The sequence below is a fragment of the Coregonus clupeaformis genome, unplaced genomic scaffold (genome assembly GCF_020615455.1).
Source record: "Coregonus clupeaformis isolate EN_2021a unplaced genomic scaffold, ASM2061545v1 scaf0177, whole genome shotgun sequence".
NCBI lineage: Eukaryota > Metazoa > Chordata > Actinopteri > Salmoniformes > Salmonidae > Coregonus > Coregonus clupeaformis.
The window spans coordinates 498,303-570,391 of NW_025533632.1; the positions used below are offsets into that span (position 1 = coordinate 498,303).

The following is a 72,089-nucleotide window of genomic DNA, read 5'->3' on the forward strand; positions in this document are numbered from 1 at the left end:
AAAATTCCTCGGTGTATACAATGATTATTTAATTGATTACCCTAAATCTGCTACATGTGATCTTGTCACGATCGTTGAACGGAGTAGACCAAGGTGCAGCGTGATGAGCGAACATACTTTATTTTCCAAAGTGAATACACAAACAAAACAATAAACGATGACGTGACGTCCTAGGTTAAACACAACCAACACGGAACAAACCAAAAGGAACAAGATCCCACAACTACTGTGGGAAAACAGGCTGTATAAATATGGCTCCCAATCAGAGACAACCAGCAACAGCTGACACTCGTTGCCTCTGATTGGGAACCACTCTGGCCAACATAGAAATACAATACATAGAATATACAACACAGAACAAGAACACATAGAATCTACACACCCTGGCTCAACATATAGAGTCCCCAAAGCCAGGGTGTGACAGATCTCATCTAAAATGATCCATTATCAATTATTTGTTCAACACCCTAGGAAAATCTGTCTCCCCTTCTATTGTTCCTGTCCCCCCTGTAAATGTCACACTTCACTTTTTAGCCAATACAATCACGGTTACATCAAAAGTAATGCAATGTCTATATTAGGGTGTAAGGTAAATTATTCCTGTTTTCTTTTCAGCTAAACATTTTATATCCCTCAGTTAATGGTATTTTCTCCCTGATATATCTTCATATTCTTCCTCTTTCCCTAAATGAGATGTAATCCCCTGCCTTTCCTCTACTATCCTTCTATCATTACTGGATCAATGATAATAACTGTAATAACTATCAATAATAATTGTAATAACTATTACACATTGTTGTGCTCTTTTTCTGATAATGTTATAATTGTAGCCTATTCCATCACTTTAGTTTAAAATATACGTTTGTTTATAACAAATCCAGAACCCACCACAGGCTGGCGCTATTCCCCCAGCACAACAGCCAATGCCACTTGCTTCCCCGTAACGAAAATAAATTATTGTTCTAAGATTTACCAACTATTTGTATTTTCCCGCTAACCCATTTCAGTTCGCAATTCAATTTCTTTAACTGTTCTCTCTGATTAGGCCCTAATTAATAAAACAAATACTTGCTATCGTTGATAAGCATACATTTAATGATGTTCCTAACATTTGAACTATCGCTCACCCCTACCCTTGCTCCTTTCTATCCAACGGGGAAGGGGCGGGGACCTAGTAACATATTTTCATAGACCTTTCTAGAATACTTCTACTTAAGCTATCTAATTCAACCTTTCACATTTCTCAATCCACGTAGTAATCTAGGTATATATCCCCAATGCGAAAGCTTTACCCACTGTCCCTACCTGTTTTCGAACCAGGAACCCTCTACATACATCGCCAGTCACTCCACACCATCTGCGATTCTCTTAAAGCAACTACTTCCAGTTCATAGAGCAAGTGACGTCACCAAATGAAAATCGCACTAGCTTTCACCTCAGCAAAAAACTCTCTCTCCCTTCACCCATTCCCTATTGAATAAGTTAGTTTTTCTATTTAACCCCAAAACACGCTACAAATCGTCCATTCAACATTACCAAACCAAATACTCAGTAGCATCCGGTCACCACCCACACCAGCCGTTGAATTCACTCATACACACAGACTTCACCGAAATGCCAAATAAACCATAATAGTTCAATGGAGCCCCCTATTGGCTCTCCACTATCTATACATTACTTCCATAACCACATTAGTTATGGTCTGATTACCCATTAAACCTTATCACATGATCAAACAACGGCACAACCTTAAACTCATATGGGGCGGCAGGCAGCTTAGTGACCAATAGCGCCGCTCCAACAACCGAGAGGTCGCCGGTTCCAATCCCCGAGCCGACCATGCGAAAAATCTGCCGATGTGCCCCTGAGCAAGGCACTCAACCCCAATCGCTCCCATAAGTCGCTCTGGACAAGAGCGTCTGCTAAATGACCAAAAATGCAAATGTACAGTGGGGAAAAAAAGTATTTAGTCAGCCACCAATTGTGCAAGTTCTCCCACTTAAAAAGATGAGAGAGGCCTGTAATTTTCATCATAGGTAGACGTCAACTATGACAGACAAAATGAGGGAAAAAAATCCAGAAAATCACATCGTAGGATTTTTTATGAATTTATTTGCAAATTATGGTGGAAAATAAGTATTTGGTCAATAACAAAAGTTTCTCAATACTTTGTTATATACCCTTTGTTGGCAATGACACAGGTCAAACGTTTTCTGTAAGTCTTCACAAGGTTTTCACACACTGTTGCTGGTATTTTGGCCCATTCCTCCATGCAGATCTCCTCTAGAGCAGTGATGTTTTGGGGCTGTCGCTGGGCAACACGGACTTTCAACTCCCTCCAAAGATTTTCTATGGGGTTGAGATCTGGAGACTCCAGGACCTTGAAATGCTTCTTACGAAGCCACTCCTTCATTGCCCGGGCGGTGTGTTTGGGATCATTGTCATGCTGAAAGACCCAGCCACGTTTCATCTTCAATGCCCTTGCTGATGGAAGGAGGTTTTCACTCAAAATCTCACGATACATGGCCCCATTCATTCTTTCCCTTTACACGGATCAGTCAGTCCTGGTCCCTTTGCAGAAAAACAGCCCCAAAGTATGATGTTTTCACTCCCATGCTTCACAGTAGGTATGGTGTTCTTTGGAGGAAACTCAGCATTCTTTGTCCTCCAAACACGACCGAGTTGAGTTTTTACCAAAAAGTTCTATTTTGGTTTCATCTGACCATATGACATTCTCCCAATCCTCTTCTGGATGCACTCTAGCAAACTTCAGACGGGCCTGGACATGTACTGGCTTAAGCAGGGGGACACGTCTAGCACTGCAGGATTTGAGTCCCTGGCGGCGTAGTGTGTTACTGATGGTAGGCTTTGTTACTTTGGTCCCAGCTCTCTGCAGGTCATTCACTAGGTCCCCCCGTGTGGTTCTGGGATTTTTGCTCACCGTTCTTGTGATTATTTTGACCCCACGGGGTGAGATCTTGCATGGAGCCTCAGATCGAGGGAGATTATCAGTGGTCTTGTATGTCTTCCATTTCCTAATAATTGGTCCCACAGTTGATTTCTTCAAACCAAGCTGCTTACCTATTACAGATTCAGTCATTCCAGCCTGGTGCAGGTCTACAATTGTGTTTATGGTGTCCTTTGACAGCTCTTTGGTCTTGGCCATAGTGGAGTTTGGAGTGTGACTGTTTGAGGTTGTGGACAGGTGTCTTTTATACTGATAACAAGTTCAAACAGGTGCCATTAATACAGGTAACCGAGTGGAGGACAGAGGAGACTCTTAAAGAAGAAGTTACAGGTCTGTGAGAGCCAGAAATCTTGCTTGTTGGTAGGTGACCAAATACTTATTTTCCACCATAATTTGCAAATAAATTCAATAAAAATCCTACAATGTGATTTTCTGGATTTTCTTTTCTCAATTTGTCTGTCATAGTTGACGTGTACCTATGATGAAAATTACAGGCCTCTCTCATCTTTTTAAGTGGGAGAACTTGCACAATTGGTGGCTGACTAAATACTTTTTTCCCCCACTGTAAATATTCTCTACTTTCTCACCCATGATGTACGTCTACGTTCAGGTGAGCAAGTTCATACGTATATATCGTCAGAAACCCACAGGCACCTCTCAAACAATCGCCTCGTGGTGTTTTTTGTCAATTCTCAATCGACACAAATCACCCCTAGTCCTTCCTGACTTTTCAAAAGCCACACTCTCGCTGTCTCCAGCCCCTCCCCTCCTGTGTCCAGCTGGAACAGGCTTTGTCTGTTTTTCGTTTTAGCGTTTCCAATATTCTGCCATTATTTAAAGTACGTTAGTCTATTTATTTAAATCAAATTATTCCCACCTAATTAGTTAAAGTCGGTGCATATTTATATTTCAACGATAAACCAAATTATTTCAGTCTAATTATTTAACCAGTATTTTGCAGGGTCAAACATCAACCGTGACAGTTCAATTATATCAGTTCAAACGTTTCAGTTTAGTCATACTAGTTATTTATGTTCCCAATTGTTATTAACGGGTTATACGGTTTAAGCAACCACAAACCCAACAGTTATTCACAAATTATACAGTTTGGACAGCCACAGACGTCTTTAATTCCTAATTAGTTTTCTATCAAGGTATACAGGTTTATTAATTTTAATAACCCCTATTCACTCTTTTATTTCGTCTAGGATCATTCGCACTCTCATGCATACAACAACACCCAGTGTCCCTCTGATCCTAGCCGTATTTAGCCCTCTGATACGTGTCAGTAGCGTAACACTATCTAAAATGTAAGTGCCCGTTATGATCCTAGCCGTATCTAGCCTTCTGATACGTGTCAATAGCCCAACACTTTTAAGCCAATAATTCCCTACGCCTCCAGTTCTCACCACTTCTAGCCTGGGGATTTCAGTATTATTCCCCGATCCTAGCCGTACCTAGCCTTCTGGTACATGCCGGTGAAACAATACTCTATGGTACCAAGGTTTAACATCACATTCACCACAGGTTTACATGTCACAATATGGTGCTTATCTACTCATAATAGTTTCATAATTTGTTCACTTACATCAAACAGGTGTTTCACAAAATTAATTTGGATAAAGCCAATGTGCAGAACTTAAGTTATATAACAATAGGTGTCTGCTTACCTTTTTTTAGTAGTCCGGACTCTTTGTGAAACACACCGTTCAATGACAGAGATGTCCAATGGGCCGGACAATACCCAGCGAAATCCCTTCTACCAGATCACGTCGGGGTCACCAATTGTTAAGTTGCGTCAATTCAAATCTGGTATTAGGAACAAAAGAGGTCAATACACGTCTTCTAAAATGGACTATTATTTTAATTAATACAAACACTTCAATGGTAAATATGATGTTCGTATATATGGGTCCACTGAAATACCACGCAGGGCACTCAGAGAACTAAGCCATTGTTATGAGTTCTTCTTAAAATACTCTGACAGAGATAGTTCCCGCTCCCTGCTGGCCAATCAGAGTAGAGACTGAGCGTGGTTTAGACTTACTCAGCCAATCCGTTGGCGCACAGGCTGGTCCCAGTCCCTTGGCGCTCCACTGTTGCCAGGCATAAGTTGTTATCATAACAACCTGTAGAGTCATCACCCATAGACACCGTTCCACTGTACTCTAAGTACCTACGTTCAAGGATGGTTCACAGACAACAAAGAGGCAGTGTTCGTATCTGTGAGAAATACAAGTCTTATCTCATCCTACCCCCTAACGTTCCTCACATGAATCACAGCTTGTTATGTGAAACAATTTATATCAGTACAGTACAAACCTTTTATGCTTTAATCATTAATGCATTCTTTCTAAGTTAGTCATCCCATCCAGTTATGAGAAAATAGATCCCCACAGTATACATTCAGTGTATTTGTTCCTTACTTTGATAGGCGGTCATAGACCTAATTGAGTCCCCTTACATTTTCACAGTTGTTGTGTCCGAATACCCATACTTGCGTTCTAAATAGTAGGCATTTTAGGTATACGAAAATATAAAGTTTTATATGTGAAATTTGGAAAATCGACTAAGCTTTAAATGCTAGGATGTTATACTAATTTCGGCTATAATTCGCTGCACACTGTTGAGGAAGTACGCACTGTACATATTTGATGCTTACTGCATACATTTGTACTAAACAGTACGTTTCTAAATAGTTTATAGTACGATTAGTAATACACATTATGTAGTTTTAGTAAGTAGTAAGAAATACAGATTCCGGATATGACCTATGACTCCCAGCCAACCTTGACAAAATGGATTCATAAAAACTTAGCCACTTTGGTTTTGCGTTGTGCTATAGAGATAGACAGCAGGGGCAGCTCTATTGATGCTATCTCCTTTTTAAAGTAGTACACTGGCTGATCCCTCCCGATGACCCGGCTGGACACAACAGGGTCAACAGGAAGGATAAGCCAATGAAGGTGGAAGCCCCACCCAGTTGAATACGTTAAAGTGGTGGAACCGCAGCTCATGCTAATACAGCCTTTTGGCCACTAGAGGCCTCTATCATTCTCTATGGTTGGGGCAAGCTGGTGGCTAGACGGGATACAGCTTATGTCAGAATTGACCAGGATATACTTTTCCTAGCGGGTTAGGAGAAATACTCCGCAGGTTAGTATAATTACCGTAGTAGGTTGGGGAAATTAGGTTAAAGTTAAGTAAAGGGTTAACTAAAATGCAAAAATTAACTTTTGACGTCAAATTGAAATAAACTGTATACCGTCTAGCCATGACCAGGTTGGGGCGGATTGGTGCCCCCCCTAGGCATAATACAATTTCCTAAAAGAGGACTGACACGAAAAAGACAACTAAATAACATATTTACATAATCACTATGTAATTACTATACCATGTTATGTCAGTAAATACTATAATTAACAGTTATCCTGATAATTACTATAATAAACAGTTATCCTGATCATTACTATAATACAGTTATCCTGATAATTACTATAATAATTGAAACAAAAAAAACATTCAGCCTTATTGCTTTTCACAATTGTATTCGGCACAAAATGCTTTACAGAATGTCATTATAATGTCAATTTAAATCCCCAAAACAGCAGGCCAACAGTAAGCCTACTCTGCTTTTGTGTTTAAACGTTTTAATATAATGGTATTTACTCTTCTTATTTACAGATTGATATGGGACCAGACCAGTCCTCTTCAAGATTGTGAGGCCTCCTCTCTGAGAGTTATAATGAGTTATCATCAGGGGGCTGAGGGTGGTGCCATCCCTAAAGAAAGACAGAAGGATGGGTCACCAAACAAGGATCTTGATGAGACCATGGACCCTGATATGAGGTAGGCGTGTGCGTGTGTGTGTGTGTCCGTCGATTGGAGCACGTTGCACTTCTAATGTTGACATCTGATGTAGTTATCAGGATAAGTGTTTATTACAGTAATTATCATGATAACTATTATAGTAATTATCATGATAACTTTTTATTATTGTAATTATAAGGATAACTGTGTATTAAAGTAATTATCAGGATAACTGTGTATTATAGGAATTATCACGATAATTGTTTATTATAGGAATTATCAGGATATCTGTTTATTATAGTACATATCAGGATAACTGTTTATTAAAGTAATTATCAGGGTAAATGTGTATTATAGTAATTATCAGGATAACTGTATTATAGTAATGATCAGGATAACTGTATTATAGTAATGATCAGGATAACTGTTTATTATAGTAATAATCAGGATAACTGTTTATTATAGTAATGATCAGGATAACTGTTTATTATAGTAATGATCAGGATAACTGTTTATTATAATAATTATCATCAGGATAACTGTTTATTATAATAATTATCATCAGGATAACTGTTTATTATAATAATTATCATCAGGATAACTGTGTATTATAGTAATTATCAGGATAACTGTGTATTATAGTAATTATCTGGATAACTGTGTATTATAATAATTATCAGGATAACTGTTTATTATAATAATTATCATCAGGATAACTGTTTATTATAATAATTATCATCAGGATAACTGTGTATTATAGTAATTATCAGGATAACTGTGTATTATAGTAATTATCTGGATAACTGTGTATTATAATAATTATCAGGATAACTGTGTATTATAATAATTATCTGGATAACTGTATTATAGTCATTATCAGGATAACTGTGTATTATAGTAATTATCAGGATAACAGTTTATTATAATATTATCAGGATAATTGTGTATTATAGTAATTGTCAGGATAACTGTGTATTATATTAATTATCAGGATAACTGTTTATTATAGTAATTGTAGCTCTCTTCACGACAACAGACACAGGTTGGTTCCTTGAAACGGGCGTTTATTGCCTTGCACGTCTTTTTCACAATATTTTAGTTCCGTTCCACTGTTCTGACCAGCATAATTGGGCGGCAGGTAGCTTAGTGGGTAAGAGCGTTGTGCCAGTAACTGAAAGGTCGCTGGTTCTAATCCCCGAGCCGACTAGGTGAAAAATCTGTCGATGTGCCCTTAAGCAAGGCACTTAACCCTAATTGCTCCTGTAAGTCGCTCTGGATAAGAGCGTCTGCTAAATGACTAAAATGTAAAATGTATAATAAAGTTCTGAACAGAACTACTATTTTTTGTTGTTGTTCCGTTCCACTGTTCCGACCAGCATAATACAGTTCTGAACAGGTTCGACTGAGAGAAAAGTACCAGTTTCTATCGTTCCTTTCTGTTCCTTTTTTACCTTGTGAAGTCAACATATTTTTCACATTTAGCTCATTAAATTACTCCACCAGTCAGTGCAGATAGAGCAGCTTTGTATGGACCGGGCAAGCTAGTTTACATCCTTGAATGACAGACAAGTGTAGGGCGCGAGATGTGACTTACATTTTGCGGGATGGAGAGAGAGTGAGAGAGAGGGGTACTGCCTTGAAGTGCTCGGCATTATAATGTGTTTATGATATTAGTAGTAGGCCTATCATTACTTACATAATTCTATGCTAGCTAGATACAGTGCCTTCAGAAATGATTCATACTCTTATTCCCCATTTTGTTGTTACAGCCTGAATTCAAAATGGATTACATTTATTTTTGTTCTCATGCATCTGCACACAATACACATAATTTTTTTGCAAATGTATTGGAAATTGAATACAGAAATAACTCATTTACGGTGCATTCGGAAAGTATTCGGACCCCTTGACTTTTTCCACATTTAGTTATGTTACAGCCTTATTCTAAAATTGATTAAATTGTTTTTTCCCCCTCATCAATCTACACACAGTACCCCATAATGACAAAGCAAAAACAGGTTTTTAGAAATGTTTGCAAATGTGTTTTAGGTTATTGTCCTGCTGAAAGGTGAATTAATCTCCCAGTGTCTGGTGGAAAGCAGATTGAACCCGGTTTTCCTCTAGGATTTTACCTGTGCTTAGCTCCCTTCGGCTTCTTTTTTATCCTGAAAAACGCCCCAGTCCTTAACGATTGCAAGCATACCCATAACATGATGCAGCCACCACTATGCTTGAAAATATGGAGAGTGGCATATTTATGCCCGAAAGAACAACACTTTGTATTCAGGACAAAAAGTTAATTGCTTTGCCACATTTTTTGCAGTATTACTTTAGTGCCTTGTTGAAAGCAGAATGCATGTTTTGGAATATTTTTTATTTTGTACAGGTTTCCTTCTTTTCACTCTGTCAATTAGGTTAGTATTGAGGAGTAACTACAATGTTGATGCATCCTCAGTTTTCTCCTATCACAGACATTGAACTCTGTAACTGTTTTAAAGTCACCATTGGCCTCGTGGTGAAATCCCTGAGTGGTGTCCTTCCTCTCTGGCAACAGAGTTATGAAAGATACCTGTATATTTGTAGTGAATGTGTGTATTGATACACCATCCAAAGTGTAATGAATAACTTCTCGTAGGGATATTCAATGTCAGTTTTTTTTTTTTTACCCACCTACCAATAGGTGCCCTTCTTTACGAGGCATTGGAAAACCTCCTTGGTCTTTGTGGTTGAATCTGTGTTTGAAATTCAATGCTCGACTGTGATTAGGTAGTCATTAAAAGATCACACTATTATTGTACACAGAGTGAGTCCATGTAACTTATTATGTGACTTATTAAGCAAATTGGTACTCCTGAACTTATTTAGGCTTGCCATAACAACGGGGTTGAATACGCAAGACATTTCAGCTTTTCATTTTTAATACATTTGTAAAAATGTCTAAAAACAGACATTTTAAATTCAGGCTGTAATACAACAAAATGCATAAAAAGTCAAGGGGTGTGAATACTTTTTGAAGGCACTGTACCTAGCTAGGGAGGAGCGGCAAATATGGAGGAACTTTGAACGTTCAAGAGTCAAGCTCAACGCTGAGGCTAGCTCACGCCCTGGACCAGAGCTAGCCAACAAGCTTGTGTGTGCAGCGGCACCAGAATTCAAAATAAGTCTTACCTTTTTGTTAAATTCAATGTGAAACGTGATAACTAAAGTATCCTTAACTAGCCTAGAAAACAAGCTGACAGGCAGACACTGGAAACAGAAGTTCCTCTGTGACAGAGTAAGTGCTTTGCATAGGCGCTTTGATGGCATTTTTCCCCAAGAACATTATTAACCGGTTCCCATGCTTTTAAAATAATGGTTCTGTTCCGGAACACTAGAAATCACTTTCGTTCCCGGTTTTGTTTATGTTTCTCAAAAATGTTTTTGTTCCTTTACGGTTTTCTGTTCTGTTCCCTGAACCGTTCCAACCCCTTGTTCACTATCAGAAAGTTCTCGAACGCTAAAGCTGCAGTAAAAATATTATCTGTTCATAGTGTCCATGTGCATAAAATAGACTTTCCTACACCCAGCTGTGAGTCCACTACAACACAGGAGAGTGACGGAGAACTAAGGTGCTTCTACTTATTATTTGTTGTTTGTCTCATTCGTTCTTTCTTGATTTACTTAACAATTCACCCTTTTAATGTTCACAGAAACAATTTGAAGCATCTCCAGCAACATACAGATAGTCATATGTCTATGAGTGACCAGTCAGTGAATTCAAGCATAGACCCAAGTGACAATGGAGAGCAAAGCATGGATGGAAGGTAAACCAGTACAATCAATGCAGAGTAGTATAGCTGTATGTCTTGTGTATCATGTACTGTATATGTTTATGGTATGTTCAATTGAATTGTGGGACGGTCTTTTGTTGCTTGCAGGGTCCATCTGCAGAGACCAGTGTCACCAGCCGCCAGTTATCTATCAATGAAGAGTGACCAATCAATGCTTAAACCTCTTGGATTCAAGGAGGGAGAATTAACTCAAAAAGAGGAGTGAGATAATACATTTTATTTATGGGATTTTATCAAATTTGATGTCACTAATTAATGAATTTACTTTTGCTTGTAGTAGGCTATAATTGGTGATGTGCAGTATAATATAGCAGAGTAACCACTTATATTGTTATTATCCTATTCAAGTCTATAGAAAAGGTTTTTGTGCATTCTGTGTCTGCCACAAGATGTCCTCACTCGCCTTGTTATGACAGTCCCTCCAGGATTTCACAGTTAGTTTTTGTCATAGTTGCAGGCCAAAATGCTTGATTCTCTGCTTCGACAATAATTACATTTTGCATGGCAATTTGCAATGATTTTGTGCAATTTGTCACGAAAATGCGCTGACAAGGGAAAACGTTTGTTGACGTGTTGGTGATGATTGGTTAAAATTGTGAGCCCTCTTTTTGAAGTGCGTTGATCGGACAGTTATATGCGGTATTATTGCAATGATTTGAGTGTTTTATGTGGTAATAGAGCGTTTGTTTACATTTGCAAGCCCTCGCATAATACGCAGGAAATATTTGATTTTGCAAAACAGATTGTGAACGCAGAATCACTCAATCCTGGAAGGACTGTAGGTTGTTTCTTCGTTATGATCGCGCTAGAGATTTCAGGCAGTTGAGAACAGCAAGCAAACTTTAGCTATGAAGACAGAATAACAAAACTCCTAATTAACACAATTTTAAGCTTTTATTTCAAGGTAAGCAAGTCACCATTGATCTCAAACTAATAGTTCAATGTTCTCAGAGTGTTTGAAGTTTAATTGTATCTAGCATGCAATGCTTACGTTAGCGTTAACCAGCTAGCAAACAATTAGCTAACATTATCTAGTTACCTAGCAACAGACTTGCCAGCTGTATATGGAAACAATTGAATGTGTGTCTGCGAGCAGGGGTTGTGAGAGAGAGCTTTCAATTTTGTGCCGATATGGGATATACATTTTAAAATAAAATATGTATTTATTGTCCTATCATGATTGAACGGTCCCCAACCCTATACCCTAGACACCCACCTGAGCGACCAATACAATAAGGAGAAGGCCTTATCTGTTTTATGGACCTACTGTAAGTAGCCTATGCGCAGCCAAAACAGAAAGATGAATGTGGTCAGAGACCTACTAAAGCAGCACCGCCCCCTCAAGATTTCTGAGCCTGCCTGCCAGAGTTGGTCCTACAAAGCCAAAGCCCCCTGATGGGTGAGCATAATATACAAGGAATTTCTCAAAGCTGCTAATGAGAATCTTGGCGACCTTGTACCTTGCTGGCGGGGATTGCGGTGGGGTGCCCCCACCCAGGTAGTGGCAGTGCTGGCAACACTAGCTGCAGTAACCCATGAGGAGGGGGTCACACTCTGACAATTAGAGAGGGGGCAAATCATTGTGGCCCTGGTGGCACAAAATAATCGAAGGTCTGACTGCACAGAGATGCTTGGGAAAATGGTTACAATGGGGGGACCAGCGTGTGTGAGTTTCAGGGGAAGGGGGTGTATCTGATCTGACATTGGTTAATCAAACCTTTCAACATTTGCACATTTTTGCAACATTTTGCATGCCTTCTCAAAGTTGGGCTCGGGGATAATAATAATAATATGCCATTTAGCAGACGCTTTTATCCAAAGCGACTTACAGTCATGTGTGCATGCATTTTTACGTATGGGTGGTCACGGGGATCGATGGAACAACTGTTGGAACTCCTTCAAGACTGTTGGAAAAGGATTCCAGGTGAAGCTGGTTGAGAGAATGCCAAGAGTGTACAAAGCTGTCATCAAGGCAAAGGGTGGCTACTTTGAAGAATCTAAAATATATTTTGATTTGTTTAACACCTTTTTGGGTTACTACATGATTCCATATGTGTTATTGCATAGTTTTGATGTCTTCACTATTATTCTACAATGTAGAAAATAGTAAAAATTAAGAAAAACCCTGGAATGAGTAGGTGTGTCCAAATCTTTGACTGGTACTGTACATACAGTGCATTCGGAAAGTATTCAGAACCCTTGACTTTTCCCACATTTTGCTATGTTACAGCCTTATTCTAAAATGGATTAAATAATGACAAACCAAAAACAAGTTTAGAAATTTTAGCACATTTATTACAAAAAAATAAAACAGAAATACCTTATTTACATAAGTATAGCTGTGCTCCCCATCCAACCTGACATAGCTTGAGAGGATCTGCAGAGAGGAATGGGAGAAACTCCCCAAATACAGCTGTGCCAAGCTTGTAGCATCATACCCAAGAAGACGCGATGCTGTAATCGCTGCCAAAGGTGCTTCAACAAAGTATTGAGTCAAGGGACTGAATACTTATGTGAATTTGATATTTCAGTTTTTCCTTTTTTATAAATGAGCAAACATTTCTAAAAACCTGTTTTTGCTTTGTCATTATGGGGTATTGTGTATAGATTGATGAGGAAAAAACCCAATTCAATCAATTTTAGAATAAGGCTGTAACGTAACAAAATGTGGAAAAATTCAAGGGGTCTTTTAATACTTTCTGAAGGTACTTTGGAAAGTATCCAGACCGAAAAATTGATTCAAATTGATTAAATAAATGTTTTTCCTCATCAATCTACACACAAGACCCCATAATGACAAAGCGAAAACAGGTTTTTAGAAATTCCAAATGAGGGGTGAGAGATTGACTTTATTCATTTCGACGTCAATTTCAATGAATGAATTGTTTTTTGTTTTGTTATATCCACCTTTCATAGTGTTTTACTATTCTTTTCAAAGGAGACTTTGCTAAAAAATATTTGACCCCTAACCTCACGTCCCCAACCCTGACCTTAAGTCTAAACCTAACCTTAATCCTAAACTTAACCAATTTCGATACCTAAGCCCTAATCCTAACCTTTGAATCTGCCGGTCAAATATGCACCTACTTTATGGCATTTTGTGGAAGTTGATATCAATAATAATTGGTTGACTTTTGATGCTTCTACTCCTCAAAGTTATGAATTACTCTATTCTACTGTACTTTCAGTGTCCTTCTGGAGCGAACAGAGTCACCAACTCTGAGTGATGCATCAGCAAAAAGTCACCAGTCACTGAATACGGATGAAGAGGACGAGGAGGGGAACTCAGCTCAAAAAGAGAAGTAAGGTCATACATTTTATTTAGGCAGAGGCAACCGAATCAGACTTTTCTTACCCAGAGGCACAAAACAAATCACGTTCTGCGTATGTGTTAGATGCTGTGAGACATGCGAGCTGAGACAGGATCAGAGACATGAGCTGAGACAGGATCAGAGACATGTGAGCTGAGACAGGATCAGAGACATGCGAGCTGAGACAGGATCAGAGACATGTGAGCTGAGACAGGATCAGAGACAATTTCACCGCCGGGAGCATCTTGGCTAAATGTTTTCCTCTGCAGACTTCATGAGAAATATTATAATATTGGTATTGGTAACCATCTGGATGTCACCGGGATACAGTCTATTCAGTGGGGATAGCATGCACGGCAAGTCGGGTCACAGTGTCTTTTGTGGGGGTCCACCCACCATTGAATAGTTCTGTTAACATCATGGCAAGGAAAGTGCTAGCTAGCTAGTGTAGCCAGTTAATCAAGGTGACAGCTAAAGTACAAGCAACAGTGGTTGCTAGGTTGTGGTGATATTTGACAAATGTAAAAGGATGGCATTAACATTGTATCCCAAAATGATCAAAAATAAATTAAACTTGAACACTTAACTAACTCTCCCAATTTAACACACACACACACACAAGAGAGGGAAGCGGCAGCGTTGGGAGCAAACAATTGTAAAGTAGAAAATCCTGCACATACGCAGATTTTTTCAAATATTTTGCTATCGGGAAGAGGCACACAATGTTTTTAGCAACCCAGCCACTCCATTTTATATTAAGGGTATTTCATTCAACTAGGGATCAATTCAGACTTCAAGATGAACTCATGGATAGCATTGTTATGTCTCTGCGTGCAGTTGGAAGGAAGTTGAAATAAGTTTTGTGAGCCATTGCTAACTAGCATTAGCGCAATGACTGGAAGTCTACAGACAACTTGCAATTGCGCTAATGCTAGTTAGCATCTTCCTTCAAACAATTGTTATCCATGAGTTTGTCTAACTCTGGGTAAGTAGAAAAATGCCTTAATTGCCCAAATATTGCACTATCCCTTTAAGAAAGGTAGGCTTACATATTTCCTAAGCATTTTTGGAATTAAGCACATGGCAGTTTTTGGTATTCAGACTCATGCGGGCAATAAGCTCTTTTGGGGTGTCTTCATTACAGGCCATAAATAATTTGGATTCAACATTAAAACTCCCACCGACTCGTGGCGGACAAGTTTGGAGTTAACAATTTCCAGTTAATATACCAGAACCAAACCAGTTACGGGTTATCTTTCATTCAACATGACTCGGCACAAGCAGAGTAGTCTCTGTAGACAGACGGGTTGCCTCCCACAATGTACCAATGTTCCAGCCTACACGTCTGTACTAAAACCAACGTCAGTTTGGCAGCGAGGAAAGGGCGGAGTTTGGACATCCTTCCAGAGCCCTATCCGTTCATGTTCTGCCGTAAACATTTCCGGTAGCTAGATGGAGCTCGCAGAGGATATTTTCAATGAGTGTATTTTCGCAAGTGAGTTGTTTGCATGCACCATGACGTTAGCGTTACAAGCTTACAACCACTGGCTGGCTGTGTCTAAAAATAGCCTAGCTATCTGCGTCCGCATTGTGAACGCAATTCAGGGCGTTTCTTTCCCATTGGTGCTGTCTATCAAGCTAGCAAGGTGTTCTTGAGGGCTTGAACGCAGCACGCAAAGCGATTAGCCCTTGTGGCTGGGACCGCGGATTGTCCCGGGCTTATGGCTTAGGGCTTCTTTTTCCAAGATGGCGAAGTAGTGCAGTCCTGTTTCTGTCGTGTGTCTGTAAATAGCCTGTAAATACCCTGTTTTTTTGTATATTTCGTACATATTTCCCTATCAGACTTTTCATCCTTCTACAAAATATACTTTCCTGCAACCCGCCTCACTCAATGTGGAACGGATTCTATTATTGACTTACCTTTTATCTAGAATCTAGAATCTCCAGTTGAAACTAGCTAGCCAGCTAACTAGCTACTTGCTATTAGCCACAGCTAGCGGTGTTTCACCCAGAACATTGGATTTTTTCCGCGGGATTAATTTTAATCACTGGACATTGATCACCGGATATTCGGCCAGTCTGCACAGCGCGTTATCGACCCAGAACATATCAGTTTTTCCGCCGGAATCACTGATTCACTGGACCTTTAACTCCGGATTCATCGCTACCAGCTGGCTACAACAAAACGGACGCTGTGGTCTGGCTAATCAACCTGAGCTAGGCCCATCTCCCGGCTATCTACCTCTCTATCAACCGGACGGGACCACCTAGTATTGACACGGAGCCCCGCCGATCCTACACGACTGGTCCGCCGACGAAATCGTCTGATGTGGTTACGACGTAACCACGAAGATTCCATCCATCTGCTAGCCCTGGCCCGTTAGCACACGCTTACTCACTAAACTGAACTAGCTACTGAACTAGCTACTTGCTACTAGCCACAGCTAGCGGTGTTTCACCCAGAACATTTGATTTTTTTCCGCGGGATTAATTTTAATCACTGGACATTGATCACCGGATATTCGGCCAGTCAGCACTGCGCGTTATCGACCCAGAACATATCAGTTTTTCCGCCGGAATCACTGAATCACTGGACCTTTAACTCCGGATTCATAGCTACCAGCTGGCTACAACAAAACGGACGTAGCACACGCTAGCCGTGGCCTCTTACTCACTAGCGCTTCACCACCGGACCTTATGATAACTCAGCTATACAGCTGATATCTGCTGGACTGTTCCTTTTTACGGTACTACATCCTGTTTATGTTTAGCCTCAGCCCAAACATGGTTAGTTTATTGTTGTTTCGGTTATTTCTAATTGTACTATATCACTGTAGACCCCCAGCCTAGCTAAACCTGCCTTAGTTAGCTCCTTTGTCCCTCCACCCATACACTCAGAGACCGACTCAATTGATGCCTCTAGAGATACTATCTCTTTCAGTGTTACCCAACGCTTAGGTTTACCTCCACTTTACTCATATCCTTCCATATCCTTGTCTGTTCATAATGCCCTGAATCTTTTCTATAACACCCGGAAATCTGCCCCCTTTATTCTATGTACCCAACGCACTAGAAGACCAGTTCTTAAAGCCTTTAGCCGTATCCTTATTCTAGTCCTCCTCTGTTCCTCTGGTGATGTAGAGGCTAACCCAGGCCCTGTAGCCCCCAGTATCACTCCTACTCCCCAGGAGCTATCATTTGTTGACTTCTGTAATCGCAAAAGTCTTGGTTTCTTGCACATAAATATCAGAAGTCTACTTCCTAAGTTTGAGTTATTCACTGCGTTAGCACACTCTGCCAACCCTGATGTTCTAGCAGTGTCTGAATCCTGGCTCAGGAAGGCCACCAAAAATTCTGAAATGTCCATCCCCAACTATAACATTTTCCGTCTAGATAGAACTGCGAAAGGGGGTGGAGTTGCAATCTACTGTAGAGATAGCCTGCAGAGCTCTATCATACTATCCAGGTCTGTGCCCAAACAGTTTGAGCTTCTACTTCTAAAAATCCACCTTTCCAGAAATAAGTCTCTCACTGTTGCCGCTTGCTACAGACCCCCCTCAGCCCCCAGCTGTGCCCTGGACACCATATGTGAATTGATTGCCCCCCATTTATCCTCTGAGTTTGTACTGCTCGGTGACCTAAATTGGGATATGCTTAATACCCCAGCCATCCTACAATCCAAGCTAGATGCCCTCAACCTCACGCAAATTATCAACGAACCTACCAGGTACAACCCTAAATCCTTAAACATGGGTACCCTCATAGATATCATCCTGACTAACATACCCTCTAAATACACCTCAGCTGTCTTCAACCAGGATCTCAGCGATCACTGCCTTATTGCCTGCGTCCGTGACGGGTCCGCGGTCAAACGACCACCCCTCATCACTGTCAAACGCTCCCTAAAACACTTTAGCGAGGAGGCCTTCCTAATTGACCTGGCCCAGGTATCCTGGATGGATATAGATCTCATTCCGTCAGTACAGGATGCCTGGTTGTTCCTTAAAAGTAATTTCCTCTCAATCTTAAATAAACATGCCCCATTCAAAAAATACAGAACTAAGAACCGATATAGCCCCTGGTTCTCCTCAGACTTGACTGCCCTTGACCAGCACAAAAACATCCTGTGGCGTACAGCATTAGCATCAAATAGCCCCCGCGATATGCAACTTTTCAGGGAAGTTAGGAACCAATATACACAAGCAGTCAGGAAAGCAAAGGCTAACTTTTTCAAACAGAAATTTGCATCCTGTAGCACTAACTCCAAAAAGTTTTGGGACACTGTAAAGTCCATGGAGAATCAGAGCACTTCCTCCCAGCTGCCCACTGCACTGAAGCTAGGAAACACTATCACCACCGATAAATCTACAATAATCGAGAATTTCAACAAGCATTTTGCTACAGCTGGCCATGCTTTCCATCTGGCTACCACTAACCCGGCCACCAACTCTGCACCCTCTGCTGCAACTTGCCCATGCCCCCCCCGCTTCTCCTTCACACAAATTCAGACAGCTGATGTTTTGAAAGCGCTGCAAAATCTGGACCCCTACAAATCAGCTGGGCTAGACAATCTGGACCCTTTCTTCCTAAAACCAGCCGCCGAAATTGTCGCAACCCCCTATTACTAGTCTGTTCAACCTCTCTTTCATAACGTCTGAGATCCCCAGAGATTGGAAAGCTGCCGCGGTCATCCCCCTCTTCAAAGGGGGTGACACTCTAGATCCAAACTGCTACAGACCTATATCCATCCTGCCCTGCCTTTCGAAAGTATTCGAAAGCCAAGTTAACAAACAGATCATCGACCATTTCGAATACCACCGTACCTTCTCCGCTATGCAATCCGGTTTCCGAGCTGGTCACGGGTGCACTTCAGCCACGCTCAAGGTCCTAAACGATATTATAACCGCGATTGATAATAGACAGTACTGTGCAGCCGTCTTCATCGACCTGGCCAAGGCTTTCGACTCTGTCAACCACCGCATTCTTATTGGCAGACTAAATAGCCTTGGTTTCTCAAATGACTGCCTCGCCTGGTTCACCAACTACTTCTCAGATAGAGTTCAGTGTGTCAAATCGGAGGGCCTGTTGTCTGGACCAATGGCAGTCTCTATGGGGGTGCCACAGGGTTCAATTCTTGGGCCGACACTTTTCTCCGTGTATATCAATGATGTCGCTCTTGCTGCTGGTGACTCTCAGATCCACCTCTACGCAGACGACACCATTTTGTATACATCTGGCCCTTCATTGGACACTGTGTTAACAAACCTCCAAACGAGCTTCAATGCCATACAACAATCCTTCAGTAGCCTTCAACTGCTCTTAAACACTAGTAAAACTAAATGCATGCTTTTCAATCGAACGCTGCTAGCACCCGCCCACCCGACTAGAATCACCACTCTCGACGGGTCTGACCTAGAGTATGTGGACAACTACAAATATCTAGGTGTCTGGTTAGACTGTAAACTCAACTTCCTGACTCACATAAAGAATCTCCAATCCAAAGTTAAATCTAGAATCGGCTTCCTATTTCGCAACAAAGCCTCCTTCACTCATGCTGCCAAACATACCCTCGTAAAACTGACTATCCTACCGATCCTTGACTTCGGCGATGTCATTTACAAAATAGCCTCCAACACTCTACTCAGCAAATTGGATGTAGTCTATCACAGTGCCATCCGTTTTGTCTCCAAAGCCCCATACACTACCCACCACTGTGACCTGTACGCTCTTGTTGGCTGGTCCTCACTACATGTTCGGTCGTCAAACCCACTGGCTCCAGGCCATCTATAAATCACTGCTAGGCAAATCCCCGCCTTATCTTAGCTCATTGGTCACCATAGCAGCACCCACCCGTAGTCTGCGCTCCAGCAGGTGTATCTCACTGGTCATTCCCAAAGCCAACACCTCCTTTGGCCGCCATTCCTTCCAGTTCTCTGCTGCCAATGACTGGAACGAATTGCAAAAATCTCTGAAGCTGGAGACTCTTATCTCCCTCAATAACTTTAAGCATCAGTTGTCAGAGCACCTTACCGATCACTGCACCTGTACACAGCCCATCTGAAATTAGCCCACCCAACTACCTCATCCCTATATTGTTATTTATTTTGCTCTTTTGCACCCCAGTATCTCTATTTGCACATAATCTCTTGCACATCTAGCATTCCAGTGTTAATACTATTGTAATTATTCTGCACTATAGCCTATTTATTGCCTTACCTCCATAACTTGCTACATTTGCACACACTGTATATATATTTTCTGTTGTATTTCTGACTTTATGTTTTTTTTTACCCCATATGTAACTCTGTGTTGTTTTTATTGCACTACTTTGCTTTATCTTGGCCAGGTCGCAGTTGTAAATGAGAACCTGTTCTCAACTGGCTTACCTGGTTAAATAAAGGTGGGAAAAAAATAAAAAATAAAAAAATAAAATAAATGGCTGTCTAGATTCCTGCTGTTTGTTGCTGTTTCCATCTTTCCTGCGACCTGCCATGTCTGGAACTGCGAGGAGTAACAGCGTAGCCTACATTTCTACCATGATAAAGACCAAAGCCGGTGGGAGTACCGTTGAGGACAGTGGTGTCTCTCTCACATGTGAAGGATATTTTAAACAAACAAAAATAGTTCTTCAAGCAGTTGTTACAACAACAAGAAATTAGCTTCAAGTGTTGTGTCCAAATACTGGTGGAGTCAACTAATAAAAAATTGATGACCTTGTAGCAACTGACATTGGTGGAAAAAGTACCCAATTTTCATACTTGAGTAAAAGTAAATATAATTGCTCAAATATACTTAAGTATCAAAAGTAAAAGTAAAAGTATAAATCATTTCAAATTCCTTATATTAAGCAAACCAAATGGCACAATTTTCTTGTTTTTTAAATTACGGATAGCTAGCAGCACACTCCAACACTCAGACATAATTTACAAACAAACCGAAGCATTTGTGTTTAGTGAGTCCACCAGATCAGAGGCAGTAGCGATGACCAGGGATGTTCTCTTGATAAGTGTGTGAATTGGACTATTTTTCCATCCTGCTAAGCATTGAAAAAAGTACTTTTGGGTGTCAGGGAAAATGTATGGAGTAAAAAGTGCATTATCCTCTCATTTCATCCCCTTCTTCGTTCTCCACTAGATCCACCTCTTTTCTCTGAAAACCTTTTTGGAACTTCTCATTGGTTGAGAAAACTGTCAATTGATCAGCAAGTGTCTCTTAAAGTAACAAAGCACGGGATGCCAAATGGCATCGCCACATTAAAGATGCGCACTATGCAGAAATCGCTCCGCCATTTCCCGGTTGCTAAAATTATAATATTTTACCTAATTTCAGTTTGTGGTCATTGTTTGTGGTCAAACAAGCAGTCATTGTGTAGAGAATCATTGTACCATCTAAATCGCTGTGAAATATATTTTCCATAACCAAAGATATTGTATTTTCAGCTGTTTGAAGCTGGTGTACAAAACCAAAACGAAACTTCAGAACGCGAAGCACAGAAATGGAACACATAGAACAGATCTATCACTTCTTAGGCTGGCTTTTCAACGGGAATAAAATGTCTATAACTAACATTTCTATGTGAATTTTGGTTGGGTCTCCAAAAAAGTTACATATTGTAGATTTTAAGTAGTTCATATTTGTTCACCACTCCACATAAGATCATTGATTTTTATTAAAGTGCATTTTATTAAACTAGCAAACAAGAAAATGTGTCTTCTGCTTGTTTCCTTACCCCCCACAACAGTAGCGGTGGCAAGACCTTTGTGAAGGCAATTCTTGAACTGCTCGAACAGTAGCGGTGCGTGGATAAAATCACTGGGGAAGACAAGTCAGAAAAGAATGCCATATTACAATTATAATCTATGTGTTGTAGTAATTGCGTTGTTTGCTCTATAAGCCGTTAGTTCATATGCCTTGCCATCGTGATACAGTACATTCAGAAAGTATTCAAACTCCTTGATGTTTTCCACATTTTGTTACATTACAGCCTTATTCTAAAATTGATTAAATAAGTTACTGCAAGTCACAAAGAAAACAGGAGCTGCCTCCACTATTCCAGCACCATTTCAAATTTAAAATGTAAACATCATCAAATCACCTATGCTTACTTTAAAACAGTGACAACTAAAAGATTCAAAAACTATTTAGTCCAATCAACATAAGCTAAATATCATGTGGCTGTCCATGGTACTGATTTCTCTCTGTGTGAGTATTTGTGTGCATAAGTCGAAAAAACATGTTGACTAGAGAAACGCCAATGCCATCCTCCTCTCTTTCATGTTGAAGAAACGGTCTATGACTCTGTCATACTGTCCACACTTTTAGTTTTTGTTGTGCTAGGCTACCTGGCTGAAATGCTTGCTTGCTAGCCTAACTTCCTGTCATGGGCAACAATGAGCAAGCTAGTTAACATTAGCCTACTACATCTAGCTACAAATTGAACTTCCATCCTCTCAGGCCAGGGTCACAACAATGAGGTAATGGTTGGATCAGAATCGCCATTATAATCATTGGCCAGTACGGAGAATTAAGTAAAACCACAAGTCCAAATCCCTATCTCCATCCATGGCTAATTTAGGAAAGGGGCAATTTTAATTAGCTAGCAAGCCACCGGAGGACAACAACACAACGAGATGCAACCATTCGAGATGCAAAGTTTTTTTCTGTCACATTACGTTTGGCTTGATGTGATGTGATTGGTGTAAAGGCAAATCCGAACTGGCTTCCCTTCACACTTTTTTTGGGTGTTCCAGGACCATTCACAGTTGATCTCACTCAGTTTAGCTCAACTCTGATTGGCTATTATTGTATAATTTTTTTTGCTGGCTTCCCTTGCATTCAATGCTGCGGGTGACAACAATGTCATACTCTTTTTGACCAGACAGCATCAGATAGAATGGCTACACATACAGAGACAGAGGGGCGCTGTTTCGCTCGCTCAGATGCTTTCTCCAATGAGATACTTTCATTATCTTGCAAATTGAAGAAAAATGATGAAACACAGAGAGACGAAAGATACATTATTAGATTTTTTGGTAAAATCTTTTGGGAAGCATCCATAAATACACGCCACTGCATCACACACACACACAACTCTGAGAGGAGCCACTGTGCAGTGACCATGGAGAAGTTGTGTGCTTGAGCAAGGACACAACAGTAGGATATAGTAGTTATGATCCAACAACAGCCCTGCAAGATCAATTGTGAAAACTTTCAGCATCTTTCTTTGTTCACAGAAACAATTTGAAGCATCTCCAGCTACGTACAGCTAGTCATATGTCTATGAGTGACCAGATTGACCAGTCAGTGAATTCAAGCATAGACCCAAGTGATGATGGAGACCAAACCAAGGATGAAAGGAAACCAACAACACATGCATTATTACATGGAGTTGTATGACATACACTACCTTACCAAAAGTATGTGGTCACCTGCTCGTTGAACATCTCATTCCAAAATCATGGCCATTAATATGGAGTTGGTCCCCCCTTTGCTGCTATAACAGCCTCCACTCTTCTGGGAAGGTTTTCCACTAGATGTTGGAACATTGCTGAAGGGACTTGCTTCCATTCAGCCTCAAGAGCGTTAGTGGGGTCGGGCACTGATGTTGGGCGATTAGGCCTCGGCGTTCATCCCAAATGTGTTTGATGGGGTTGAGGTCAGGGCTCTGTGCAGGGCATTTAAGTTCTTCCACACTGATCTCGACAAACCATTAATGGATGGACCTCGCTTTGTGCACGGGGGCATTGTCATGCTGAAACAGGGAAGGGCCTTCCCCAAACTGTTGCCACAAAGATGGAAGCACGGTATCGTCTAGAATGTAATTGTATGCTGTAGCGTTAAGATTTCCCTTCACTGGAACTAAGGGGCCTGAACCATGAAAAACAGCCCCAGACCATTATTCCTCCGCCACCAAACTTTACAGTTGGCACTATGCATTCGGGTACGTAGCGTTCTCCTAGCATCCGCCAAACCCAGATTTGTCTGTCGGACTGCCAGATGGTGAAGCGTGATTCATCACTCCAGAGAACGCATTTCCACTGCTCCAGAGTCCAATGGCGGCGAGCTTTACACCAGTCCAGCCAACGCTTGGCATTGAGCATGGTGATGTTAGGCTTGTGTGCGGCTGCTCTGCCTTAGAAACCCATTTCATGAAGCTCCCGATGAACAGTTATTGTGCTGATGTTGCTTCAAGAGGCTGTTTGGAACTGGGTAGTGAGTGTTCTAACCGAGGACAGACAATTTGTTTGTGCTACGCGCTTCAGCACTCCGCGTTCCCTTTCTGTGAGCTTGTGTGGCCTTCCATTTTGCAGGTGAGCCATTGTTGCTCCTAGACCTTTCCACTTCACAACAACACCACTTACAGTTGACCGGGGAAGCTCTAGCAGGGCAGAAATTTGACAAACTGACTTGTTGGAAAGGTGGCATCCTATGATGGTGCCACGTTGAAAGTCACTGAGCTCTTCGGTAAGGCCATTCTACTGCCAATGTTTGTCTATGGAGATTGCATGGCTGTGTGCTTGATTTTATATACATGTGAGCAACGGGTGTGGCTGAAATAGACAGATCCACTAATTTGGAGGGTGTCCACATACTTTTGTTTATATATAGTGTACATGATTGACATGTATATAAAGTAAATGTTTCTTGGTAAATCTAATAAGGTAATGTATTTTGTTATGTTTTAATGTGTGTAATTTCCTTCCACTTAGCATCATCAGGCCAGGAGAGGTGGTCTGTGATGTCTGTGATGAGGTCAGAGCTGTGAAGTTCTGTCAGACCTGCACTCAGTCCTACTGTGAGACCCACGTTAGGAAGCACTACACAGTACCTAAACTACAGAGACACACCCTGGTGGAGGTGACTGGAGACCTGGAGGAGAGACTCTGTCAGGAGCACCACAGAGCTCTGGAGGTGTTCTGCAGGACAGACCAGAAGCTGATCTGCAGTCTGTGTGTAGTAACAGAACACAAAGGACATGATGTAGTCTATGAAGAGATAAAACAAGCAGGAAGACAGGTATAGTTTATGCTTTCTTCTCCCCTTTATCAGAAAACATGCTTACTTTCCTCTGTTGGCTTCATTGTCCAATGCAAAGTAGTGCAATTTTTTTTGCATCCCATTATACAAAATGTTTGTTTCTCCATAAAATACCACTTGTTCTGAAAACTATTTCATATTGATGATGTCATAGAAGACATGTTGCTCCTTCGTGATCCTCACATTTTTTTCTTCTTCTGTTGTCCTTTTTGATATAAAAGACTCAAGGTGAAGAGCAACATCAAAACCAGGTTTTAAATGAAGGTATGTGTTCAAACTTTTAAGGCACAATTCACTGGTACTTTCTCTCCTGTGTTAATGGGTTGAAACAAAACATACAGTCTGTGTCCAAAATATTTATAGCCTACTGGGTGTACAAACCATAGTAAATACTATTTACTATACAACCCGTGTAGCTGATGTGAGTCGGACTCATGCAACTCACCAACTTCCCGTTATTATTCGGGATACTCAAGTATTCTGTTTTTGAGTTGACGTATATAAACATTACATTTACATTTTAGTCATTTAGCAGACGCTCTTATCCAGAGCGACTTACAGTTAGTGAGTGCATACATTCATATCCCATTTACAATAACCCAATAAAGCTTGTATCCCGATTATGAGAACCTGAGAAGATTCCTGGGATATGCTGATCTTAGACGTATTCTGGATAACCTTATCCCATTTACTGTATACTGTGGGATGTCAACACCTTATCCCGTTTACTGTATACAGTGGCATGTCAACACCTTATCCCATTTACTGTATACTGTGGGATGTCAACACCTTATCCCATTTACTGTATACTGTGGGATGTCAACACCTTATCCCATTTACTGTATACTGTGGCATGTCAACACCTTATCCCATTTACTGTATACTGTGGCATGTCAACACCTTATCCGGTTTATTGTATACTGTGGCATGTCAACACCTTATCCCGTTTACTGTATACTGTGGGATATCAACACCTTATCCCGTTTACTGTATACTGTGGGATGTCAACACCTTATCCCATTTACTGTATACTGTGGCATGTCAACAACTTATCCCATTTACTGTATACTGTGGCATGTCAACACCTTATCCGGTTTATTGTATACTGTGGCATGTCAACACCTTATCCCGTTTACTGTATACTGTGGGATATCAGCACCTTATCCCGTTTACTGTATACTGTGGGATGTCAACACCTTATCCCATTTACTCTAATAATATATTTTGCTGATACTCCGCACTGGACCATATAGCCTACAGGCTAAGGCTTCTTTCACCGCTAATTTACGTTTCTGCTTATAATGTCCAACATTTGGTAGGCCATATTATAATTTCCGACATTTGGTAGGCCATTTGTTTGTCAACTATAGTTAGATACATGCAGCTTCTCTTCTGTCATAACTTGTTGCCCCACAACACTAAATAATGTCTTACATCGATACATCATGAATGCATTAGTAATCTAGTTAACACTGGTAAAGTTGTCGGTTTCATTTAGGGACCGGGAAGAAAACATAGTAACTTCAAAACAGTAGAAAGATTGTTCCCGTGCAAAATGTCCAAATGTCAACCGTTTGACTGGTGTTAAGGAAATGAAAAGCTGAGAAAACGATGAAACACGTTTCTGATAAGATTTCAGTTCGTCTTGGGCGCATATTTTATGTGGTTTAAAATACTATCTGCTTGCATAACACTCTCAAAAAGTATACGTTACATGCACATTCACATTTTCTCATGAGATGCTGAAAGAAATAAATAATATTTCTCCACTCCTGTTTCCGAGACAAAATTTGCATTTGCTGTATAATTTTACTGCAAGAAATGCATAATGCTGCAGGAGTTCATATTATATTAGGCTACATGTGAGAAGTTATAGGCCTCTAGTCAGTGTCCAGATTTCAGTTACTATTCCATCTAACCCATATGAACTTAAATTATAAACATTCTGTTTATTCAAGGATACAGGGATACTCGTGAGTTTCCTCTTGGTCTAATGGTTAAGATGTTGGTTTCCTGAGTGGGAGACTGGGGTTCAGATCCCACCAGTTACAATCTTACCAGTTACACCCTGTCCCCTTCTCTGATTATCAGCTGTTGTCAAACACACCTGGGTCTGAAAAGACAATTCTCTTTGTCAATAATGTGCAGCGAATTCATAGTAGGGGCTCTGTTTTCGGCTGGCGTTAAAGCAGAGCTATTGTCAAATGCACGCTCGTTGGCAATTTTGACTTGTAAAAGCGGGCTATTTTCCAACCGTTGTGCCAGTGTTGGTAATTTACCTGTCTAACATCAACTTGCTTGCACTGAGGTGGAAATATCAGAGGTGTGTCCTTAACTTGTGCCGTTGGGCCAATTTCAGTCAGCGCAAATTGGAGAGAAGTAAGAACAACCCAAAACTGTTTGAGCCGCGAGGGTGCTGAGTAAAAAAATAAAAAATAAACCTTTCTAATAAAGTATTTACAGCTTAACAATAAAATACAATTCCTAATGTGGTCAGTAACCTAAAAATAGGACAAGATTTGGTAACAGTACCACTGCAGCCTAAAGTAAATTGAAATAAATGTGCCAAAATTATATAATTACTCCTGTCTGTAGAGAAAGAAATACAACTTCCCCAGAGAGCATGACAGCCACAGAGGATCATTAGCTTCTTTTAAAGCTGTGGATTGTTTCAAATGTAGTTAATAATCAGTGTGTAGGCCTCTGTCTAGTTGGGAAGAGTCCGTGACAATAGGCCTAGCTGATTATTAAGATGCTGCTGTCAGTGAAAAGCAATGCATCTAAAATATGTGTGAAGATAATATGTCTTGAGTACAATTAGAAATGTTGATACAAGAAGGGGAGGGGTGTGTGGCGAAGATATTGGCGGTCTTTCTCCAGAATGCACTGAGCTGTCTCCTGCCAAATCTTGCACATTCATTGTCTTGTTGTGTTAATTGTTTGCCCTTTGATTGTTAATTTTTTTTAAATCAATTCCCCTTTTAAATATGTCACCAGTAGTACATTTATCTTTAATTCCGTCATTAGGTTACATTAATTTCTGTTAATCAATGGAGTAATTAGGATGTAACATATTGAATATCATTATAAAATATGCATAAAATGCATCCTCCAATTGCAACGTCTACCTATGCCCACACATATTGTCTCAATGGCATTATCACTGTAAATCTAGGCTGGTCACCCATGATACAAGTCAGGATTCAACATCCATGTCTGAGGATGTCGGCCACTAGGGCCACTAGGGGCAACAGTGAGCGCTGTTACCTTAAAGTAGGTTTTGGTTTTGTTAGGGTGTTGTGGATGGAGATGCCTCTGGTTCTAAAGTTTGCATGTCCGAATCCAGCGAAAGAAAGTTGTTTTTTATATTTTTGTTTTAAGCCTATCCCAAACCTTAACCCTTGCCGTGGCCATTCAGAGTTTAATGCCTAACCTTAAGAATTCAGAGTTAATGCCTAAACTTAACCCTAACCTTAAAAATTCAGAGTTAATGCCTAAATGTAACCTCAAACACTTCGAAATTTGACATTTGGAACAATTTAGAAATTCGACTTTTGAGAAACATGGATGAACGTCTAGTTCTGACTTGAGACTGTGAGAGCTTATTGGTAAATTGTATATTCATTTTAAACATTCTACCAGTAAAGTCCAAACTGTGTCTGCATGTCAATCATTTGATCTTGATCAGTTTCATGGGAATATGCATTTAGATCATCTTTAATTACTGTTTCGTGAGCAAATTAGAGCAGATTGTGTTAACAAACTATATAGCCTTGCTGTATTTTGTTTTAATCAAAGCACATTATGTCTAGTGGTGAGCGCGGTTGGGTTTTATAATAGCATAGTATAACATTACTGTTACACCAAAAACAACACCTAATTTCTTATGATATTTTAGGATGGTTAGCTGAGTGTACAAAACTTTAAACCCCCTCCCCCCCTTTGCCCTCAGCACAGCCTCAATGTGTCCATGTGGCAGAGGCTGGTGCTCTCTCATTAGAGGAATTTTTACTTTTGGATTTTTATCATTTTAATTCCTATTTGTATTATACACCACATGACAATGATTTTGAGAAACGAAAACGTAATTGAAATGAAACTGTCCCATGAAAATGTTTATAAGAAAATCATAACTGGCACGCTTATCGGTAGAAAAAGTAGGATAAATTGTAAGCTTCCCCAAACTTGAAGTGCACGTGTCGTCTTGGAATAGACCGTTGTGAACAGAGCAAGAGCTCTGAAAACATTCCGAATGCACTAGTGAGTTTATCAATCAATCAATCAATCAAATGTATTCATAAAGCCCTTTTTACATCAGCAGATGTCACAAAGTGCTATACAGAAACCCAGCCTAAAACCCCAAACAGCAAGCAATGCAGATGTAGAAGGGATACAAAGTATATTGTGCTTCCACACAGGTGTGGTTCCTGAGTTAATTAAGTAATTAACATCCCATCATGCTTAGGGTCATGTATAAAAATGCTGGGCAGGCCATTCTTTTGGCTACTATGTATATGCCCCCATAGGATAACAATGCCCCCATCCACAGGGTGTGAGTGGTCACTGAATGGTTTGATGAGCATAAAATTGATGTTAACCAAATGCAATGGCCGTCTCAGTCACCAGATCTCAACCCAATTGAACCCTTATTGGAGATTCTGGAGACAGCTTTTTCCAGCACCATCAACAAAACACCAAATTATGGAATTTATCGTGGAAGAATGGTGTTGCATCCCTTCGATAGAGTTCCAGACACGTGTAGAATCTATACCAAGATGCATTGAAGCTGTTCTAGCTCGTGGTGGCCCAATGCCCTATCAAGACACTTTATGTTGGTGGTTCCTTTATTCTGGCAGTTACAGTACCTGTATATACATCATTACAAATGTTGGTTGATATGAAGCTAATAGATAAACAGTTGAGCAATGAGAACAGAGATGTCTGCTAAGTTCTGCTTGAGCCAGCTCAATGTTGAATTATCACAAGTTCCTGAGACCTCAGAGAATGCTATGTCTCGTGTGGTCTGATAAACCGTATGATGGAAAACCTATAGCCTATACCTCAGACCTTTTTTAGGTTAGATATGTGAACGCGTTAAGCAGGTTGTAAGCAAAGATATGTGAGGATATGACATCTGGGTTGTCGTCTTGGCATCCGGGTCCAAGTCCTCAGACTTGGAAGTGGAGGGGCTGGGGACGGGATTTGGCAGAGGCAATGAGTGTCCAGATTTGAACATCAAATCGAGTAACTGGCCAACAACATGCAAGATTGGGTTATGGGTTCTGAGATTGTACACAACTAAACCCTCATTTTAAGTGTACAAACATGGCAGGATAGTAAAAACCTAGAAAGTAAAATGTTTTTCAAGACAATTGTGTGTAGGAGATCCCCCTTTAGGGACCCTTGTTATTATCTTGTGTAGTTAGCTGGTCTTGAAAGTTGTAGGTTTGATGGGTAGATAATAGTATACTTGAGTATTAACAATACTGGACTACACCTTTCCCTTAGTACTCTCAGACCCAGTTGGGCTGAAGGTGGACTCAGTAACCATCTCATCAGCCAATGTAAGCTGGAGCCAGCCTCATGGAATGGACCAAACACAACACCGATACCTGGTATCTTACCAGGGCACAGAGAAGGAGCGATGGATTTCTACTCTATCTCATAGTATTGTTCTCTCTGACCTCCAACCTGCCACTGAGTACTCAGTCACTGTCTGCACTGAGTTGGAAAATGGGGAAAAAAGTCAACCTGCGTCAACAACCTTCACCACAAGTAAAGTCTAAACTTAGAAAAACACTTATTTTTCATGTTATTTCTAAACAAATCACTGTTGTTAAATTCAAATGGTTTCTCAAAACATATTTATTTTCAAATCTATTTTAGGAGTCCAATCACCTGAAAACTTGACAGTAGTCCAGTTGCAACCTATTTCGCTCTCTGTTAATTGGACAAAGGCTCTTGGACTGGACCAAACCCCTCAGCGTTTCCTCATATCCTACAACAGCCCAGGAACGGAGCCCCGGACAGCACATACTGAAGACTGCCATACGACACTCTCTGACCTACGACCTGGTACTGAGTACACCGTCAGCGTCTCAACTGTGCTGAACAATGGGGAACAGAGTGAACCTGTTTCTAAAACCATCTGCACAAGTAAGACTTTGTGATATTTTACTCTAAATTATTCTGACATTTTCAGACCTCGGAAGTTGTCTGATGTTGAGATGAGTCCACGTCTCACACCACCTATTGTGTAAAAAAAAGACAATTTTCGTCTAATGATTAAAATGAGACATTTCATTATTGACATTTCATTTGTGGCAGGAGCACAGCAGGTAAAAAGTGGCATGGGAAGTCATAATGGCTCATCTCGACAGTAGACCACTTGTGAATGTGAAGATATTAGATTTTGGAGACAACTGCTGTATCTCTAACTGCTACTTCCCCTGATCCCAGACTAACTTTCTGGCTTAGTTATGACTACATTTTGTTGTGTTACAAAGTAGGATGAAAATAGATTCAATTGTCATTTTTTGTCAACGATCTACACAAAATACTCTGTCAAAGTCTAAGAAAAATTATAACATGTGTACCAAAAAACAAAATAAAACACTAATATATCTTGATTAGATAAGTATTCAACCCCCTGAGTCAATACATGTTAGAATCACCATTGACAGCGATTACAGCTTTGAGTCTTTTTGGGTAAATCTCTAAGAGCGTTCCACACCTAAATTGTGCAACATTTGTCCATTATTCATAATTCTTCAAGCTCTGTCAAATTGTTTGTTGATCATTGATAGACAACTATTTTCAGGTCTTGCCATAGATTTTCAAGCAGATTTAAGTTAAACACTGTAACTAGGCCACCAGGAACAATCACTGTCTTCTTGGTAAGCAACTACAAGTGTAGATTTGGCCTTCTGTTTTAGGTTATTGTCCTGCTGAAAGGTGAATTCATCTCCCAGGTTCTGGGGGAAAGTAGACTGAACCAGGTTTTCCTCTAGAATTTTGTCTGTGCTTAGCTCCATTTTGTTTCTTTTTTATCCTGAAAAACTCCCCAGTCCTTAACGATTACAAGCATACCCATAACATGATGCAGCCACCACAATGCTTGAAAATATGTAGAGTGGTACTCAGTAATGTGTTGTGTTGGATTTTCCCCGAACATAACACTTTGTATTCAGGACAAAAAGTTAATTGCGTTGCCACATTTTTGCAGTATTACTTTAGTGCCTTGTTGCAAACAGGATGCATGTTTTGGAATATTTTTTATTCTGTACAGGTTTCCTTATTTTCACTCTGTCAATAAGGTTAGTATTGTGGAGTAACTACAATGTTGATGCATCCTCAGTTGTCTCCTATCACAGCCATTAAACTCTGTAACTGTTTTAAAGTCACTATTGGCCTCGTGGTGAAATCCCTGAGCGGTTTCCTTCCTCTCTGGCAACTGAGTTAGCAAGGACGCCTGTACCTTTGCAGTGACTGGGTGTGATTATACACCATCCAAAGTGTAATTAATAGGGCTGTCAAATGATTAAAATTTTTAATCAAATTAATCAGAATTTTCAGTGGATTAATCATGATTAATCACTATTTGCAATTACACCTGAATCCTAACCATTTTTTTTCTGAAATGCATACCAAAAGATAAATAACAGGACACAGATACATAATTTTCATATTATGTCTGTTTATTAACACAGCCAAATAATGGTGTTTTAAATCAAGCTGAAACATACTACACACCATAATATTTGTCTTTGTAATGTTCCATCACTTCCTCTTTGGCATTCCTCTTAACCAGGATGTACAATTTACAGTATTCAATTGAACAGAAAGCAATAAATGTAGTCAAATCATAACAGTGACCTACCACATTTTTGCACAATTTGAGTCATCTGTGGAAAAAACATTTTCAATAAAACTTTTAAATCAAACCAAAGAACAATCTTTTACCTTTTCCTCCATTCTTTAATCCAGTTGCTCAAAAATCCAGTTGCTAACTACTATAACATGTTGCACTGAAACTGGTCTTTTGTTTGAACATCACCTTTCAAATCTACTGAGCTTCATCATCTTTCAACCAGTTGCTGAGGCAAACTAACTTGTTCACATTTTCTGAAAGTAAAGCTGACCTTTTCTTGTTCACAATGTGACCTGCAACTGAGAAAAGTCGTTCACAGGGAACAGTGGTTGCAGGAGTGGCTAGATATTTGTGAGCTAGTGAGGCCAGCTTCTCATGGGCTCCTGAATGAGATGCCCACCACCTCAAGGGGCAGTCCTCCAATTTAATGGTGGGCTCTGCTCTGTACCTCTGTATGGCAGGTTGGACCTCTTCATCTTCTGATTCTGAATCTGAGCCCATTTGCAGAAGGCTGATTTTCTTCCTGGGTGGCCCATCATCATGTGTCTGTGAAGACCTTCTGGGTGATTCTTGTTGCAGCATCCCTTCAAGTGTGGTCCACACCTCTTCCCTGTCTGTCTTGGGCAGGCATTTCAAGTCTTTGAAACGAGGATCCAAAACTGTAGCAATCTGGAGCCATGCATTGTTGAGCTGTTCTTGACGGGATGCTAGGTCCTCCTTGAACTTGGTCTTGAATCTCACCACATATGCAGGGTCCTCATCACAGGCTTCCATCTTGAGACGCAAGTGGCAGAGAGAAGGTAGTACCACAGAACAGGAGACATAGGCCTCTCCACCCAGGAGCTCAGTTACATACCTACGCACACAAACACACACATGCACACAGAGACAGTGTATTATTAGAACAGTGGTTATCAACATATTATTATTATTATTATTATTATTATTATTATTATTATTATTATTATCATCATCATTATTTTTTACATAGATACATGTTATTGATATTTGACTTGGTTTAATTCATTCCAGAAAATAATCAAAGCGATGTTATTTGATAAGTTACAGACTGATTTACCTGCATGGCTCTAGAAGTGTCTCCAGCCTCTGCAGTTTATCCCACTCTGCTGCGGTCGGCAAAACGAGTTTGTGCTCCTGATTGTCCAGGGCTGCGATGACAGCCTCTTTATTTCTGCTCACGCGCTTGACCATTTCCAGCGTCGAATTCAACGTGTTGGAACATCCTGGATCAATGGCTCTTGCTTCTTTCCCAGGCTGACTTGTTGTGCTTGAAGCTCCGCAGCATTTGCTGGGCTGTGCTTAAAATGACCGACAACTTTGCGAGCCTTGGCCAAAGCATTTACAAAGCCGCTGTCAGCAAGACTCACTGTGACACTTCTCTGCACCATGTGAGCGACACAGTTCATGTGTTCATAGCGTGTAAGTCGAATTGCGGCAACCATGTTGCGTGCACTGTCAGTCCCAATGGTTGTAGTCTTGCCCTCGATGTCCCACTCACGTGCAACAGACAGGAACTGTTCTTTACAAGCCTCCGCAAAATGACGCTCCTCAGTTTTTAATATAGTCAGCGCAAAGACTTCAGTTCCCACGTGTCACTGATTAAATGTGCAGTTACTCCGAGGTAATTGTTGTTACTCACTGATGTCCAATGGTCTCCTGTCAGGGCGATATGATTTAGCTTGAGCCAAGACCTCTTTCCCTTTTTTTCTTTTCGCTTTTCATAGAGCTCGTGGATTTTCTTCATAACTGTGGCTCTTGACGGTGGCTTATAGAATGAGTCTTGAGACGCCACTTGCAAAACATCAAGGAAACCTGAGTCTTCTACAATGCTAATGGGTCTACAATCCTTTGCAATCCATTTTGCTATTGTGTTGGTCAAATTATCTGAGGTTGATTTTGTTAATTGCCTGCAAACATTCAGCGTGGTCTGGCGCAAACCACTTGCTGAATCTGACGGCCCAGCAAACGCATGTTTGGCGTTGACATGGTACTTCAAGCTTGAACAGCTCCGGTGAAATTGAAACTCCTTCTTACAAATCTTGCAAATAACCTTGTACTTGTTAACTGTACCATCATCATTCTTTTTATATTTGAATCCGTCAATAGGCCCACTTTGCTCACCTTGCTCCATCTCGCCTCTAGCTCCCAACCACTTTCCTGACCTGAATAATTTGTCACACTGCGCATGCGTGAAATGCGTTAAAAAAATTGACGTAATTAACAGCAAACAACTAATTAACGTCGTTAACGCGCTATTTTTGACAGCCCTAGTAATTAATAAACTTACCATGCTCAAAGGGATATACACTACCAGTCAAAAGTTTTAGAACACCTAGTCATTCAATGGTTTTTCTTTATTTTTACTATTTTTTATATTGTAGAATAATAGTGAAGACATCAAAACTATGAAATAACGCATATGGAATCATGTAGTAACCAAAAAAGTGTTAAACAAATCAAAATATATTTTATATTTGAGATTCTTCAAATAGCCACCCTTTGCCTTGATGACAGCTTTGCACACTCTTGGCTTTACCCATCTACCAATAGGTGCCCTTCTTTGCGAGACATTGGAAAATCTCCCTGGTTTTTGTGGTTGAATTTGTGTTTGAAATTCACTGCTCGACTAAGGGACCTTACAGATAATTGTATGTGTGATAAAAAGAAAGAGAATACAGCTAATCACGCATAATCTTAGAGGAAAACCTGGTTCATTCTTCTTTCCAACAGACACTGGGAGACGAATTCACCTTTCAGCAGGACAACAACCTAAAACACAAGAACAAATAAACACTGGAGTTGCTTACCCAGACGATATTGAATGTTCCTGAGTGGCCTTGTTACCGTTTTGTCTTAAATCGTCTTAAAAATCTATGGCAAGAATTGAAAATGGCTTTCTAGCAATGATCAACAACAAACCTGACAGAGCTTAAGGAATTTTACAAATAATAAATGGCAAATATTGTACATTCCAGGTGTGCAAAGCTCTTAGAGACTTACCCAAAAAGACTCAGAGCTGTAATCAGTGCCAAAGGTGTTTCTAAAATGTATTTTCTCAGGGGGGAATATTTATCTAATCAAGATATATTAGTATTTTATTCTTCATAAAGTTTCAATAAATGTTAGATTTTTTTTTTTTAGAGTATTTTGTGTAGATCATTGTCCAAAAAATGCCAATTAAATACATTTTAATCGCACTTTGTAACACAACAAAATGTGTAAAAGGTCAAGGGGTGTGAATACTGTTTGAAGGTATGGTAGCAAGCCACGGCCACGTGACCTAATGTCTATAGGAGCGATAATTTTTCGGGAACAGGGTGTACCTAATAAACTGTGTATGTTGCTCCAAGAGTTTTGCAAAGTTGGTGGAATCTTATTCAACATGATTCACAGCTTTACCTTCTGCCAAAAGTTCTCAAGCAAGTAAGAATGCTGGTGTGTGAAGATATACGCAATCAAGATATATTTTTTAATTTTTAGAAAATGTATATTATTTAAAATCAGTGGTGCAAAAAGTTCCCAATTGTCATACTTGAGTAAAAGTAAAGATACCTTGTAAAATACTACTTGAGTAAAAGTCTGAAAGTATTTGGCTTTAAATCTACTAAAATTTTAAAAGTAAATGTAATTTTTAAAATAAAAGTAAGTATTAAATGTAAAAGTATGAATCATTTCACATTCTTTATATTAAGCAAACCTGACGGTATCATTTTCTTGTTTATTTTAATATATGCATAGCCAGGGGCACACATAACTTACAAACGAAGCATGTAAATAGTAAAGTACAGATACCCTAAAAAACAACTTAAGCAGTACTTTCAAGTATTTTTACTTAAATACTTTACACCACTGTTTAAAATCAGTTCCAGTCATTATGTCCAACAGTTGATCCGCCTGTTACGTTTGGTATGGATAAATAAAACAGAGGTTACTTAAAGCTACAATATGTAACTTTTTGGGCGACCTGACCAAATTCACATAGAAAAGTGAGTTATAGATATTTCATTCCCATTGATAGCAAGTCTAAGAAGCAGTAGATCAATTATATGTATGCTATTTCATGGTTCCCGTTCTGAAGTTTAGTTTTTGCATCTTTTACTTTCGGTTTTGTACACCAGCTTCAAGAAGCTGAATATACAATATTTGTGGTTAATGAAAATATATTTCACAGCGGTTTAGATTATGCAATGATTGCTTGTTTTGTCACATAAACGGAAATTAGGAAACTATTAGAATTTTAGCAACCAGGAAATGGCTGAGCGATTTCTGCATAGTGCATCTTTAAGGGAAAAAACGAAAGGAGGTTGGTTGTTCGGGATGGAGGGATGGGAGTGTAACATATTGTACATTTTGTAAATTCGTAACATATCATAGAAATTGTAATTCATAACATATCATATGAAATGGATGATGGACATCCACTAATTAATACATACCATATGAAGCATAACATATGATACTAAATGGTGTCTCGGATTTAACTACAGAATAATACGAAATGCTCTGAAACCAGGTAACAACAGGGGGGCTATGGAAAGGCACTGGACAGTTAGGTATGATTCCTTTGGTTTTCCCTAAAAAGCGGGTCAAAATGCTTCTCATCTCTGTGGTAGGCTAAGTGAATAACGTGATACGCCTTTTCTGCCTGTAATATTTGATTTTGCTTTAAAATGAAGGGGTCAAGTTTACCTTTGAAACTGCTTCACTCTTAGCAAGCTAGCTGTAAAAAGCGTTAGTGTTATTAGCCGTAGCCTATTTAGCTAGCTCAAACCAGCTAATCTGCCACGATGGATATCAGAAATTGGCTTCGCCAAAGTACTCAAACAAAGGAGAAGGAGCGCGATCAGCAGCAGCAGCATCAAACTGCCGAGGCCGCGATGATGAAGCCGCCTCCACCTCCGACTATTACTGATTATCTTGGAACAGGGGAGCCAGCCCAGGTTAGCCTAGAATCCTACCCTAACCGAAGGTTTTCTGTCCAAAAACATTATTTTAATAGCAACTGGTGGCTAGAATACTTAGTTACTGCAGATGCCGTATTTTGTTTCCGTTGTCAAATGTTCTGTGTTGGCTCCAATGCTAACGCAGACAAGGCCTTCACCCAAAGCTGGGTATTCTAACAGGAAGAATGCTATTGATAGTTCCAAATAATTTGATAGGCACGCATCACACAAAGAGCATTTGAAATACACTGCACAGTGGAAAGAAAAACTAATTTGACGTGCTATGGGACCATCGGTGTCAACACATGTTAATGATGATTAGCTGGCAAGAAATTGCATGTATTTGTTGATTGTGGACATTATTGAGTTCCTTGTTTCATACCAGCAATCACTGAGGGGGACATTGGACGTGATAGAGTCAAGATGGGAGGAGGGCAGTTTACTTGTTCTGTCTATGATGGAATATACTCTCCGAAAAGACAAGGAACTTGCCAAGCTGTTTAGCGCCATACCCCACTATGCAGCCTGGTCTCATAGAGTAGACGTAACATTTTACATTTGGGGCACTCAAATTATTATAATATGTTACGTTTGGTATGGTTACATAAGACAGATGGTTATTTAGGGTGGTTGGTCGGGGTGGATAGGTAGGCGCATAATGTGAAAGTCTAGCAACCCAAAGGTTGCGAGTTAGAATCTTATCATGAACAACTTTAGCATTTTAGCTAATTAACAACTTTTCAACTACTTACTACTTTTTAGCTACTTTGCAACTACTTAGTATGTTAGCTAACCCATCCCCTAACCCTACCCTAACCTTAACCATTTAACCTAAAATCCTAAACTTAACCCTAACCCCTAACCCTAACCTAGCTAATGTTAGCCAGCTAGCTAATGGTAGCCACCTAGCTAGAATTTGTAACATACTGTATTATACATTTTGAAGATTCGTAACATATTGTAAGTTTTGATAATTCGTAACAACTGTACATCTAGCAAATTCGTAACATATAATGCGAATTGTAATTCATAACATACCATACAAAATGGGTGATGGACATCCAAAAATGAATACATGCCATACTAAATGGGGTGTCTCAGATATACATACATAATAATATGAAATGCTCTGAGACCAGGTTGCACAATGACACATAGCTGCAACTCTAATGAAAAGGTAAGAAAATATCTAGCTGGTTGGTTGTCATTTCAGCAAAACCTAGGGTATGGAATGACAAAATAACTTCCTTAGCAGCCTTGGTTTTCAACGGCCTTGGTTAGTGTGTAGGGCGCTGTCCATGGCACTGATAGAGCACAGCAGAGATTTTGCTCCAACCTATCACTTCTTGGTGATAAGCACACAATGGCCTCTGGATTTAAACTTATGTTTATTGTGGTATAGCGTGATATAAGCCGAAATCAATATAATTCCAATGCAAAAACCCAAGCTGCATGTCTGTATGTTAAATCATAAATATAGTCTATAGATACATTATATGATGGTTTTCTTGGTAGCCTATTAGTTTTCATGGTTGTAAATGGAGCTGTACATATTGGAAACGTGTTTATGGTAGGCTAACAATGCTTAATTGATTATGTGGGTAAAATTTGATCGACAGAAGTGTATTGTGCCATTTCATAAGGTGTTGCTGAACTCATGAGTGGCATGATTGTCCATATTGAAGTGGGCCTATAGGTGTATTTATTTGGCTGAATAGCTGTGATTGGCTGCATCTCACTGTAATAGGCTGTAGGCTATGTTTTGGCTCTTTGGATCTCCATTCACCTGTTGTTTACTGCGTTTGTTTACTGTTAATGTAACTAGCCTGAATATAGATGGTGTCATGCCTTTATCGATCTGATATTTATGTTACTTGGCCTACTACTTGTTACCCCTGTTTTGTTCTGTTCCCATTCATTCGTTCACATTTGCAGTTGTGTTGGTATTCCAAGCCAAACTTTTCAGTATTTTTCTTTGCATGCATGAATAACTAGGCTACTACTTTCAGCATTTAGTTAGCATTATTTTGGTAAGACAGCTGCATTCACATAGGCTGTTTGTAATAGGTGAATTACCCTATCTATCTGGCAGCCTGTATTCTTTACCAAAACAGCATTGCTGTAGGGCGCTGTCCATTGTGCTGATACAGAACAGCAGAGATAGGATCAAGATTTCAAAAGCACGTATTGTCATGAGCACTCTCTCTCCCTGGTAGCAACATTAATTGCATTCAATTATCTTCCACTCTGCTCACCTCCCTCTCTCTACTCAGCCTAACTAGCTCCACCTGCCCTGCTCTGCTCTTGTTACCTGGCCAGCTGCACTGCATTTCCCACTCACCATCCTCACCTTGCCTCACTCTGTTCTAATTACTCTGCCAGCTGAACTGCATTTCCCCACTACCTCTCCCAGTATATCAAGCCCTGGTTTTCAGCCAAGCCCTGTCAGATCGTCTTCAAACCCGGACCAGTAACCTGCCTGTCTGCGCTCTGACTCCTGTTTGTGATACCGATCCTTTCTTGACTGCCTCCTTGTTCTACTGCCCGTCTATCCCAACCTGCCTTCTGGACCTCGACTACTCTCCGATCTTCAGCCCCTCCGGTAACTCGTTTCTGCCTTCTGTCTCTCACCACGATATTTGCCCAGCCCTGATCTGTACTTCTGCCTGCCATTCTTATTGCTGTTGTGTGTGTGTGTTCCCCCAGGTCTCCGACCACCAGATGAGCGTGCCCAGACGTTTCACCACCCTCGGCCCGATACGCCGCTCCATCACTGGGGAACACACACACTAAGCACTTGGACTGGACACCCCCGGACATTTGGTGACCCCCCGAGCACAGGTACCCACAGGAGGACCCTGAAAGACCCCTGACACCCCTGGGACTCCTCTTCCCGCCTGTAACCTTGAATAAAGAACTCTGAATTTGAACTTGCGCTCTTGGGTCCTCTTCTGTTCGTGACAGAACGATCTGACCATCATGGACCCAGCGCACTCCCTGACCACGATGGAGGAAGAGCCAGAGAGGACTGCCCTACAGCGACTGGAACGCTCTGAGGGAGACATAAATCGGATGGCTGGCGACATCGCTTCCCTTCTCCAGCTATTCAACCAGCAGCAACAACAGTTCCAACTGCAGCAACAACAGCTAGCCCAAGCCCTGCAACTACTCTCAAGCCCGGCTACTCCACCTGCACCCCCCCTGGTCCTTTTGTTCCTGTACCACCGATGACTCCTTCATCCCTCCGCTGGAGGTCCCAATGCTGCAGGCCCGGCAGTGCTGCCACCAGATCCCCACGCTCCTGAACCAAGGATTGGGAACCCGAACGCTTTTGATGGCAACCAGAAGCAAGTAAGACCATTCTTGAGCAGCTGCCGAATCCAGTTTGCACTACAGCCCAGGACTTTCTCAACAGAGGGAGCCAAGGTGGGGTATGTCATCACACATCTCACCGGTCGAGCTCGGTTGTGGGGAACGGCGGAATTCGACCGGCAAACCCCAGCCTGTGCCTCCTTCAGTGCCTTTGAGGAGGAGATGTTAAAGGTCTTTGACCTAGGCTCGCCAACAGCCGAAGCGTCACAAGCTCTGCTCACCATCCGTCAGGGCAATCGGACAGTGGCAGACTTCTCCATTGACTTTCGTTACCCTGGCCAGTCAAAGCTCGTTTAACCCAGAGGCACTGGTGCAAGCCTTCCTCCATAGCCTGGCCGGACTATATCAAGGACGAGCTTGTTTCCCATGACCCGCCCTCAACGCTTGATGCCGCCATTGACCTTGCCGTCGCATTGACCGCCGTATACAGACCCGGGAGGAGGGAGAAGGGCCGTCTCAGTCAACCTGCCATCCGTACTCGGGTCGATACCGCTTCTGTCCAGCCCCCTGCCTGTCAAGTCCCATAGCCAACTCAATCAGCCTGAGCCCATGGAGATTGGCCGTGCCTCTCTGACTCCCGAGGAGCGTCGGCGCCGTCTAAGCTCCAACCTTTGCCTCTACTGTGGTGGCGAGAATCACCGTGTCGCTACTTGTCCGGCAAAGCCGCAGCTCACCAGGTGTAGGGGAGATCCGGGTGAGCTCAACAAGCCTTCAGTCTCCCTCCATCCGAAAGACCCTGCTTCATCTCCGCCTTCAGCTTTCTGACAAGACTCATACATTGGCCGCCCTTGTGGATTCCGGAGCGAAGCAAACATCATGGACCCTGAGCTTGCACAGCAACTGGGCGTGAACCATCATCAACTGACACAACCCATTCCTGCACGAGCCCTGGATGGGCATCATCTTGGCACTGTCACTCATATCTCCGCCCCTGTGACAATCCTGCTGTCAGGAAACCACCAGGAGTCCATCCAGTTTCACCTCCTACACTCACCTGGCCAACCACTCATTCTTGGATACCCGTGGCCCGTCAGCACAACCCCCCACATCGACTGGGAGACAGGAACAGTCCGTGAGTGGGGAAGGAGTTGTCACCAGACCTGTTTAAGGGGGCCACCCTGCCCGTTCACCGGGAAGGATCTAGCGCTACCTCCGACATATCCAATGTTCCGGCCTGTTACCACAGCCTGAAAGAGGTGTTCAACAAATCCAAGGCGACATCTCTACCCCCACACAGACCCTATGACTGCGCGATTGATCTCCTGCCTGGCACAGCACCTCCCAAGGGTCGTCTGTATTCACTGTCAGCCCCGGAAAGAAAGGCCATGGAGGACTACATTAATGACTCTCTTGCCTCCGGGATAATTAGACCGTCGTCTTCCCCGCAGGAGCGGGATTCTTCTTTGTCGGCAAGAAGGACGGTTCTCTTCGTCCATGCATAGATTACCGGGGTCTGAACGACATCACGGTTAAGAATCGCTACCCACTGCCCTTACTTTCGTCTGCCTTCGAACTGCTGCAGGGAGCCACTGTATTCACTAAGCTGGACCTTCGCAATGCCTACCATCTGGTGCGGATGAGGGAGGGAGACGAATGGAAGACAGCGTTCAACACACCAACCGGCCACTATGAATATCTCGTCATGCCCTTCGGCCTCACCAATGCCCCAGCAGTTTTTCAAGCCCTAGTGAATGATATCCTCAGGGACATGCTAAATACGTTCGTATTTGTGTACCTTGACGATATTTTAATATTCTCAAAGACTCTGTCAGAACACACGCACCACGTCCGGTTGGTCCTGCGCCGCCTGCTGGAGAACTCTCTTTCGTGAAGGCAGAGAAGTGCGAGTTCCATGCCAAGACCGTTTCATTCCTGGGGTATGTGGTGACCGAGGGCAGCATTCAGATGGATCTCACGAAGGTGTCGGCTGTCACTTCCTGGCCAGTTCCTGAGTCTCGGAAGAAGTTGCAACAGTTCCTGGGCTTTGCCAACTTTTATAGGAGATTCATCAGAAACTATAGCACAGTGGCTGCACCCCTCACGGCGCTAACCAGCACTAAACAACCGTACCAATGGACATCAGCTGCTGATAAGGCCTTCAATATCCTCAAGACATGTTTCACTTCTGCTCCCATCCTCCAGATGCCAGATGCAGCAAGGCAGTTTGTGGTGGAGGTAGATGCTTCGGACGTGGGAGTGGGTGCAGTGCTTTCTCAAAGAGCAGCTGAGGATGGCAAGATGCACCCCTGTGCCTTCTACTCCCGTCGGCTAACCCCTGCCGAATGCAACTACGACATTGGGAACCGCGAGCTGTTGGCTGTCAAGCTCGCCCTTGAAGAATGGCGGCACTGGTTAGAGGGGTCAAAGGAACCATTCGTAGTGTGGACAGACCACAAGAACCTGGAGTATATCCAAACAGCCAGGAGGCTGAACTCCCGTCAACAGCGGTGGTCTCTGTTCTTTACGCGCTTCAATTTCACGCTCTCCTACCGCCCGGGATCTCGCAACATCAAACCTGATGCTCTTTCCCGGATGTTTCAGAAGGACGAGACCACCGCCATGACAGCTCCCATTCTTCCCAGCCACTTGGTCGTAGCGGCCCTCACCTGGGAGATCGAGAAGCAGGTCATGGAGGCTCTTCGGGACCAGCCAGGTCCAAGCACCAGCGCCCCCAACCGTCTGTTTGTTCCAGCAAATCTCAGGTCACCTGTGATTCAGTGGGGGCACGAATCCCGTCTGGCCTGTCATCCCGGCATCACTCGCACCCTTCATCTGGTCCGCCAGCGGTTCTGGTGGCGGGGGGATGAGACGGGATGTCCGAGAATTCATCCGAGCTTGTCCCACTTGTAACCGAAACAAGACTCCCAACCAGCCTCCTGCTGGGTTGCTGCAACCCCTACTCATACCCAAGAGGCCCTGGTCCCACGTTTCACTGGACTTTGTTACGGGCCTTCCGCCCTCTGACGGACACACAGTCATCCTTACCATTGTTGACCGCTTTAGTAAGATGACCCACTTCGTGCCCCTTCCCAAACTACCCTCTGCTAAAGAGACCTCCCAGGTGGTCCTGGAACATGTGTTTCGTATCCATGGCCTACCCCAGGATATAGTGTCAGACCCGGGGCCCGCAATTCTCAGCAACCTTTTGGAAGGAGTTCTGTCATCTCCTTGGGGCCACCGCCAGCCTATCGTCTGGATTCCACCCGCAGTCAAACGGCCAGACTGAACGCATGAACCAGGAGCTGGAGAAGGCACTGAGGTGTGTGGCTTCCCAAAATCCCCGGGCCTGGGCTCAACACCTGCTCTGGGTGGAATATGCCCATAATTCACTCACCAGTTCCTCCACCGGGCTCTCCCCCTTTCAGTGTGTCTACGGGTATCAACCTCCACTGTTTGCCAGCCAGGAGGCGGATGCCACCTGTCCGTCTGCTCTTGCGTATGCCCGCCGCTGCCGCCGCACTTGGGCCCAGGCTCGCACTGTGCTCCTGAAGTCTGGAACCAGCTACGCCGTCGGTGCCAACCGACGGAGGACCCCAGCACCTACTTACCGGGTTGGTCAGAAGGTCTGGCTGTCTGCCCGGGATCTGCCGCTGCGGGTTGTATCACGAAAGCTGGCCCCTCGCTTCATTGGTCCTTTTCCTGTGCAGAAAGTCATCAGTCCAACGGCGGTCCGACTTCAGTTGCCCGCTTCCATGCGGGTCCACCCCACCTTCCACGTCTCCAAGGTCAAGCCGGTCCATGAAAGTCCCCTGGTCCCTGCAGCTCCGGCGCCACCTCCTCCGCGCCTCGTAGATGGCGGTCCTGTCTTCACCGTCCGCGGCTGCTCCGCTCTAGGCGAAGGGGTAGGGGTCTCCAGTACCTCGTTGATTGGGAGGGATATGGTCCAGAGGAGAGGACCTGGATCCCGGCCAGGAGGATAGTGGACCGGACCCTTATCACTGACTTCCACCGACTACATCCTGATCAGCCTGCAATCCGTAGGGGCCGTCCAAGAGGGGTTCCTAGCCGTCCGGCCCGCCCTGCTCCTGTCTCAGTGCCTGTCCTGTCTCCCGACCGTGACCCTCCAGCTCCTTCTGAGGATGAGGAGATTCACTCGGACCGCTCGGAGGAGTTCTGACCCGCCGCCTGCTCCCCTCCACCCTCCCGGCATGATGTTGTTCTTGGGACTTCTGGGGCCGTCCCTTGGAGGGGGGGTCCTGTCATGAGCACTCTCTCTCCCTGGTAGCAACATTAATTGCATTCAATTATCTTCCACTCTGCTCACCTCCCTCTCTCTACTCAGCCTAACTAGCTCCACCTGCCCTGCTCTGCTCTTGTTACCTGGCCAGCTGCACTGCATTTCCCACTCACCATCCTCACCTTGCCTCACTCTGTTCTAATTACTCTGCCAGCTGAACTGCATTTCCCCACTACCTCCCAGTATATCAAGCCCTGGTTTTCAGCCAAGCCCTGTCAGATCGTCTTCAAACCCGGACCAGTAACCTGCCTGTCTGCGCTCTGACTCCTGTTTGTGATACCGATCCTTTCTTGACTGCCTCCTTGTTCTACTGCCCCGTCTATCCCAACCTGCCTTCTGGACCTCGACTACTCTCCGATCTTCAGCCCCTCCGGTAACTCGTTTCTGCCTTCTGTCTCTCACCACGATATTTGCCCAGCCCTGATCTGTACTTCTGCCTGCCATTCTTATTGCTGTTGTGTGTGTGTGTTCCCCCAGGTCTCCGACCACCAGATGAGCGTGCCCAGACGTTTCACCACCCTCGGCCCGATACGCCGCTCCATCACTGGGGAACACACACACTAAGCACTTGGACTGGACACCCCCGGACATTTGGTGACCCCCGGAGCACAGGTACCCACAGGAGGACCCTGAAAGACCCCTGACACCCCTGGGACTCCTCTTCCCGCCTGTAACCTTGAATAAAGAACTCTGAATTTGAACTTGCGCTCTTGGGTCCTCTTCTGTTCGTGACACGTATTGATCTCAGAGTCTCAACATTTTAACTTTATGTTTATTGTGGTATAGCGTGATGATTTAAGCAGAATTCAATATAATTCCAATGCAAGAAACTCTTTATTTTTGTTACGTTACAAATCCAATGTTTGTGTGACTTCTGTTTTTAGTATATTTCTTACCCATAGAGGAATTGCAACCTGGCCTTTTCTACTTTTCAATCTACTATTCAACCTTTTCCTCCTGTAGTTTATTTCTGGAGTTAAACTGTAGCACTAACAATAATGTATTTTCCTTTAGTACTTCCTGCTCCAGACCAGCTGACTGTTGACTCAGTGGACACCACATCAGCTGCTGTTAGCTGGAGCCAGCCACCAGGATTGGACCAAACCCAACATCATTACCAGATCTCCTACCACTGTCCAGGGACAGAACCACACATCACTACCACATCTTCACACAGCATCACTCTCTCTGACCTGCAGAGTGGTACTCAGTACTCTGTCATTGTCTGCACTGTGCTGGAAAATGGAAAGCAAAGTGAACTGGAGTCAACAACCCTCACCACAGGTAAGGAAGTACCCTACTTAAGTATTATTTATAGTGTCAAAGTTTTTTTTAAATCACTCTAATATACATTCAATAATCATAATGGATTTGTCAGCATGCAATGTATAACTCTTGACAATATAGTCTGGGCAAAAGCCAATTGTTAGTTACCCTCCTCTTCTTGTAAAGTTGTATGTTTAAACACACTTTTTTTTACAAGCCCCAGGTGTGTGGTTCTACTGCTGTTGACTTCTTTATCTTCTAGTAGTCCTGATGGCTGCATGGTGCATTGTCTTGTCCTTCCCATGTCACTGCAGTTGCTTAACGGTGCCCACTAAGATGTTGTTGGATGTCGTGAACTCTGAGTCTTTCATTAGACACCAGGAAAGGCTCTGAGGGGGGTGTTATGCAGCGGTTTAACTCGGCACAGAGACCCGTGTAGTTGCTCAGCCCGTACATTTAACCCTTAATATTCCTCACAGTGCCATAAAACTCCCACAGAATAGTATTCAACCCTTCTTTTGCTGTTGTCTGAAAAGAGAAAGTTGTCTCCTTTTCACTAAGCCAGTCCATGAAACATCTCAGCCGAGTTTGTCTACTTGAGTGTGTCGGCAGAACACCCAGATGGTAAGGATAGCTAGCTAGCTGCTCCAAGCTATTGAATAGCTGCAGGTATACTTCTGCGCTTATAAACACTAACATAGAGCTCTTACCAAGCGAATCCTCTCTGGAATGAGCAGAGAAAAGGAAGAGGTGGAATTTTTTTTATTTTTTTATTTCACCTTTATTTAACCAGGTAAACCAGTTGAGAACAGGTTCTCATTTACAACTGCGACCTGGCCAGCGACCTGGAAGTAGTGCGGCGGAGGGTCAGCCTCAGCACTACCCGGTACACGGGACTAATCTGAAATCCTTACTCGGAATGTATCCTGCCGTGCGGAAGGATACCATATTGGAGAGATCTGTTGGTTTTCACATAATTAGGAGAGGGAGTACAAACCATCGACGATAGACAGAGAGGAATTTGCTTAATGCAAAAAGGCAGTTTATTAAAACAGAGAGATCTTGTCCTGCTCAAGCTACATGCATGGACCCCAATCAATTGCCTCTTATGGAGACAGTTGAGAAGGATGGATAAACAGAGTTTACAGCATTACTTTATATAATGTAACATAAAGGAAGGGGTCCTTCTTCTAGTCCCTGATTGGTTCCCGAGGCGTAGGAGGCGGTTCTGCTCTGTCCAGAGTAGAAGCCCCATTGGTGCACGGCAGAGTCCTCTGCCCTTGGCACCCGACCAGTAGACAGGGGAGTGGAGAATGAGTGTGCGTGCAAATGAAATGTTTTGTGTGTGTCCAGGGAACTCGTGAGGCATGAGAATGAGTGTGCGTAAGAAAATAGATATTGGTGTGTGTCAAGGGAACTCGTGAGGAGTATCTGTTGGTTTATGGCCGGAGGTGGGGGTGTTGTCCTATTATCGCATTCCTAGGCCATCTGGTGAGAAGATAAGGTGTTCTCCTCTGTCCTTTGTTCTCTGACCTGGAACAGCATTTATTGAAAACAGGCTCCAAATAGGTCTTACAGAACATTTTAGTCAGACCAATCTATAACAAATTATATTTACTACGACAGATCCAATAGCTAACATAGCCGTGGTTACATACATAACCCTTTATCTCCACCTGTGCGTGCCAGTTGGTTATTTTGGGATTTCCTCCCCCTCCCATATCCTGTTCCCACCATACTTTTAAATCCATGTCTCCCCAAATGTTAAAATGAATTATGAACTCCTCCATGTTTTGTTTGTGTTTGTAGTAGCTGCACTGCGCTGGTCTATGAATTAATAGAATTCTGAGTGTTTACATGTTTCCAAGGTGAATTATTAGTTTCATGTTCATTCTCTAGGCTGGCCTACTACGGCACGGTGGATATCACAACAGTAGGCAGGTTTGCTTTGACCCCATTGTCTTATGTCAGATGGCGTCACTCCTACGGGACGGTCGTCCCTCAATCGATCAGTGCAGGTAGAATCAACTCGCTATCTGACATGAGACAATGCGTTGATCCGTTTTATTCTACAAAAGCAATGTCGCAAATGAAAACATAGCGACATGTGTAATGGCAACAGCTATAGGAAAAATGTTCTAAAGATCGACAACTTCTGTATCCGTTCGACGGGTGGATTATTATTTTGTCTAACTTTCTTTATTGCAAAATATTCTAATTGAAACTGTGTTTTTGGGAAAAAAATAATGATTGCAGAATAAATTTGAAGGTACGCGGGGCACGTGATGTCATCGCATAATTATAAAGCACCGTCTACATTTATTTCTAAATGCTTACTTTCTATAAAAATGTTACTTTGCAGGACAAGGATTGTCTTAACTTTCAAGAATGCCTGAATTGCTTCGCTTTGCTTTTCTGGTTGGCTGGTTGCAAGTTTCAACATCCATTTATTTCAGATCTACGGTACAGGAGTTCAAGTTGCACTGATAGAAATTCTATTAAATTATTACTATTTCTATTGCTATTATATGGTTTCACGGTGGTATAGACTGTGATAATTATTAGAAAATATTAGTCAATTCTTGCAGTCTATCCATGCTGGCTTTAGCGGGCTACCTGAGACATGAAACAGATATATCGAAAGGGCATACAATTCTTCAACCAATAAAATGTTACCTAGCTTGATAAGCTAGCTAACGTTGCTAATAATAAAGTCAGCTATATGCCTAACACTGACAGTATGGTCAAACTAGCTACATTATACATTGACAAGGTTGTAGTTGTCAAATATTTTCTTTGTTGTCATCTTTTGGTTGAAAAGTTAAAAGGTCAGTGGTGAAACGTGACAACTCAGCAACTTGGGCAGCTTCCCACTTGTAATTCCAACATAGAGGGTCATTCAAGTAAAACGTCCAAGTCGAAACTAGGAATTTCCAATAACTCTGATAGCATGGGAACACGGCATTATTCGTTTTTTTGCTAAAATATTTAGTTTTATGTGTGACGTCATTACGTCAAGCTGGTTTTATTGACACAGGATCGTTCAATGGAAACACACCCTAGCAGGCACTTGTCACAACTATTTTCTATGCAAACTTTCTAAATGTCGTCAAAAAATCACTGGACAAGTTCATGGAAACGTAGATACTGTTGCACAGGTCGTAAAGGCAGTCAAAAAGGTTTAGACAAACCCCAACTGTTGCAAACCAAATCCTAGCCCAGTAGCATGGAAAAATAATAGTTTATAGATGCTTTTTTCCAGGGAAGATTAAGTTTATGAATTGACTGGCCAGGATGTTGGACAGTGGCTGCAAATTTATCATTCAAATGGAACTGTTAAAAGGCATTACCCGGGATTGTGGGGAATAATGCCGCATTCACATGCTAGTCGAAACTAGGAACCTCAGAGTTAAAATTAACGTAGAGCTTCCTATTGGTTGATTCATCTTTCTGCAACGAGTTAGCAAGTCGGAAATTTCCAAGTTTCCTAGTTCCGACTAGCACGTGAATGTGGCTTTACTCTCTGCTATCAACCAATCAGCATCCAGGATCCAAACCGGTTTTATAATTATTTATTTTTGTTGTGGTGGCAACTATTTAGCAGTGGTGCAAACACTATTACTAAATGAATATAGCAGAAACCCTTCATTTTTGTTACACTACAAATACAACTTCTGTTGTGAAACTTCTGTTTTTAGCTTATTTCTTCCCATATCAAAAGGAATTGCAAGCTAACCTTTTCTACTTTTCAACTACTATTCTACTTTTTCTCCTGTAGTTTATTTCTGGAGTTAAACTGTAGCACTAACAATAATATATTTTCCTTTAGTACTTCCTGCTGCAGACCAGCTGACTGTTGACTCAGTGGACACCACATCAGCTACTGTTAGCTGGAGCCAGCCACCAGGACTGGACCAAACCCAACATCATTACCAGATCTCCTACCACTGTCCAGGGACAGAACCACACATCACTACCACATCTTCACACAGCATCACTCTCTCTGACCTGCAAGGTGGTTCTCAGTACTCAGTCACTGTCTGCACTATGCTGAAGAATGGAAAGCAAAGTCAACTGGTGTCAACAACCCTCACCACAAGTAAGGAAGTACCCTACTTAAGTATTGTCTGGGCAAAAAACTGGTTTAATCAACTATATTTAAACATAATTTGTCAATGTATTGTGACATGGAATTACATGGAAAATACATTGGATTTGAAAAAAGTAATCAACAATCTGTTGTTTTGAGGATAAAAATTACACCACAGGATTGTCATCATGGTAACTAAATTTCAACATAGAAAAACCTTTTTTTAAATATGTTGAATTTTTACCTTTTAAAACAACGTCGTATCTTTAATGTAATATCCACTATCAGAATAAATAAATAATCGGCTGGGCAGCACCTCCTACTGGAGAATTGATCTACCCTTTTGTCTCCCAGGGTTTTAACCTTCTTAGCTATGATACTTGTCACTGACCAAAAAATCAAAGTAAAAAAACAGGACTAAATTAAATCAAACTCTATTTAAAGTGCATTTAATTTTTGATTTAGTCATGGTTTTTAACTTAGATTTTTGGTTGAGATGGAGACGTGAATCCAACATATCAATGATTAATTTGTAGTCAAACTGGAATTAAAGCCAGACGGTGGCACAGATGGAACTATCCAGGCAGAAGATAAATCACCTTGACATGTTGATATTTGATTGCGTTGACAACCAAACACAATTCAATATTCCTTTTGAAATACAATAAATTGCCTATTAACTTGACTCTTTAAATCAACCAAAAACAAACGTTAAAGGATGGGATTAAGCCAGTTGTTCAAATGGAATTTGGTTGTGCTTTTAGATGGTTGAAAGCATAGTGATAACACATTGGGAATTCAACGACATTTAGTCTTTTTGAGTGGGTGAATATAGGTTATAATCTCATTGATCAACGTCTCAACCAAATACTATCCAATTGTCCATGTTGAAATGATGTGGTTTGCCCAGTGGGTAGTTATCAAAATAACTATAAACTAATCATAAAGCCTGTGTCTGCATGGGATGTAAAGGTACAGTATCTTCCCTGATGAGAAATATATGATGGTGAATTCCCTGGATCTTTCCTATTTCCTAATCTTCCTTTCTATTTACAGAACCCTGTCTCATGGAGCTGTTGTCAAAGACTGGACTAGAAGATCATTATGAAAACAAGCTGACGTTAAGTACTGTCCTTGAGATAAATGATAATACTACATCAGATGAACCACTTACCACTATGCAGTCACTTCCAGGGGCCCTCCTTAAGAAATTAATGATGGCAAATGTGAACGCTAGGAGTGTAAAATGTCTGACCACTGACCAGGAAGTTCCCTATGATGGTGTAGACAACCTGGACACTGGCACTGATACCAGCAATGTCATTAATCCACTGGACCTGATTACAGCACTGTTTCTGTGCTCAGATGGTTTCCTGCAGCAGGAGATGGTCCAGAAAATGTCCATGTGTCAGTTTGCTGTCCCTCTCCTGCTGCCAAACTGTGACACAGAACAAAGCACGTTGATGCTGTGGGCCTTGAGGGACATAGTGAGGAAGTTTAGACTCTCTTCACAAGTAGACACAAAGTCCTTCATAGAGGAGAGAATTGTACTCTCTGATATTCCAATGGTGTCCTTTGTTAGGCTTGGAGAGAGCAGCTTGTCCAAGTCTAATATGTTGAACAAACTGCTAAGTAATCCTGACTCATTTGTCCATCGTGATATGGACTGTGGTGATGTGCCTCGGAAGATTTCAAATGGCCTAGTTGAAATCAGCTGGTACCTCCCATGTGGGAAAAGAAACATAGACAGGTTCACTAAGCCTGTGGCTTTTGCTAATCTCAGAGGAGACATCAGGTCCTTTAAGACACAGTTTTCCTTTCTGTGTCAAACATCAGCAGCAATTTACATGTTTAGTGATGAATTAGAGGCAGGTTCTGAGGTTCTGAAAGACATAAACACAGAGTTAGTTCTGGTTGTTAACTCTCAGAGAAAAACATTCACAGGAGACAAAGTAACACATGTAATAGAAAAGAAGGGGCGGAATGAAGCAGCATTTGTCAAAACCCTGCAGTCATCTGTGGGTGACATCATTGAAATATGGCAAAACCAATTGACAATTGAAAAAATGTCTGGTATTGCTCGTCAGAGTGGGATTCTGGTTGATGAAGACCGTAAAGAGTGTCAGAGTGCCAGGAAGATGGCAGATCAAATCACCAGCAACATAAAAGACACAGTACAATTCAAAGACAAGCAACTACCCTTACAAGGGCGAACCTGGAAAGAGCTTTCCCAGTTGGAGAAGGAGAGATGTAGACTGCGAAATGCAGGCAAACAAGAAATTGAACACTACAAGAGCTCTCTGAAGAAAGGGGAAATAGAACTGAGAGAGAAGCAACAAAGCTTTCATATGACAGACGAAATGACACATTTCATAATCGGCATGTCAAGTTCAGAAGTGGAGCGACCCTATTTCCTCAAATGGATGCGGATATATTTGGACAATCTGTCACGGCAGAATCTGTCTGGTTTACGAGAAAAGTATAAAATGCTTCAGGGAAAAGAATCTGCAGAGAAAAAAGACATTGCAGATTTGGATAGTCAAATATCTGACTGTTCCCTGGGAATTGAACACTTCCTTCGTGAGTTGGGCCAGCTGTATGAAGCCTCCTGCTCCCTCCCTGAAAGTAGCCTACAAAGGAAACAGATGGAGCATCTCCCTGGATTGTGTGCTCAGATGCTGTTGGATGGTTTCCCCATTGAGCTTGTGGATGGAGATGCATCAAATATTCCTCTGAAATGGATATCAGCTGTTCTGACTCAGCTTCATACTCTTGTGGACTCTAACAGCAAGATCCGGGTGGTCTCAGTTTTAGGGATCCAAAGCACTGGGAAGTCCACTCTCCTCAACACCATGTTTGGGGTCCAGTTTGCTGTCAGCAGTGGAAGATGCACCAGAGGGGCCTTCATGCTACTGATTAAAGTCAACAAAGAACTCAAGGAGGAGCTGAAATGTGACTTCATCATGGTCATCGACACAGAGGGGTTGAAATCACCAGAGTTGTCTCAACTAGATGATAGCCATGAACATGACAATGAACTGGCAACACTGGTGATTGGACTAAGTGATGTCACAATTATCAACATGTCCATGGAGAACTCCACAGAGATGAAAGACATTCTACAGATTGTTGTTCATGCTTTTATCAGGATGAAGGAAGTGGGGAAGAAGCCGATATGTCATTTTGTGCACCAGAATGTGCCAGACATGTCTGCTCATGACAACAACATGAGGGACAGGAAGAAGTTGTTGGAACAGTTGAATGAAATGACCCTGGCAGCAGCCAGAATGGAGAAGAAGGAGAATATCACCAAGTTCACTGACGTGATGGAGTATGATCCAGACACAAGCAGCTGCTACATCCCAGGACTTTGGCATGGGACTCCCCCTATTGCTCCAGTCAATGCTGGCTACAGTGAGGCTGTGTATGATTTAAAAAAGAGCTTGATGCAAGATTTCAGACAATGTCAGAGTAATGATGACATTACACATTTCCTGAAGTGGACACAAAGCTTGTGGGAGTCTGTTAAATTTGAGAAATTCATCTTCAGTTTCAGAAACAGCTTGGTTGCAGATGCATTCTCCAGTTTATGCACTGAGTACAATGGTTGGGAATGGGCCTTCCAGAAGGAGATGTATTCCTGGATTGTAAATTCTGAAACCAAAATTTATAATTTTGGCATAACAGATCCAAATCCCCAAATGAGCATAAGAAATATGCTTAATGACCTGATGAGGGAAGCATCTGAGAGGCTGTCATTGGGAGAAAAGGACATCCAAGACAATATAGTAAAATACTTTGAAAAGCAAGATGGCCATGTCAATCTTGTGGAAAAATACAGGGAGGACTTTGTGTGTAATGCTAAAACACTGAGACGAGAGACAGAAAACACAGTGAAGAACAAACTGCAAGAAGCTGTTGAAATCAAAGAGGGAATGACCAAACTGGATGGCATCAAGAGTTCACAGGCAATTACACTAGACAAGAAGGTGCTGGCTTTGCTGCAGAACTGTAAACAGAAAAAATCTGATTCATCAGAACAGGAACTCAGAAAAGAGTTTGAAAGTATGTGGGAGGAAACTCTGTCTGAGATCAACTTTAGCGGACTGCCAGAGAGAGATGTGGCTCAGGATGCCTTCCTCATGTTACGTGATAATTTATCAACGAGGGGCAGTCGTGTAAATAAAATGTTGGTTGGAAGCAGTTTGGTGGATTGTGGGAAGACAGTCTTTGTTGTGGAATCAGGGGGTTTGTGGGAGAAGGCTAAAGGCCTTTTGGTGTACTGGGATCACGACCATCACAGGAAAAAACAGCAAGACTTCTGTGAAGACGTCATAACCCAGTGTCAGGAGTTTATAACCCAGAAGGTGGAAAGCAAAACAGGCTATCATAATACTTTAATCAAAGAACTGCTGAAAATGATTGAAACATTGCAACAACGAAATAATTGTAAAGTCAGTGAGGAATGTGAGGTTCGTCTAAAGCTACACATCTGTGGCATTGCAACCAGAGAGTTTCAGAAGATGATTAATCATTTCATTGCATTCAATGACCCTCAAATGTGTCTGGAGCGGTATAAGAGCAAGTATCTTACAGAGTTCATGGACTTATTTCATAACCGAGATCAGAGCCTAAAGAAAGCTGAGGAGTTCTTAAAGCTCTTAGAGCCAGCTGTAAAATACTACGTGACCAAAATGATTGGTTCTGATGTGGTTGATGAAGTAAAGACAGGTAAAGGGTCAGAGGATTATAGCACACGGATGCGTTTCCAGTTCTCCATTTTACAACAGCTCCTGATGGATGGAGAATATGAGAAATACAGAGAATACATTAACCATTATGAAAGGTTTGTGAAGGACTGGCTGTTTGACCGAATTGCCCAACAACTCTCAAAGGACAGCAGACTGGAGAAATTGGAGAAGAAACATCTTTCAGAGATAGTCGAGATAATCACTGAAGCAATTTCAAAGATTAGAAACACAACTAGCACTGTAAAAGATATCAAGACATTCATTCAGAACATCTGCTGTGCCCTTGAAGAACAGCTTGTTTTTCCAAAGGATGCTCTGGATTCCATCATGACTCTGAACTACTCTGCTAACACAGCACAGTTTGCTGACGACCTCACAGCGTTTGTGGGAAAAATGGAACAGTCACTGGCAACTGAGTACGTTAAGGGAGGAGACATCAAAGAGAGACTCAGATCTCTGCCATTCAAGCCTCTGGACAAGATGTTCACCAGTCTGTTTGGATGTGGAGAGCAATGTCCCTTCTGCTGTGCACCCTGTGAAGCAGGAGGTAAGGAGCATGCCAAACACTTTACCTCCATTCACTGTCCACAAGGAGTCACGGGTTGGATGGATTTAAAGACAAAGGTGTTAAGAACTGACATATGTTCATCCTCTGTGATTAGTGACAGACAATTCAACACAAACCTGACTGAAGGCAAACCTCACCCCTACAAGGACTTCCAGACATATTACCCTGACTGGATCATAACTGGAGATTCCAGTATGGAGGCTTCAGACTACTGGAAGTACGTGATGGCTACATTCAATGAGAGAATTGCTACAGACACAAATGCACTCCCTGCTGATATCCCAGAGGACTGGAAGGCATTAACAAGTGATGACGCATTGAAGAGCTTGAAAAACGCATTCAACATGAAATAAAGTGGAAAACGATAGCATGACTCTTCCTGACCCAAACATAGAATTGGCCAATCAAAGATGTCAGACATGGCAACCAGAAATGACTCACCAAGCATGAATGTGACAACACAGCAATACAAAGCCAGGATCCAGTCAATTCAATCAATAACAACATGTTTTAATAAATTGCAAATCTTGCACTTCCAAATAAATTTGTGATTTGAAAAACAACAGAAAGGGGCCCACCACTTGTTTTGGTTTTCAGCTAATGGATGGGGCTATGGAAATGACTAATATATATATATATATATATATATATATATATATATATATATATATATATATATATATATATATATATATATATATATATATTGCATGAATATTTTTTTAAATTATTTTTTTAAAGCCAGAAGTAGTCACTTCAACCAGGAACTTGTAAAAATGGCTCATCTCTCAATTCCAATACAATTTCACCATCGCAGCTGATCGGAAACTTTTTTTTATCTTTCACTTACCTTGATTGGTTTGTTGAAGGAAGAAACTGTTGATCAAAATGTACCACCTTTCACAATCATAAAAAAACTAGAAACATTTTAGACTAAATTAGGATACTGACCATCCAAAAGATACCACAGAACTCTTACCAGATAGTTGCAGAAAGAAAAGCCTTTATCTTGGCATATCCATGTACAGTGAGGAGAACAAGTATTTGATACACTGCCGATTTTGCAGGTTTTCCTACTTACAAAGCATGTAGAGGTCTTTTTTTAAAATCATAGGTACACTTCAACTGTGAGAGACGGAATCTAAAACAAAAATCCAGAAAATCACAGTGTATGATTTTTAAGTAATTAATTTGCATTTTATTGCATGACATAAGTTTTTGATCACCTACCAACCAGTAAGAATTCTGGCTCTCACAGCCCTGTTAGTTTTTCTTTAAGAAGCCCTCCTGTTCTCCACTCATTACCTGTATTAACTGCACCTGTTTGAACATTACCTGTATAAAAGACACCTGTCCACACACTCAATCAAACAGACTCCAACCTCTCCACAATGGCCAAGACCAGAGAGCTGTGTAAGGACATCAGGGATACAATTGTAGACCTGCACAAGGCTGGGATGGGCTACAGGACAATAGGCAAGCAGCTTGGTGAGAAGGCAACAACTGTTGGCGCAATTATTAGAAGTTCAAGATGACGGTCAATCACCCTCGGTCTGGGGCTCCATGCAAGATCTCACCTCGTGGGGCATCAATGATCATGAGGAAGTCGAGGGATCAGCCCAGAACTACACGGCAGGACCTGGTCAATGACTTGAAGAGAGCTGGGACCACAGTCTCAAAGAAAACCATTAGTAACACACTACGCCGTCATGGATTAAAATCCTGCAGAGCACTCAAGGTCCCCCTGCTCAAGCCAGCGCATGTCCAGGCCCATCTGAAGCTTTCCAATGACCATCTGGATGATCCAGAGGAGGAATGGGAGAAGGTCATGTGGTTTGATGAGACAAAAATATAGCTTTTTGGTCTAAACTCCACTTGCCGTGTTTGGAGGAAGAAGAAGGATGAGTACAACCCCAAGAACACCATCCCAACTGTGAAGCATGGAGGTGGAAACATCATTCTTTGGGGAGGCTTTTCTGCAAAGGGGACAGGACGACTGGACCGTATTGAGGGGAGGATGGATGGGGCCATGTATCGCAAGATCTTGGCCAACAACCTCCTTCCCTCAGTAAGAGCATTGAAGATGGGTCGTGGCTGGGTCTTCCAGCATGACAACGACCCGAAACACACAGCCAGGGCAACTAAGGAGTGGCTCCGTAAGAAGCATCTCAAGGTCCTGGAGTGGCCTAGCCAGTCTTCAGACCTGAACCCAATAGAAAATCTTTGGAGGGAGCTGAAAGTCCGTATTGCCCAGCGACAGCTCCGAAACCTGAAGGATCCGGAGAAGGTCTGTATGGAGGAGTGGGCCAAAATCCCTACTGCAGTGTGTGCAAACCTGGTCAAGACCTACAGGAAACGTATGATCTCTGTAATTGCAAACAAAGGTTTCTGTACCAAATATTAAGTTCTGCTTTTCTGATGTATCAAATACTTTTGTCATGCAATAAAATGCAAATTAATTACTTAAAAATCATACAATGTGATTTTCTGGATTCCGTCTCTCACAGTTGAAGTGTACCTATGATAAAAATTACAGACCTCTACATGCTTTGTAAGTAGGAAAACCTGCAAAATCGGCAGTGTATCAAATACTTGTTCTCCTCACTGTAGGAACACATTTGGCTACTGCCAACAAGTTGCCGTTTCACACAACCTTCAACAAGGCCTTGTAGCAAGAGTAGTGTTTGAGTTGACATCACTGACTGACAGGTACCTGCAGTATAGGAAGGAAGGTGGAGTTATACCATACTGTAGACCAGAGCATGTGAGCGGAGTGGAGCGGAGTGGAGCGGGAGCGAGCGTGGAGCGTGAGCAGACGGATTTTGAACAGAGCACAGAGCGGCATTTTTAAAAGGACGGAGCCTCGCCCTATTTCCCGTTCCAATTTCGCTCTCTCTCACCACGAGTCTGAAGCATGCTCAAGCCTGACCCAGAATCCATCTGTTTAATTTAATTTGTGTCCTCCATGAATTTGTATTTTATAGAGCGAGAGGAGCAGCAGCAGCAACAAGAGAAAAGGGTTGAGGAATTCAAAAGTTTATTCACTGCACGCAAAGGCCCAACCATAACAAGGGAGAGAAAAAGAGAGCTGGATGTAGCATTTTTCGAAATGATTTTCATGGACTATGAACCGCTGAGTAAAGGAGAACGCGAAGGGATACAACATTTCGCCAGCGCAGCTCAACCGGGCTACACCCCCCCAAGAAACTATGATAAATCAGTACTTTACTTTGTCAAATTTACATCTGAGATGCCCCATTCACATGCTTCAGCTGGCGATCAAAAACGCTGTTAACGAGCACAACAACATTAATAGGCTGTTAGTGAAAGTCGGGCACCTGGTGAAAAGTGTACGCAAGAGCACAGAGGAAACCGACCAATTAGGTGTCCGCCCCACAAATGCCTGCGCCATTCGATGGAGCAGCCAGCTGCGGATGATTCAGTTGTTCATCCGGTTGTTCCAACAAGACCCGTTATGGCAAAACAAACTCAAGTCTAATGTTGCTAACATCACCCTGAATCAAGTACGGCAGCTGACGCACCTTGTCAGTGTGCTGACACCACTAGCAGACCTCACAGACAAAATGCAGAAGGAGCTGGGGAACCTGGGGATGATCCTCCCTGCTGTCACAGAAATCAAATCCCTGCTCACCGATTACACTCACGCTGCACTTCCAATGGGCATTGCTGCTTTTGCAGAAACTTTGGCAAACAACGTGTCAATTCACTATGGAATATACTATACTGATTAACATCTAATTTTAGCGTCAGTGTTAGATCCCCGTTTCAAGACAGAATGGATAATCCGAGATGAGTCTGTATGCAACAAATTCGGGGAGATAAAGTAAGGCTGTGGTTTAAACTAAAAGTGAAATACATGCAGATTTTGTTCCTTTTTTGGAGTGAGCGGGGGGCGATTTGAGTGGAGCGCGATGCAAACTGCGTTGAGCGCTGAGCGATAATGAGCGGACTGGCCTGATGTGGCTTTGAGCGGGGGGAGCGGAGGGGTGAACAGCTCCGTGAGCGAGGAGCTGAGATTCTCACCGCTCCACTCCGCTCATATGCTCTGCTGTAGACTGACAGACACCTGCAGTATAGGAAGGTGAAGTTATATCATACATACTCACAATCAATCAAATGTATTTAATAAAGCCCTTTTTACATCAGCAGATGTCAAAACGTGCTTATAATTATACAAAAACCCAGCCTAAAACCCCAAACAGCAAGCAATACAGAGGTAGAGTCACGGTGGCTAGAAAAAACTCCCTAGAAAGGCAAGAACCTAGGAAAAAACCTAGAGAGGAACCAGGCTCTGACTGGTGGCCAGTCCTCTTCTGGCTGTGCCGGGTGGAGATTATTATCATACTGTTAACTAGTAGTTGACTTGGACTGGAGTATAGTCTTCAATCACAATGTTAGACAAATATATTCACAATTGTTTTTATAACCATTTTGATTAGAAGTGAATGTAGATCATGTTCATTGTGATTACAACAAGGATATCAGTGCAAGAGAGAAGTGTAACTCTGTAAAAAAATGAAATAAAGGTATTTTTTTGTTGTTGATATTTGATATTGTGTATTGTCTTTGGTTTTCTTTAATTTTATCTCGTATGCCATTCATTTAGTCTTTGAAAGACTAGCCCAACGAGGGGCTGAAAGGGGATCCTAAAATCATGCAGAATGTTCTGTACATCATGTTATTGTGAATGGTCCATTAGAGTTTAACATTCATAGAGATGTGATTATGTTATGTTTACATTACCATGACAACATGCCTACATACTGTACATTGGAAAAGGCTTTTTATAGTCCTGCTCTTCATCTTATACAATGGAGATGTATTAAGGGCTACTGTAGTTGCATGTTAAAAGATTATGTAACAAGTTCATTATTCTATTGTTCAGTTTTGTCAAATGTAAAAAATGTGTATACCTCTGATTTAATACATTTAAAAGTCACAGCATTATTTTATTGTAGGAAAATGCATGTAACAGTCTATGATTCCTCTACCAAACAAACTAACAAGGATGTATAGTTAGTCTTTAAATACAATACAAATTGTTTGACACAAAGTTATCTGTAATTAATTCCCTTTTAGGTAAATAAATACATAAATAAATCAAATTGATGAAACTACTTGAATGAACATTTGTTGTAATTCTAGTGATACAGTTGAAGGCGGAAGTTTACATACACTTAGGTTGAAGTCATTAACTCATTTTTCAACCATTCCACACATTTCTTGTTAACAAACTATAGTTTTGGCAAGTCGGTTAGGACATCTACTTTGTACATGACACAAGTCATTTTTCCAACAATTGTTTACAGACAGATTATTTAACTTAATGTATCAGAATTCCAGTAGGTCAGAAGTTTACATACACAAGTTTACTGTGCCTTTAAACAGCTTGGAAAAGTCCAGAAAATGATGTCATGGCTTTAGAAGCTTCTGATAGGCTAATTGACATCATTTGAGTCAATTGGAGGTGTACCTGTGGGTGTATTTCAAGGCCTACCTTCAAACTCAGTGCCTCTTTGCTTGACATCATGGGAAAATGAAAAGAAATCAGCCAAGACCTCAGAAAAAAATTGTAGACCTCCACAAGTCTGGTTCATCCTTGGGAGCAATTTCCAAATGCCTGAAGGTACCACGTTCATCTGTACAAACAATAGTACGCAAGTATAAACACCATGGGACCACGCAGCCATCATACCGCTCAGGAAGGAGACGCGTTCTGTCTCCTAGAGATTAACGTACTTTGGTGCGAAAAGTGCAAATCAATCCCAGAACAACAGCAAAGGACCTTGTGAAGATGCTGGAGGAAACGGGTACAAAAGTATCTATATCGACAGTAAAACAAGTCCTATATCGACATAACCTGAAAGGCCGCTCAGCAAGGAAGAAGCCACTGCTCCAAAACCGCCATAAAAAAGCCAGACTACGGTTTACAACTGCACATGGGGACAAAGATCGTACTTTTTGGGGAAATGTCCTCTGGTCTGATGAAACAAAAATAGAACTGTTTGGCCATAATGACCATCGTTATGTTTGGAGGAAAAGGGGGGGGCTTGCAAGCCAAAGAACACCATCCCAACTGTGAAGCACGGGGGTGGCAGCATCATGCTATACAGTGTTGATCCTAACTGACCTAAGACAGGGAATTTTTACTATGATTAAATGTCAGGAATTGTGAAAAACTGAGTTTAAATGTATTTGGTTTAAATATAAGGTGTATGTAAACTTCCGACTTCAACTGTATGTCAACATCACTATGATATAATCAGACCTTTACTCTGCTCTTAGTCTCTGATCAATAATATGAAAATAATTTATCAATAAATCAGTATTTTTTTAAATGATGCAGTCCGGGATCTGAAGCACTTACAAATTCGTAACATATTGTACGAATTGGAATTCGTATCATAATATTGTGTTTTTTTTCAAGACGTAACATATCATACAAAATGGATGACGTAATACACAATTGTGCACAACTTTCAGCGACCCGTTTTGGCTCGTTAGCACTACTTTCAAAACTGCTGGCTGAAACTATACAAGAGCATCACTTTAACTGATAACATAGTGTAGCACTTTAAACATAATGCATGAAAAGCACTTTACAAATACAATTATTATTATTATTATTATAACGTTACATTTATACAACAAAAACATACATACAGTATTATTAGGGATTGTTGCTATAGCAATACAAAAGTATCAACAAATACCCTAAAAACAACATTAAATATTTGTACATCAATAATATTGTAATTAAATGTACAACAACATACTGAGGACTGGTCCATAACATCTAATAGAGGAGGTTGTTGTTGTTGACTAGTCATGTCATCATGGTCTTCTGGCCAGGAGAGTCAGCGAGACATCATCCTGACAAACTCTGTAGAGAGAACACAAACTATGAGTATTAGTAAAGTGACAACATAGTGAGTATTGGTATGGTGACAACATGGTGAGTATTAGTTTAGTGACCGCATGGCGAGTATTAGTATGGTAAACATGGTGAGTATTAGTATAATGACAACGTAGTGAGTATTAGTATAGTGACAACATGGTGAGTATTAGTATAGTGACAACATGGTGAGTATTAGTATGGTAACAACATAGTGCATATTAGTATGGTGACAACATGGTGAGTATTAGTATGGTGACAACATAGTGAGTATTAGTATTGTGACAACATAGTGAATATTGGTATGGTGAAACATGGTGAGTATTGGTATGGTGACAACATGGTGAGTATTGGTATGGTGACAACATGGTGAGTATTAGTATAGTGACAACATAGTGAGTATTAGTATGGTGACAACATGGTGAGTATTAGTATGGTAACAACATAGTGAGTATTAGTATTGTGACAACATAGTGAGTATTGGTATGGTGAAACATGGTGAGTATTGGTATGGTGACAACATGGTGAGTATTGGTATGGTGACAACATGGTGAGTATTGGTATGGTGACAACATGGTGAGTATTAGTATGGTGACAACATAGTGAGTATTAGTATCGTGACAACATGGTGAGTGTTAGTAGTGACAACATGGTGAGTGTTAGTATGGTGAATCAGGGTGAACATAGTATTGTAGTAGAGGGCAACCTTCATCATATCTCAATGTCCTCACATTCTCCTCTCTGATCCTTTAGTTCTCCCCTCATCCCCTCTCTCTCCTTCCCTCACACACTCTCTCTCTCATTCACTCATCTTCTCTCTCCTTCCTTCACCCCTCTCTCTCCTTCCTTCACCCCTCTCTCTCCTTCCCTCATCCCCTCGCCCTCCTTCCCTCATCCCCTCTCTCTCCTTCCCTCATCCCCTCTCTCTCCTTCCCTCATCCCCTCGCTCTCCTTCCTTCATCACCTCTCCCTCCTTCCCTCATCCCCTCCCCCTCATCCTCTCTCTCCTTCCCTCATCTCCTCTCTCTCCTCCCCTCATCCCCTCTCCCTCCTTCCCTCCTTCCATCATCCCGTCACTCCTTCCTTCATCCCCCTCTCATCCCCTCGCTCTCCTTCCTTCATCACCTCTCCCTCCTTCCCTCATCCCCTCCCCCCTCATCCTCTCTCCCCATCCCTCATCCCCTCTCTCCTTCCCTCATCCCCTCTCCCCTCCTTCCCTCCTTCCATCATCCCCTGTCTCTTCTTCCCTCATCCCCTCTCTCTCCTTCCCTTATCCCCTCTCTCATCCCTTTGCTCTCCTTCCCTCATCCCCTCCCCCTCGTCCTCTCCCCCTCGTCCTCTCTCCCTCATCCCTCATCCTCTCTCTCCTTCCCTCATCCCCTCCCCCTCGTCCTCTCTCCCTCATCCCTCATCCTCTCTCTCCTTCCCTCATCCCCTCCCCCTCTATCTACTTCCCTCATCCCCACCCCTCTCTCATCCTCGCCCTCTCCTTCCCTCATCCCCTCGCCTCTCCTTCCCTCATCCCCTCGCCCTCTCCTTCCCTCATCCCCTCTCTCTCCTTCCCTCATCCCCTCTCTCTCCTTCCCTCATCCCCTCGCCCTCCTTCCCTCATCCCCTCTCTCTCCTTCCTTCACCCCTCTCTCTCCTTCCTTCATCCCCTCGCCCTCCTTCCCTCATCCCCTCTCTCTCCTTCCCTCATCCCCTCTCTCTCCTTCCCTCATCCCCTCGCTCTCCTTCCTTCATCACCTCTCCCTCCTTCCCTCATCCCCTCCCCCTCATCCTCTCTCCCCATCCCTCATCCCCTCTCTCCTTCCCTCATCCTCTCTTTCTCCTTCCCTCCTTCCATCATCCCCCGTCTCTTCTTCCCTCATCCCCTCTCTCTCCTTCCTTCATCCCCTCTCTCATCCCTTTGCTCTCCTTCCCTCATCCCCTCCCCCTCGTCCTCTCTCCCTCATCCCTCATCCTCTCTCTCCTTCCCTCATCCCCTCCCCCTCGTCCTCTCTCCCTCATCCCTAATCCTCTCTTTCCTTCCCTCATCCCCTCCCCTCTATCTACTTCCCTCATCCCCACCCCCTCTCTCTCCTTCCCTCATCCCCCCTCTCTCTCCTTCCCTCATCCCCTCGCCCTCTCCTTCCCTCATCTCCTCGCCCTCTCCTTCCCTCATCCCCTCGCCCTCTCCTTCCCTCATCCCCTCACCCTCTCCTTCCCTTATCCCCTCGCCCTCATCCCCTCGCCCTCCTTCCTCATCCCCTCCCCCTCTCTCTCCTTCCCTCATCCCCTCGCCCTCTCCTTCCCTCATCCCCTAGCCCCTCCTTCCCTCATCCCCTCGCCCTCTCCTTCCCTCATCTCCTCGCCCCTCCTTCCCTCATCTCCTCGCCCTCCTTCCCTCATCTCCTCGCCCTCCTTCCCTCATCCCCTCGCCCTCTCCTTCCCTCATCTCCTCGCCCTCCTTCCCTCATCCCCTCTCTCTCTCCTCCTTTCTCTTAGTTCCTTTCTACTCCTCTCCACACCCTTTCCTCCCCTTTGATGTTCACCAAACCATCTCCTTATCTCTTTCCCCATCTCTCCCCCTCTCTCCCCTCACCCTCGAAGTCGAGCAGGCCGTCCCCGTTGAGGTCAACGTCTCTGAGGATCTCGTCAATCTCCGGTTGGTTGAGCTGCTCCCCCACCAGCTTCTTCATGGCCTCCTTCAGTTCAGCCAGGCTGATCTGACCGTCCCCGTTAGAGTCAAACTGAAGAAGAAGAAGAAGAAGAAGAAGAAGAGAGGTGAGGTGAGGGAGAGAGGAACAGAAAAAGGGGAAGAGAGTAGTAGAAAGGGAGAGGAGAGATTACAGGGATAGAGAAAGAGAGAGGTATAGAAAGAGCAGGTTAATAGAAAATAACTTCTAATTACATTTCTGTGGTCTTATATTGTAAACAGATATAATATGATGAATATTGGGTCTCCGTACTTCTTTGAAAGCATCCCTGAGCTCCTTCACTCCTATCATGTCTGCTGTCTCTGCCAACATCTTAGGACCCATCAGCTCCACAAAGTCCTCAAAGTCCACTCTGCCGCCACCTGGAGGGAAACAAGAGTCATTACAGAAGTGGTTATGGGGGCGATGAAGAGCTGAAGAGCTTCAAATACTACACACAGTGGGTATGCCCTGGCTTTCTCTGGTTAATGTGCGTGTGTGTGCTGCATGCGTGCACGCTCACAATGTGTGCATGCGTATCTTTACATCCGTGTGTGTGTGTGACTCACAGATGTTCTGGCTGAGTTCGATGAGCTCCATCTCAGTGGGCATGTACCCCATAGTCCTCATGCACTCTCCAAGTTCCTTACAGCTGATGTAACCATCTTTATCCTTGTCAAACTCCCCGAACGCCTCCTTCAGCTCTGCACAGGGAAGAGGGGGGATGGGGGAGAGGAGAGGAGAGAGGGGTGAGGAGAGACGGATAGGGGGAGAGGAGGTGGAGAAGAGGAGGGGTAGATGTGTTGAATAGAAATTTGAAAAATATACATTGTTTCTTATATTCATTGCAGACTCTTTGATGACAAGCCACACCCATAGCCACAGGAAGTAGGGGTGCTGAGGGTGATGCAGTCCCCCTGATAAACAAATACATATAATTGTGAACTAGGGCTTTAGAACTCCTGTATGAGAGGCGGAAAAACCAGCAGCCACAAAGTATCTAAGTTTTAAAGGAGGACAACATAGTAGAGCCAGAACACTGGGATGTATTGTTGTTGTCTGGGACTAAATACAGTATGTTGAAAATGTGAGTATGTATGGAAAAGACAGGAAGAGAGAGAGAGAAACAAGGAGAAAGAGGGAGGATGACGGTGTTGACTGAGGGAAACAGGGAGAGAGGGAGGATGACGGTGTTGACTGAGAAAAACAGGGAGAGAGCGAGGATAACGGTGTTGACTGAGAAAACAGGGAGAGAGGGAGGATAACAGTGTTGCCTGAGAGAAACAGGGATAGAGGGAGGATAACGGTGTTGACTGAGAAAAACAGGGAGAGAGGGAGGATAACAGTGTTGACTGAGAGAAACAGGGATAGAGGGAGGATGACGGTGTTGACTGAGAAAAAACAGGGAGAGAGGGAGGATAACGGTGTTGACTGAGAAAACAGGGAGAGAGGGAGGATAACGGTGTTGACTGAGAAAACAGGGAGAGAGGGAGGATAATGGTGTTGACTGAGAGAAACAGGGAAAGAGGGAGGATGACGGTGTTGGCTGAGAGAAACAGGGAGAGAGGGAGGATAACAGTGTTGACTGAGAGAAACAGGGAGGGAGGGAGGATAACGGTGTTGACTGAAAGAAACAGGGAGAGAGGGAGGATAACGGTGTTGACTGAAGGAAACAGGGAGAGCGGGAGGATAATGGTGTTGACTGGCTCTGTGTAATGTCTTATCTGTACCTTCAATCTCTTCTGGCCGTAGGTCTCTGTCCTGCAGGGTTTCAGATTGGAGGGGACACACACAGAGTGACAGACAGTGTGTTAGCTCGCATGGACACACACACACACACACACACACACACACACACACACACACACACACACACACACACACACACACACACACACACACACACACACTGAATATACTTTAGTGTTGATGCACAGAAATACAAACACACAGTGACTGACAGAGAAACATCCTCATAAAAACAAAGAGAAAAGCACATCTTTGATGTAGCTCCATCTGAATGTTGCGGACTGAACTAGACAGGTAGTAAAGCATTTGATATGGACTCATTTGATATGGACTCATTTGATATGGACTCATTTGAGAGTGAGAGTTGGCAGAAACCTAAATACAGAGGATTCATTCACTTCTCTCTCTCACACAAGTTGTATCCTTTCACTCTCTCCCCTCACTGCCTCCCTCCCTCATTTCTAAAACCCCATGAATGAATGTTACGCAGCCAGACCAGCGGTTTGTTACAGGATTACTCAGCATGTGATCCGATTGGCTTTAGTAACCTCAGTTCGCTCAACACAGTCCTATTCCGTCGCCTGTGATTGGCTGCACTGCTCTGTCTGTCAGTGGTAGGCTACATCAAAGTGGCTGTGTCCCAAATGCCACCCTATTCTATTTAAAGCGCACTACTTTTGACCAGGGCCCATGAATCAAAAGGGAATAGGGTACCATTTGGGATGCAGTCCGTGTGAGGTAGACACAGGCCGCGGGTTAGAGGGGATCAGTTTGTTGCAAGGGGATTTGTAGAGTGATCAGTGATGTTGTGCAATCTGACTGCAACGTAGTCAGTCTCAAAACATACAGTAGGTTCTGCCAATGACTGGGCACACACACACACACACTCAGTGGGTTCTGCCAGTGACCGGGCACCGGGTAAGCATTTCACTGTTAGTCTACACCTGTTGTTTACTAAGCATGTGACAAATAAAATTGCATTTGATCTGAATTGATTTCTTCTACTTTGGGTAGTGTATGACATGCAGCCAGGGTCATAGGTCAAAACAGATTACAGGGGAGAGGTTGCCAGGCCACAAATGGAGATGAGGAGATTTGGGGGTTTTAGTACGAGTGGGGAACACGTGAATATACGCACGCATGCACTCAGAAAACCTTTTTTAAACAGCACCAAGCCTGTACATCCTCAGTCCTGAACCAGGGACTGTTCTGTAGGATACATGTTACAGTAACATGTTGAGTCCTAAACCTGGGACTGTTCTATAGGATACATGTTACAGTAACATGTTGAGTCCTGAACCAGGGACTGTTCTATAGGATACATGTTACAGTAACATGTTGAGTCCTAAACCAGGGACTGTTCTATAGGATACATGTTACAGTAACATGTTGAGTCCTAAACCAGGGACTGTTCTATAGGATACATGTTACAGTAACATGTTGAGTCCTAAACCAGGGACTGTTCTATAGGATACATGTTACAGTAACATGTTGAGTCCTAAACCAGGGACTGTTCTATAGGATACATGTTACAGTAACATGTTGAGTCCTGAACCAGGGACTGTTCTATAGGATACATGTTACAGTAACATGTTGAGTCCTAAACCAGGGACTGTTCTATAGGATACATGTTACAGTAACATGTTGAGTCCTAAACCAGGGACTGTTCTATAGGATACATGTTACAGTAACATGTTGAGTCCTAAACCAGGGACTGTTCTATAGGATACATGTTACAGTAACATGTTGAGTCCTAAACCAGGGACTGTTCTATAGGATACATGTTACAGTAACACGTTGAGTCCTAAACCAGGGACTGTTCTATAGGATACATGTTACAGTAACATGTTGAGTCCTAAACCAGGGACTGTTCTATAGGATACATGTTACAGTAACACGTTGAGTCCTAAACCTGGGACTGTTCTATAGGATACATGTTACAGTAACACGTTGAGTCCTAAACCAGGGACTGTTCTATAGGATACATGTTACAGTAACATGTTGAGTCCTAAACCAGGGACTGTTCTATAGGATACATGTTACAGTAACACGTTGAGTCCTAAACCAGGGACTGTTCTATAGGATACATGTTACAGTAACACGTTGAGTCCTAAACCAGGGACTGTTCTATAGGATACATGTAACAGTAACATATTGAGTCCTAAACCAGGGACTGTTCTATAGGATACATGTAACAGTAACATATTGAGTCCTAAACCAGGGACTGTTCTATAGGATACATGTTACAGTAACATATTGAGTTTGGATGGTGGAGGATAGTCACAGCACTTCAACTGATGCTGAGGTGATGACGCAGCCAAAATAAGCAACATCTGCTTGCTAAAAATAAAGGCGCAAATCTCTCGTTCATAAATTCAAAGTCCATCATTTATCTCAATGATATCAAAAGCATTGACGTTATTTCTGATGAAGGTCAGTATGACCTGAAACGTCAGTGTTTATATACTGTAATGTCATCTAAATGCACATTGGAATGGAGTTGGTATGGAGTTTTGCTCTACTGTTCTTTGACACAAATTTGACTAAGCACACCCATTTTCTCCCGGTCGTGTGCTTTCTAGGGTGGCTGGAGAGTTTGGAATGTGTCACAACGGCCTTATTTCACACGTGTTATGTGTCTTCCATTTTGTTCTGTTCTGTGATTGACAGCCAATGACATCACAATCACATCACCAGGAATAGTAAAAGGACAGGATTGGATTAGAGAGAACAGGAGAGAGATTACATCTATGCTAAATTGTATCAAGATAAATCACTAATGCTTATTACTTGTTTCTCCTCTTTATTATTAATTTGTCTGCCGGCACTATGCTCATCGACTTGTTTACACACACAGACACACAAAATTGTATTTAGACATTCACCTTCCAACCAAGTTGTTGGGGTAACCAACCATTTTGTCTAGACAGGGACAGAGACAGAGACAGAGACAGGGACAGGACAGACAGATTGATAGCGAAGCTCATTGCAGCCCCCATACAAAAAATATGGACTTATAGGTTCATATCCCCAGCAACATGCATCAGCATTGCTCATAGTTCACTCTGGACCTACAGACACTTCCTACTGGTCTCAGACATTAGATCAACTTTCATCTACATTTAAGAGAACAGAGAGAATTGTGGGATTACAAAACCTGTACTTTGTGTTCTGGATCGATAGAGTATTAACCCATATTCCATTCTAACTCTACCTAATCTGTTCTGTGCTATCAAGGAATCATCTCACTTTTGAATACTGAACAAAAATGTAAATGCAACATGTAAAGTGTTGGTCCCATGAGCTGAAATGAAAGATCCCAGAAATGTTCCATAGGCACAAAAAGTGCACAAATTAGTTTACATCCCTGTTAGTGAGCATTTCTCCTTTACCAAGATAATCCATCCACCTGACAGGTTTGGCATATCAAGAAGCTGATTAGACAGCATGATCATTACACAGGTGCACCTTTTGCTGGGGACAATAAAAGGCCACTCTGAATTGTGCAGTTGTCACACAACCCAATACCACCAATGTCTCAATTTTTGAAGGAGCGTGCAATTGGCAGGCTGACTGCAGGAATGTCCACCTGAGCTGTTGCCAGAGAATTTAATATGCATTTCTCTACCATAAGTTGCCTCCAATGTCATTTTAGAGAATTTGCCAGTACGTCCAACCGGCCTCACAATCACAGACCACGTGTAACTACGCCATCCCAGGACCTCCACATCCGGTTTCTTCAGGGGTTGCTGAGGAGTATTTCTGTGTGTAATAAAGCCCTTTTGTGGAGAAAAACTAATTCTGATTGGCTGGGCCTGGCTCCCCAGTGGGTGGGCCTGGCTCCCAAGTGGGTGGGCCTATGCCCTCCAAGGCCAACCCATGGCTGCACCCCTGCCCAGTCATGTGAAATCCATAGATTAGGGCCCAATGAATGTATTTATATTGACTGATTTCCTTATATGAACTGTAACTCAGTAAAATCTTTGAAATTGTTGCATGTTGCGTTTATATTTTTGTTCAGTGTATCATGGGTCAAGCCTGTAGAGATCCTCATGATTGAATCCCTGTATAGATTGAGTTAACTCTATGAGTGGGTCAGATGGTCCAATACCCTCCCATTTACCCTCCTCGCCTTTGTAGCTTTTAGGTCAAACCTTTGTAGACTAGGTTCTCATGATTGATTGATCGGCAGCCCTGTATAGATATCAGTACTACACTCCATGATTGGTTCAAATGGTCCAACGCTTTCAAATTGACCAATCACTGCCCACTTGACTCTAAACTGGCCTCCCATAAGTATGTGTGATTGGCATTCCAATACTTTTCGGTGAGTCGCATCGTTTGGCTCCCAAACGGCTCTTCATTCAAAAATGCTTGAAAATCTAGAACCATTAAAAAAAATTAAAATCTCTAACGCAATGCCAAAAAAGTAGGCTACCATTATGTCAGACCGTTATATGCACATTCAAATGCATTTTTACCTGGCCAAATTAGTGAGGATTCACCCTCTTTAGACAATGTTGTTGTAACGCGTCATAATCGTTGTTGTGCGCTCAAAAAAGCAGTAGTAGCAGTATGCAAATCAGGGAGCCAAATGAACGGCTCTTTCACCGATGCGATTCGATTTCCAACGTTCACCAAAAAGAGCCGTTCAAAAAAAGCCGTTAGTTTA

At 42.4% G+C, this 72,089-nt stretch overlaps 2 protein-coding genes across 2 annotated transcripts in view; one reads left to right on the forward strand and one right to left on the reverse strand.

Moving 5' to 3' along the window:
* Positions 1-50,609: 50,609 nt before the first annotated feature.
* LOC123483992 (up-regulator of cell proliferation-like) lies at positions 50,610-56,683 on the forward strand. The gene is made up of 2 exons (XM_045213953.1): positions 50,610-50,764; positions 51,812-56,683. The coding sequence occupies exons 1-2, from the start codon at positions 50,713-50,715 to the stop codon at positions 56,425-56,427; spliced, it is 4,668 nt and encodes a 1,555-aa protein (XP_045069888.1). The 5' UTR covers positions 50,610-50,712; the 3' UTR covers positions 56,428-56,683.
* A 5,581-nt stretch (positions 56,684-62,264) lies between these two features.
* The window catches only part of LOC121535929 (calcium-binding protein 2-like), a 31,707-nt gene continuing 21,882 nt past the window's right edge, over positions 62,265-72,089 (reverse strand). The window contains exons 3-7 of the mRNA XM_045213954.1: positions 67,399-67,429; positions 66,238-66,372; positions 65,942-66,051; positions 65,575-65,722; positions 62,265-62,978 (exon numbers count right to left, since the gene is read on the reverse strand). Coding sequence (XP_045069889.1) covers positions 62,953-62,978; positions 65,575-65,722; positions 65,942-66,051; positions 66,238-66,372; positions 67,399-67,429 — 450 coding nt within the window. The 3' untranslated portion in view covers positions 62,265-62,952. The remainder of the gene's footprint in view (positions 62,979-65,574; positions 65,723-65,941; positions 66,052-66,237; positions 66,373-67,398; positions 67,430-72,089) is intronic.

Excerpts from the sequence above, each read along its gene's own strand:
- LOC123483992 (XM_045213953.1), top strand. The coding sequence starts at position 50,713 with ATGCTGAAGAATGGAAAGCAAAGTCAACTGGTGTCAACAACCCTCACC. Across the intron at positions 50,765-51,811 it reads GTCAACAACCCTCACCACAA|AACCCTGTCTCATGGAGCTG; the intron begins GTAAGGAAGTAC and ends TTCTATTTACAG.